At 38.2% G+C, this 72,089-nt stretch overlaps 1 protein-coding gene across 1 annotated transcript; it reads right to left on the minus strand.

Annotated features, from left to right (window-relative positions):
- Window positions 1-17,745: 17,745 nt before the first annotated feature.
- On the minus strand, window positions 17,746-50,313 carry LOC145990493 (uncharacterized). Its single transcript, XM_083126188.1, has 11 exons — window positions 50,136-50,313; window positions 48,662-48,905; window positions 42,296-42,438; window positions 41,427-41,547; window positions 36,398-37,502; window positions 32,690-32,982; window positions 29,287-29,490; window positions 27,016-27,137; window positions 23,499-23,647; window positions 19,788-19,930; window positions 17,746-17,764 (listed from the first exon to the last, which is right to left on the minus strand). Exons 1-11 carry the CDS (start codon window positions 50,311-50,313, stop codon window positions 17,746-17,748), a joined length of 2,721 nt encoding a protein of 906 aa, XP_082982314.1.
- Between the last annotated feature and the right edge of the window lie 21,776 nt (window positions 50,314-72,089).

Here is a 72,089-nt window from a genome sequence, read left to right on the forward strand (position 1 = left end):
GTAACTTGAGAGTGAAGCATCGGTTAAATTTGCGAGTCGATTATTTCCTGTATTTTAATATGGGCTTCGGCGATAGCCTAGATAGCCTAGAATATACGCGCCTGGTGTACAGAAAACTTATTTGTGATTCTTCACAGTGGGAGAGTTAATGTATGTTACTCGGATACTCCATTAACAAAAATATACATATTGCTTACTTCTAATTAATAAAAAATAATTATCCATGAATGACCTTACAATTTGTTCATGATGTGCTACAACATAAGCAGTAATACAGTACATTGTTCTAAATCTCCAAGGTACAATGTGTTAAAAAACAAGGTCTGGAAACAGACTTCAAACAAGTTTGAAATGCATATAGGCAACAGTCCAAACATTTATATTTGCGAGAAGAGTCATTTTTACATTTTCCTCAAGATTAATATAAATGAATCAAGTATACGTAGTAAAACATACTTCAAAAGAGATGACATCTACATGAGTCAGTCCAAAGATTACATGAACAGTAACAACTTACTACTCAATATAAAAATATCTCCATCATGGCTGTTTTAAAATTTTTACACATGTAATACTTTAGTTGTTCATTAACCTGGAAACAGACGATGCTAGATAACTTTAAAAGGAGCATCCACGCACACGTACATTAGAGAACGTACTTTTTTAAACAGTAAAAATGACTAAAGAAGTAAATATTGCTTTTTTATTTTACGTCGCTGTTGAATTCGTATGTATAAAACATCTAACTATTTACTTCGAAACAGATATTATTCACCCACCTTACTATTATGAAAATAGACAATAATGTTTTGAATATTCGCAAGATTATTAGAGCCCAGCCACTTACAACGTTACGTTCTAAAAATTTCAAATAAACGATCGTACTCACTCGTTTTCATACTACATTAATACATGCTGACATATTCAACGACATTAGGAGCATGGTGGAACTAAAGAAGTCGCGGAACGTCACATCGGCGAGCGCACAAGACTTGGCCAATAGCCACGTCGAGAGTGTGCGAGGGGAATGACGGAAAACAATTATTTTTCAATGGACATTTCCACTCAATTTTTGTACAACAATATTAAAAACTACACCCTGGAAAAATTACCCCAATCCCACCACTCACTCACTCACTGACATAAATGTCCTCCATGAAGGAAGCCCCGGGAGGCAAAAAAAACACCCGATTACGATCCCCCATGAAATTGTCCCAAATGACCGAGAACATTCAAAAATCGCTCAATTAGCCCTTCTTTAAGGGTGAAAAAGCTCCTTTTTCCACGTCCCTAGCAACCGTTTCCAAGGATTTTCTTTTTTGCTCACATTGCTTCCTTCAATTCTTATTTGTCTAGCTACATTATATTTGTCACAGATCACACACAGATGAATCAACACCTGGTTCAAGAAGGTGCCTTAAACAAGGGTGACATCTACATAAGGAGTTTCAGCCCAGACACAATTACTTACGTATATATTGGTAAATTCAATGCGAAAATATTATCTACATCGTGGTTGTTTTAACTAAATGTTTAGAGGTATAATAACAAACAATTATTTAGAGTTTTTGCCATGCTTGTTGTTGTCCATGGAAACGGACGTTGCTAGGGAACTTAAAGAACTTTATTTTCACCCCAAAAACTACTGTAAGGGAATTATGCTAGACTTTTCGCATTTCAAAACATGAGCGTCAGAATCTATTCCGGAGGAGAGGTTGGAATTTGATGTGAACGACGGAAAACAATTATTTTTCCATTACGTTTACAAATGTGAAAATGTCAAAAGACGTAAATATTGCATTTCCAATTTAGTGTCGCTATTGAATTCGTTTATGCAAAACATCCAACTAATTATCTTGAAACTGTTATTACTTACTCAGTTTATTATTAGGAAAATAGACATTAATATATTGAATATTTGTACCTTATTAGAGCCCATACAGACATAACGTTACTTTCTAAACTTTTCAAATTAGCGAACTTATACACTTGTTTGGCTTTACCAATAAAACATGGAGACATTTTACCCCATCTATAACATGATTACGCCTACAACGTGGCCGAAGATCAAGCATGCGAGCGTACAAGACGTGGCCAAAGGCCACGTCGAAATTACGCGAGTCCTCATATATATAATTCTTGCATGACCCTCCAGCATTTGCTCGTTTCATTACGGCAACTTTCATTTAATTCAAGGACGCATTGCAGCCTTTCTTTGATGTTATGATATCCCCGAGACTTACTTGCACAAGCGATTAGTTGTATTATGAGAACCCAATGCAATATTAACCAACTGCTTCGATTCAATAGCATTCATAAGAGAGAAAAAAGTTACAGAATGTATGATGTCTCAGAGTAAAAGAAAAATAAACATCAGCTTCGTGACGTTACCCAATACTAATGTCTTCTTAATGGTTCTCAGCTCCTGTGACATCATCCATGTGTGTTCATGAGTGCCGAGTCGAAAAATAAACACGACGACAATTTGTAGCTTCTTAGTACAGTCGGATCTATGAGTATTACCGTGCAAATTGTATATCACCTTGTTCGTGCACTTTATATGACCCAATAAGAGCTCCAAGAATTAAAAAAAAACTCAAGACAAGTTGTTGACAACTTCTGCACCAGCATACATAAAAATTCATCGCTTAAGAACACATAGGATGTAAGAGAAAAATTAATGAAAATAGTCTTGGACAATTTGCACGGTAATACTCATGGATCTCACTGTACATAATATTCACTCTATCCTTTGGTATCAAAGTAAAGTTTGTCAAAGTTTATTTTCAGTTCGCGTTATGCTCAGGTAGGTTAATCGGGATTAGACCTACAATTTAAAGTGAGTTCCGAACCACTGGGAATCGAACCCGTGACCCTTGCATTTAAAGACGACAGCGTTAGGCACTACATAGTCTGCAATCTCGCCCATTACTTCAATTGAATACAAAGTTGTTTTTACATATGTTACGATATTACATTTAAAAAATAAATAATTTCAGAATGTAGTATTTATTTGTCTATACTTGTACATAAAGCAACTGTGAAGTGAGTTAATAACATTAACTGGATATGCAAACTCAGAAAGCAGTGAAAATAAGTTCAAATACTCGCATTATTTTGTATTTTATTTTCCAGACCAGTTTTAGTTATTTTATTTTAATTTGCAAAGTTAATTGATTGATTGGTTTGGTTTGGTTTGGTTTGTTTTACTTCGCTTTTCTGCCACTTTTGACTAATCTCGAAGATTAGATGAGGATGAGTGATGATATGATGAAATTGATGAAGGGACAAAGAACAGCCATGACCAGGCCAGGATTCGAATTCGGGACCCTGGCGTTGTCGCGCGCTGCACTAACCACTTCGCCACGGAGAACGGCAGAAATATTCTTGTAGCTCAGAATTGAAACATTTTATTTCGGAAGAATCGTTTGTATATGGACGTGTTAAAGTTACAGTGGTGTAAGCCACTTTCTTAAAAAGAAAAAAAAAACAGTCTGCCTCACAGCACTTTGCTGATCAACACAACAGCTGTTTCCTTTATCACGAGACCTTAAACTGTCATCTGTTGACAGTTGAATGAATCTCGGATTTACTTCACGTTTTCTGTTAACAGATTGACTTATATAGATCTGGTTTCTGTGTCTAAGTCCTTATTTTTTAAAAGTGACTTACACCACTGTAACTTTAACCGTCCATATATTCTACAACCTTAGTGACAATGAAGTTCGACCAGTCACAAATATAGGAGTGCGTTGTGAAAGAAGGAGAACACATGCACATGCTGAACATATTTTATTCAGCAGGCTACATGGAACAAAGGATAACATAAATTTCCGCTGCAACGCAGCAATGTATGGTGTCCACACAAAATAAAACATTTTCGTCCATCTACACGTGACATTGAAGTTCGACCACTGTTAGAGGGGATCCTGTTTACGATGGTGTGACGCCGCCCCGTCGGCGAATAACTGTGGCAATGCGTCGGGGCATGCTGCGGACGAGTCGTTCAAGGTATTCCACATCGATGCGGTGCCATTCCTCCTGCAGGCAGGCGATAAGAGCAGCCACTGTCGTGGGTCCCCTCTGTTGCACACGTAGCTTAAGAACACGCCACACATTCTCAATGGGCGAGAGGTCGGGACTCGATGGTGGCCATGGCAGAGTTCGCACGTGATGGCGAGTCAACCATTCTCTTGTCAGCCGCGCTGTATGAGGCCTGGCATTGTCGTGTTGAAAGAGGAGACGCCGCCTGTGGAACAGGTGCCTTCGCACTGTGGGAAGATGCCGCTCCAGTATGCGTGTATAGGCGTGTGCATTCACAATGCCCTCACAGACGTGTAGTGGGCCAACCCCAGATGCCGTCATGCATCCCCATACCATCACTGACGCAGGTTTCTGTACCCGACGTGCATAACATTTTGCTTCCTTCTGTTCCTTCTTCCGACAAATGACTGTTTTCCGTATTTTCCCGTACACAACATTGAAAATGGATTCGTCCGTCCACAAAATCCTGTTCCACTACCGAAATGTCCATCCCCGGTACATTCGTGCCCACCGTAGTCGATTGCCTTTGTTCAACATGGAAAGGAAGGGTTTACGTTTCGCCTTGTACACTCGGTAACCGCATCGCTGTAGGTAACGGCGAATGGTTCTGGTTAACACTTCAATGTGAAAGCGTTCTCGAGTCCACAGTCGTAATTCGGCCACAGAAACATGATTGTTGGTCTGGATATAGCGCCTAAATATCCGTAGGTCACGCACGCTCAGCAGGCGTTTTCGACCGGGGGCTTTACCTGGCTCTGTAGTACCCGTATTTTGGTGGTGTTTGATGATGCAGTGGACGGTTGACTTGGGTAAGTTCAGTTGGCGCCCTATTTCCCGTTCACTGAGTCCATCCCGTTGCAACTCCACCACTCTTCTCCTCACGGTGTTTTCAATAGGTTTGCCCCTGGCCATGGTGATGATGCACTGCGGTTCCTCGGTGCACAACACGCGCTTATATACGGCGGACTCCCTTATCGTGTCCGTGACGTCATGCTTCCGTCGAATGCGCCATTGTCTGGAATTTACCGTATGGGTCTGGTGCCTGGTCGAAGTTCAATGTCACGCGTATTGTTCCCCGTTTTCGTTCTTTACGTGACCTTGGGTGCAACATGCTGGGATCACGATTCTTGCCTGCTCACACGCCTCCTCTTACACACATGCGTCACTTCTGCGAGCCACCCATTCCACCGCCTATGCCTCTGTGCATTTAATCATGTATTCCTTTCTGGTCGAACTTCATTGTCACCAAGGTTGTACACAAGAGTGGTTAATAGATACATGTTTTATAGATCTGTATCAAATCATACATTTTATACTTTCCTGTATGATCATGCTTACTACTTCCGTATACTCCACTTTTATATGATCTTCCCTTCATCCTTTTGTCTTTATCTATTTTTCTTCCCCTTCTTCCTTTCTCTCTTTCAGTTTACCTAACTTTTCCCTTCTCTTTCTTCATCTCTTGTTTAGTGTTTCTTTCGGTAGTGATTGCTGCCACTACAGTTTTAGGCAATCCGATTGGCTGACGTGTTCGACTGGGTGGGCTAGGCTGGGTAAGATAGAAGAAAAGAAAGAGTGTTGTGGTACTAATTCCAACTGTTTCTTTCTACTACTACCCATTTTTCCATACAGTCTGGTTCTCTCACTTCTCTCATCGATTTTTTCTGCCTCCTCTCTTTCCCCAACAAGCTCATAACTGCAACCAAGGGAGTATCATCCCGGGGGTGTCGCAAGGAGTAGTCAAACCAGTCCATCGACCTCCCTTCCTGTAAACAGACATCCTTCATTTCAAGTTACAAAAAATCAGAAAGTTTGACGGATGTCGGAGACGTGCAAAGTTAAATAATATCACATAATAAGATATTGTTCTCTCCTGACATCTAGTGAGAGAATTAGAATTATAACATGCCTAAGCCAAGGGTAAGGCGTTGACCTGCTGGCATTGATCTTTTATCTGACAGATGAATGAATCGTTCTGAAATTGTTATCGTTATAAAAAATAACGAAGTAATACAATATTTGATAACAATGCCCTTCCAAAGAACGGAAGCTTGACCTCTTATTATGAATCACACTTTATTAATTGCAAGAACGCTAGCCAAAACATTTTCTGCCGGTTTTTTGCAAAATGAATTTATGTGTGTACTTGTAGAATATTTATAAAGATTTGCGAGATTTCCAAAAGGAAACTTTCAATCTTAGTTTAAAATAATAATAGTCGTCTTTACACAAACAAGTTACAGATTGAATAAAAAGTGCAATAATAAAAGAATAGAGAAAGTTAGATGTAGAAGTCATTTATGGTAAAAAGAAAGGACCATATGAAATTATAAGTTGTATATAATAATAATAATGAGAAATATAATAAAAAATCATACGAGGAGCCGCGGTGGTCTAGTAGTCGTCCTCTGTGGCGGAGTGGTTAGCACAGCGCGCTGCGACGCCAGGGGTCCCGGGTTCGGATCCCGGGTAAGACATGGGTAGCCTATTTGTGTTTGTCCTAATGAGAAAAACTGAGAACTGTAAAAATTGAGAAAAAGGTTAAAAACAGGGGATACTACTGTAGGTAGGGCGCCTGACTGCCACGCGGGAGACCCGGATTCGATACCCGGATTGGGTGATCCAAGGTAGGATTTTTTCCGGCTTTGTCCCAGCACAAAGCGGCTCTGGGCTCACACAGCCCAAAATCGATTAGTATCTGGGGACAACCCTGGCAATAAAGGCGGCTGGAGCGTGGTGCTGATCACATCACCTCCAAAATGGCCGAGATCGAGAATGTGTGGGACCCTATCCCCACATCCCCTAAATGTGACTTCATGGCAGGCCCGTACCCAAAGGGGGGGCAGGGGGGCATGCCCCCCCTCGAGCCATGATTTTTTTAAAATTTGAACGTATAAAAATCTACAAAAATTACGTTGATGGCTTTTCAAATGTTGCATGAATTTCGATTTTGTCCTTGCCCAAATGAATACGTTGTTTCTGGACAGAGGCAGGTTCTAGAAGTCTGCAGTCTTCAATATTGGGCTATTTTAGTTCTATAACCATTGATGCAAGAGGCTATCAGACGTTCCGATTTAGTCGGGACAGTCCATTCCTTTTAATCCATGTACCGATCTTTTCACCTCGGCTCGGACACTACTTGCTATAGCTAAGGGAAGACAGACTCTTGAACTACTACAGACATTGTACTGGTTATGTAGGACTTTCTGGTGAATAATATGTATATTATTAAAATTGTCTGAACTTTTTATGAGTCAAAAAAACAGTTGTTTGACACTCGACAAATAAGAACCCCTTCATTATTGAATGGTTTATTCTATTACAGTGTCACAAATGTTTCACATAATTATAATAGAGGGCAATTTTCTATGCTCTATACATTATGGAAGAAAATTTCCTCAATGACTGCAATACAAAACCAACCATATAAGGGGCATTTAGCTCTCCACCCGCACCGCAAGGTCTGTGATCCCTCTTCGCCACCACTGAGCAGAAGGATAAAAAACTTTGTTTTCTTTCTCCAACATCAGAGTTTTTCTGCAACTGATGTCCATTCTGCCACTCAATGACTTAAAGTTAAATAATATTATGTAAATAGGAGAATCCACTTCACAAAAGAATCGTTGCTAGATTTTAGGGGCAAAAAATTGCCTGAAGTACTTTTAACATGTATTGTCATTTGTCCAAAACACTCAGAAATTAAGTACATTATTATTTACCAAATTCTGTCAATCGGAATTTGTTTTAGCGCAATTTCTCTTCTTTTCTACTTGTACATAAATACACAGTGGTGTGACCGTACAACAGACAACTTTCACAGTGTGCAGAGAACATCAAGGCCAAAAAATTCGATGCTACGAGCCGTTGATATTGGCATTTTTTATCCCACATGTATGCAACCCCATTTAATAGCTTCTTCGTTGCCACTGGCATTTATTTTTACTGTCGAATAAGATACTAAAAGCAAATATACACCATAGAAACAATATTACGCAAGCAGAACCCCCTGCCAGGGTGAAATCACTTAGTCGCAGTGGCGTCTCGTCCCTTGGGGCTTCCGGGGCTTAGCCCCTAAAGAAAAAGGGACGTATTCACGTAATTATCAATCACCATAACGCATAACTATCACACAGTCTTTTAAAAGGCGATTTTTACCCACGTAAATTCATCGTCTGTTGCAATGGATACGACAGCGCTCCTAGCGGCATTGATGTCAATTATCGCTTTCCGGGGCACGTCGCAAAGGAAGGCGTGGCCTACATCCACCTACGCTACAGTGAAGGTCACATACTAACAGAGAGAGGAGGGGAGAGTGCAATGGATTTGAGTGCTGATTCGGGGCTACTTCCGTTGCGTCGCGTTCAATCTCGCGTGTTGTTCTGTGGTGTTTTGGTGGCTTTCATTCGCTATGTTTGAGTGAGTTTGGCAGGGTTGATGTTCGAACACAAATTGATGAAGGACATAGGCTGTCAATTACAAGACACAATGAATTTGTCCGGAAAAATAGGCATATATTAAATAGAATTATCGATTGCTTAAAATTCTATGGTCGACATGAACTTGCTCTACGAGGACATAATGAAAGAGAACAATCTTTAAACAGAGGCATCTTTCCAGATTTATTATCCCTTCATATAAGAGGGAAAACTAAAGAGGGAACTTCGTGTTCTTTATTGTGGTGAAGAGTTGAAAAACATAAACTTTATCAGTAGATTGCATTCATTTTTTATTTAAAATTATTTAGAGGGTACCTTTTCAAAAACAGTAAAAATGACAAACATAGTTTTAATAACTCCAGTGGCAACAGCTGAATCTGAACGATGTTTCAGCACATTGAAGCGTATTAAAACCTGCTTAAGAAATTCAATGGGACAAGACAGACCAAATGCCTTGGCACTTGCTTACAATAGGGATAGAATACATTTCAACGAAAAAGTAATAACAAAATTTGCTGAGCCGAAGAACAGGAGTCAACGTTCGTAGAAAGGTATGTTTCACAACAATACCTGTTTCTTTTGTAATCATGTGAATTGTCATTATATTTTAAATTCTTTAAAAAAATAAGTCCAGTTTTGTAGTTTAGGAGATAAATATCCGTTTTTTTTGTAATTCATGTAATTTGTCATTACATTTTAAATTTTTTCAAAAAAGTTAGTCCAGTTTTGTAGTCTAGAAGAAAAAATACCTATTTTTTGTAATTCATGTGAATTGTCATTATATTTTAAATTCTTTAAAAAATAAGCCCCGGCCAAATTTGAGGCCACGAGACGCCACTGCTTAGTCGTTCCCTTCATAATTTATTTACAGGGTTCGCACTGACTCCAAAGTCGTGGACAAGTGGAGGAGTCAGAAAAATAAGGCTAGGACTGAAGCCATTGGAAACAAATTATTTTTTAAAAAAGCTTTCAAAACCTGGAAAAGTCAGGGGAATTAAGTGATTTTGCTTCGTAGAATTTATAACCGGAACAATCTTCCTTTTTGGGTAATATTGCTTATAAAAAGGTTCTTTCATTTAATTTTTAATTTACTCGTATTTTCAAAAATGTTCAACAAATGTGATTCATTTGATTAACTTACGAAGTTGAAGTGTAACTCTTATTTTTAGCATGTTATCATTACACAGTTATGTAAAATACCTGGAAAAGTCAGGGACTTTGCAAAATGGGTGTAAACCCTCATCTATCAACCCCACACACATAATGTTGCTTTTCGGAGGCTATTTGAAATGTTTGCATTATACACACATGTAGTCTACCCGTATCATATTTTTTTTTCGCTCTCTGACAGAAATAAATGTCAGGGCCAACTGCAAATATTTGTCACGTGGTTGCATACATATAGGTTGGAAAATGCTGTTCTTCAACAGTTCCTAACAAAATGATCAAATTTCTCTACCCACCCTCTCCTATATACCCCTCCCCCCACACACACATGAGAGAAAATTTATTTAAAATTTGCCTATGGGTCTGGCCCCACCTGAAAAAATCCTGGGTGCGGGCCTGCTTCATGGTACGGTGCTATATGCCTTTACCTTACCTTACCTAAGTAGTCCTTGACTAGTTTTTCCCATGATGCTGTCTGATATTACTTGAGATTTGTTTTCAGCGTGGAATGCGAATTGATAAGATTCCAGAGAGGCTGTTCTCTGGACGCCACTGCTGAACATTATTTGTTGTATGGTGGTGTTCTATGGAGAACCAGGGTTGTTTAAGGTCCAGGAATTTTAAATATATTCGATTCCTGTCCGGGAGAGAAAATCAGCAAGGTGGAACCTTTTTTTCGGGACCAATTTAAATACATTCCAATTTCGGTATTGAAGTGAAACAATACGCAACTTGGACCGAATTTAAATTGTGCAAGAATAAATAGTTCCGATCCTGTTACGAAACCCAATAGAAACCATTAGACTTTTAACAGCCCTGTGTAGAACAAGAAGGGAGATACGTGCAGTGACGAAGAAATTCAGAAAATAAGCGAGAGATGTCACTACTGTGAATACTTGTTCCTCTATATGTTGTTAGTGAGACCAAGAATGGATTTATCTGTATGTACTGTACGCTTTCTTTTGAACAATATAAGAGCTTAATAAACCTTCTCCTGTTCCCCCCAAAATAGGCAATAGTTAGGCTAGAGAGTTCAATAAACTAACAGATCTCTAACTACGGGACCTTTCTTTCGAACAAGTTCCATAAGAATTTTTTTATTGCTTTCAAGACTAAAACTTAATGTGATTTCTACAAATATAAGCACACTTTTTAATAGTATTTGGAATTTACGATTTGCTTGTACCAACTTGGATCAACTTATCTATTCTTCCAGTTTTCTTGCCGTTCCGAAATTTTGTTCCGATGCATTGAAGCAATTACAGCACCAACAAATTAGTTCTTTTGCAGCTGGCGCCATCTCCTGGTCAACTTGCTGGAGAAATAGAAGCGCAGGCAGATCGCAGCTTTTCAAGATGGTTGCCTTTTCCTGCTTTTCCTCTTTCGTGGTTTCTTTTCTTACATATCTGGGGAAAGCCTTGTACTGTATGGGTTCAAAGGCTTGCGTCAGTTCGATCGAAATGTCAGAGTTCTTCAAGAACTCTAAGAACTGATTATGCTCCGTTTTACTCAGTAGCAAGTATTCCATCTGGTCGTCCCGCGTGCGAAGGCACGGATGGGCACACTGCCTCTGAGCCAGGGTCTCCAACCGCTGTTCTTTGTGACCAGGTTTGGCAATTCTGGCTCCAGCTTTTTGTTTCTTTTTTATTTCGTTCCAGAGTGGATCCTTGTACTTTTCTCCGGTCTTCCTTGGGGCTTGCGTCCAAGAACCTTTCAACTTCTCGTCCTGTACTTCATCGTCGTAGAATTGGTACAGGTCTACAGAGGTTTCGCTGTTTACAAGGAGCATGGACCTTTTCCCCTTCTCGAAACAGATGACGTTGACGATTGGGCGTTCTTCCTTGTTGACTTCAAAGACCTTCAACCGAGCCCCTGTTCTGGCGCACCAGATGACCAGCGAGCCGTTGCAGCACCCGGAAAATACCAACATGCTGCGAAATGCTATGCACCTCACAGGGCTGTGACGTCATCAGGAAGAAAAGAGAGAAAAACATAAGTTATTATTAATAATGTGTTTGTTCGCGTGGAGCTGGTTTGGTGGTCGAGCGACTTTCGATCTCGCCACCAAAGTTCACGGATTCTGGTTCCAACCTGGCATAAGTGTTCCTAAACTAATTTTATCATCGCTAGGGAAAGGATTTTGAGGTGCAAAATTATGATCCGAAATGGGAAAAGAAAGGTTCTGAAAATGTTTTCAAAAAGGTGCAAAAAAAGGTACCGATAAAATGTCTTTATCCAATGCTCTCTTTTTCTGTATATAATGCGCGCGGACCGCATAGAGAACTGTGGTTCTACCGAAATAGGCATTCTTCAAGTTTGTGTTTTCTCTCGCGGGTTTTTCTATATTATCTTGGGAACTATTGGCATGCTCGTAGCTAGAATTGATCTCCAGGGGGGCTCACGAGTTACCAGGGGGGCTTTGTAAACCAAGTCCAATTTTCAAAAGTTTAAGAGTATTAAATGAAGGTAAATTGAATTGAATTGACTTTATTGCTGGACGAGTTTCAGCTGTTGCTGGTCTACCACCTAATCCCAAAAAGTACAGATTAAAATTAAAATAAATTTCAAGATTACAAAGAAATTGTGTGTGTGTGTGGGGTAGGGGGCTTAATAAGTTATAAAAAATTTAGAAATATCATACAAATACTACATTTTTTCTGTATGTTTTGAAATATCGATTTTTGAAGTGTTGACTGCCACTGAAATAATCCCTTACTGCACACACTATACTACTTTTGATGAAACAGATATTTATATCACGCACAATATTCAATCATAGTGCCTACAGTACATTCTACCCCCGGCCGAAGCTATGAAACTCCCCTCCGTTCCGAAAACGTGGAAGCTGTTGATGTTTGACGCAGATGAGGAGGGAATTTGCATGATGACTTTAAAGTCACAGATTGCAACATGGACAGCGAAGGTACAGATAAAGAAGCTTCCCTGTGAAAGAACTTTCTAGAGTCTAGAGAAGAGAATCTTCTAAATACTTGCCGCTACTTACTCTTCTCCGAACAAATTACACAAAATAGTTTTACCTAATGTCAAGGGGGCTGACGGTAGTTACAGGGGGCGATGAGCCCCCCCCCCCCCGGCTCCTACCTGGGTACGAGCCTGACTATTGGGGCTGCAATGATTATATTATACCATTTTATAGCTGTCGTTCTGCTCTACAAAATGAGACTAGGATTATATGTAGCTGCTTAAGAAGAGTGAAAATAATTTATTTTTCTGTCCAATTTTTTAACAAAACATGTCGGAAATGGTAGGGGAAAAGGTGCTGACACATCAAAGAGAGGATAAAAATGGGATAAATGTGCTAATCTCACGAAAAGGTGCAACAAAGTGTGTTCATTTTTCTTGATTTCATGTCCTAAAATACATATCTCAAACGATCGGTATGAAAACAGATATAATGTTGGAAAGGTGCTGCATCTTAAAATCCGTTCCCTAATCATCGCGATTAGCAGAAGTAGCAGACAGGTGGAGCTAAAAATGAGATAAATACAAATACAAATTGTGCATATGGAGGTAATGTACTAATTTTTGTAGGATATTAAATTCATCAATTAATTGCCTAAATTGATATTTTAATATTAATAATAATAATAATAATAATAATAATAATAATAATATTGAATCTCCAATAACCTTTTGATGAGTATTCAACAATATCGTAATATTTGTAGTAAGAATGTATTTTCATATTTAATTATATGATTTTTGTATAACTTGTGTTTTTCTTATTAACTTTGTGTTCTCGTACAGGTTTATATTTTACATTAATTCTAATTACATGTATGCATTCTTCATATTTGTATACTCCTAATATAAATGTAGGCGTGAATAATGAATTAATATTTTAGAAAATATCCTACTTTTTAAACAGTAAGGGAGGGCGCAGAGCTTGTTTGTTACCCTACTGGTGGTTGATAAGAGAATTATTGCAAATGATGGATGTTAAGTGATTGGATGGAGTCAGTTTTAACAGTCACGATATACATATATACAACCTCTGACAATAAAGTTCGGTGAGTGATCCTGAATATCAAAAGTAGACGAATTCTTAATGAAACCTACCTTACTGTCTTTCGACGTAGTCCCCTCCCATGGCTATGCACCGTTGAGAACGGCTGTACATGTCCTGGAAACTTTTAGAAAAGTCTTCTTTCGTGATGGTGTTCAAGACCCTCGTCACGTTCCGTTGGATGTCCGGAATATCCTCAAATATCTGACCTTTCAAATCGATTTTAATGCGTGGGAAGAGAAAGAAATCTGGAGGATTCAGATCCAAATTTCTTGCAATGCATTGCTACAGAGGATGAGAGCTGGCGTGTGAGGTACGACCCTGAAACGAAACGCCAAAGCATGGAATGGCGTTCTCCTGCATCACCCCGTCGGAAGAAGGCCAAGGCGTAAAAATTGTTGTTCCCTCCGGCAGGAATTCCTTGTGGATCATGCCATCACTGTCAAAGAAAGTGATAAGCATCGTCTTGATGCGTGATTTTTACGCCTTGACCTTCCGACGGGGTGATGCAGGAGAACGCCATTCCATGCTTTGACGTTTCGTTTCAGGGTCGTACCTCACACGCCAGCTCTCATCCTCTGCAGCAATGCATTGCAAGAAATTTGGATCTGAATCCTCCAGATTTCTTTCTCTTCCCACGCATTAAAATCGATAGAAAGGTTAGAGATTTGAGGATATTCCGGACATCCAACGGAACGTGACGAGGGTCTTGAACACCATCCCGAAAGAAGACTTTTCTAAAAGTATCCAGGACATCTACAGCCGTTCTCAACGGTGCTTAGCCATGGGAGGGGACTAATTCGAAGGACAGTAAGGTAGGTTTCATTAAGAATTCGACTACTTTCGATAATCGGGATCATTCACCGAACTTTATTGTCAGAGGTTGTATATATGGGTGCGTTTGTGTGTGTGGGTGTGTGTGTGTGTGTGAAAGAGAGAGAGAGAATATTCTGCTTCTTTCTACAATCATAGAACAACGATCGTCATAGTTCTAAAAGAATAATTCCCTTCGCGCACGTAGTTCGTACATCCACCGTAGTTGTCTCTATCCGATGCTGCCTGGTACTGTCATCTAACGAGACCTTTCGGAACTACTTCAAAGGCTTCCAACTCCAGCGAAATTTTTCATTCTACAACCAAGGATTATCTATTACAGGATGGGACACTGAGCATATTCTCCATTGACTTGTGCGAACACTTTTCTAAGGCCTTATAAACCACAGACTATTCATACCCAGTACAAGCAGAGCTATCTGGCGGGGGAAGACAACGTACTCGAAAAGTGAGGAACTATCGATGTTTGAGCTCGATACTTGGAAAGCAAATCGACTTTTTTTCATTGGAATGTAACAAATTTAAAAAAGGAATAATTAAAATTGTTGATTCTAGTCTTGGATTGTCCAGAGGAAATGTCTAGAAAAATATTCTAATTTCTTATACATTTACTAAACATATATAATATTGGGTCATATTCTGGTTTTCGTAAAAATTCAAGACAAGAAACAACATTTTAATTCTTACACTAAAAATCTTACTTGATGGTTCATTATTGTAATTGATTTCAGGATTTTGCTATTATTTACCTTGGAGTTTCATGATTGCAATCCACGTCATATGCAATAAGATGAACAATAATAGAACCGAAATATCTCCCCCCTGCACTAAAATAACAAACTACCCGTAACGCAGCACATTTAGCAAAAATAAATATTATACTGTGGAGTTACAATGAAAATTCATCGTATGCAAATATAGTGGAAGAATTAGCCACATAATGTCAAACTGTAAACATTTGTAACGTTGACTATATACGTTCTTTTTATTTGATTCGTCAACGTTGAACTTGCACATTGTCTTCTTCTTACTGGCATTAAGTAAGAATCATTTACTATTCCAAATGTTGTAAATATGTTTAGATTTTCCTTTAAACAATAACTATTCACGAATGCAGCCAAAACTCATTTGTAGGATACAAGAAAGGTTTATTTTCCAACTAAACTTAAATATAATTCTACACGAAATTAAATTACACACACACATAAAATATGTAGAGTTTCTACCTTTGCTTAGAACGACCAAACTCAACCTGTGTGCTTCTGAGACTTCTTAGAGGATGGTATTAAATCAATATAGAAGGTAACCGACGCATGTGACAATTTTATAATGAGATATCTGCGTTAAACACGAATACCCAATTCCTAGCCTATTCTATACTATGCTTGACATAAGACATAAAACACATCGAACACATCTTTCACAGCAGCAGGCTTAATCACAAAAGCAATCACCACTGAATTCCTAAACAATCCAGGAATAGCGAAAGGAAAATCACGGAAGCTTTTAAATTCTCCACAATGAACATAAATTTTGGTTCAGAAAGTACAATATAGCCACACTAAATCGAAATGTACTTATAACAAAAACTTGATCCACGATGCGTTACCATAGGTAAGTCAATAACCAACTAGTGAAATGCGTCACAATTTTCTATGAAAGTCTAAAATCTTTACAGCAGTTCATTAAAAGTTTCAAGTGCTTGAATATGTACGACGTAACGCAGTACTATACATAAATGTAATAAAAACATACTTTATAATGTACATCCCTTAAATTTATACGATCGTTTTATGAGTTAGCCTCTGATCATGGACTAATGGCAACCTTGACAGGGCTGTTAGTTTTCGTCCAAGCTGTTAGATGGCGCTAGCAACTTCCGTCTCCAACGGAAATGTCGTATAGCAACTTCCGTATCCTCTTAGTGATCTCCGCGTTCGCCATGGCTTATGGGGCTGGGTTATCCTCATATATACAGGGTGTCATATTAATGGCGCCCACGGACCACAGATTCATATAGAGGACATCAAAACAAACAACTTTTCTCAGTAACATTTTTCTCGTTGGTGCGTCGTTTCGGCGCTACAGTCGTTCAAAAAAGCCCGTTTTGCCGCCTGTATGCTGGCAACCACACACAACATTTGATTGCATTTGTGACGTCATATCCCGTCGTGAAGCGATGTGTTCCAGGGTTGCCAGGAACACACATATTCTGTGAATAATAGCAAACTACCAACCACATTATTAGCTGTAAAACGAAGGGAGAAACGCGTCCAGTAGACAAACCCGGAAATGAACCAACGATAAGAAAATGATTAAAAAAACAACGCATTCAAAAGAAAGTGGTTATATCGGGTTTTGTCTCTCAGCCTACATGTTCAATATTTGCAAATATCATTGCAAGGTTGATATCTACAGGTTACGTCTATACATTTGTCCTGATACACGCGTTGTGGTATTGTTTGTGGTGCTGATAATGGAAGCATCCGAGGTTCACGTTGTTACATTACGTCTGAAACACATACAGTAGGATCCATATCTATTTTCATTAATTTCTCTCTTCCATCTTGTGTATTTTTAAGCGATGGATTTTTATGTTTGTTGTTGCAGAAGTTGTCAACAGCTTGTTTTGAGTTTTATTTTAATTCTTGAAGCTCTTATTGGGTCAAATAAAGTGTATGAACATGGTGATGGATAATTTGCACGGTACAGTGGATCCCACTCTACAATCCCAGGAACAACGTATCAGAAGGATAAGTGGATAGAATAACATATAAATCTGCAAAGAATCCATTTTAAAATCTCCAAATTGTGATTGTAGTAATTCAAGAGCGATGTTCATCATATTATTTTCAAATGTCCTACTTATACTTTTCAGAAAAGAAACATTTTATTCAAAGTATTATAAAATGTGTTTTTTTTTTCATACATTTGACTTCATTTTTGAACGCAACAGATATTCGATATATTGTGATTGCTTTTTGAGACAAGCTAATATAAAATTGAATTTTTTAGGAAATGAACGAGTGAATGTAGTTATATGTAAACACGTTTCTTAAGAATATATTTCAACTTTTGGCAGAAATGTATACCTAAAGTGTGTCTTTTATGTGTTCAAAATGAAAATGTACACACACGAACAGGCGAGGAGTGAAAGTGTTAAATACTTATGCTACAAACAAACTAGCCTAACCTACTCGAAACATCTGGATGCTAAGAACACCAAACTTAATTCGATTAACTCACTAATTCAAACCTATGGGAAGGGGTTTACATTAACAAAGAGATTAAAAACACATTGGCAATAATAATGAAAGCAGCTTACATTAATTAATGAACACTAAGCAAAATGCAAGAGAATCTAGTAGTCCTCATGCAAAATCAGGACAATGCCGCTATTGTTATAAAACTCTTATAATTTATATTCCTTTTCGGTAGACAAGCCAGGTAATAGAAAATCTTAAGAGGTAATATATGATGCAAGTCTTTTCTCAGGAGATGTCGTAGGTTTCATGAATGTCAACGTGTGCTTCACCCTTTCCTAACGACATTATACTGCTAACTCTACATGAATGTGTATCGAAATCGTGCCATGTAAAATAGGTGTGTGTGTGTGTGTGCATATGAAGATATAATCACCCTGCAATCTAAACTTGGCCCAGATTACGAATTCCAGAAAAGCACTTAATCGTTGAAATGATGTATAGTTGAATTGGTACAACATTAATTTCACTGACATGCAAGTTTGGAATTATATTTTCCCTTGCACTTGTGACATTAATATCTCTCTCTCATACTTGTCAATACGAAGCATAAATTTAAAAAGAATGCAAATAGGTTACAGGAAATCACACTGACTGACTGTGCAAAGTTAAGAATTGCTATTCGTAAAGAGCAAATTTTAATTTTAGGAACTTCTGTGCAGATTTTAATTTTACATATCTTAAATTCTGGTGTGCACATTATTTATATTGTTCATTAATTACATCGCAATATTCATAAAGATCTTGGTCTCCTTGAGAAGGAGAATATAACATGCATTGTTTGCATCAGGTACTAAGGTACAAAAATTAACCACAAAATTAAAATTGAACGAAGTCGTAAAAATTCATTAATGGACATAATATTTATTTGACATCATATTTATCATCTTGCGCATAGTTCCTTTAAACTGAACATAAATATATTATTTGAGAATATAACTGAATATCTTGCTATTATGTCTAGATAATGAATACGTGACCTTTACACTTCGAAGTGCACAATTTCATACAACTTATGCACAACAATACGGACACATACATAGCAATTAACTTATTTTCGTGTTAGATAGTTGAATATATGTAGTTACAAATCAGTCATTTATCATTCAGCTAGGTTCACAAATTCTTAAATGTCGTACTTAGGGCTGGTTGAACACAAACGTTGTTTTCACTAACATGTTATTGTTATTGAATGTTGTATTTCATACAAATGCACACATTTAGTTGTCACTGATTAGGATATAACCATGTCAAATTTGCAATAACATGTAATATTCTTACTCTGAAATGAATACATTTACCGGAACTGTTTTTCGAAGAACTCGCTCACTCAAATACTCTATTTCTCCAAAACACACGAAAACGTCATCAGCCATTTTAGAACAACAAATTGAGGTCCGTAGTGTTACATGTGGTTGGTTGTAGCTATATTATTTTTCACAGAATATGTGTGTTCCTGGCAACCCTGGAACGCATCGCTTCACGACGGGATATGACGTCACAGATACGATCAAATGTTGTGTGTGGTTGCCAGCATACAGGCGGCAAAACGGGCTTTTTTGAACGACTGTAGCGCCGAAACGACGCACCAACGAGAAAAATGTTACTGAGAAAAGTTGTTTGTTTTGATGTCCTCTATATGAATCTGTGGTCCGTGGGCGCCATTAATATGACACCCTGTATAATCCTTGCTACAACTTTCTAGAATGACCGGCAAAAAGCATAGTACACAACTTGTTTAGCTATTCGTGTGAAATTGAATAGTTTAAAAGGCATAACTGAATGAGGAAATAAGATATTGCACAAAACACCAGATCGTGTTCTACTGGAGATCGATCATTAAAACGCGGTCCGGGGCTCCAATTCCAAAATGCTGGTCTCTCCAAAGTGGTTTCCTACGCAGGGGGAGTTTCCCAACGTCTCGAACAAGGAGTCGATAAAACGTTAATAAGATCATGATGGTGGGTATTATACAACGCTGTCAAACACAAAGATATAAACATAATCTCCACATACCTTTTATGAACCATGGTCAGTAGGCAGTGAGGACCCAGGTTTTTGTGGTCCCACAGTCGAACTTGGCCCTCCAATCCACAGCTGATAAGAAATGGAGCTTCCAGCACCAGGCCTGATACGTTCCTCTGATGTGCAGTAACCTCCTGGAATAGATCGACATAGAACGAAGGAATTGTTAAATGTAGAGTCTGTATTTTTAGGTAAATTATTAAAATTATTACTTGTAAATATGAATACAAATTCTGATCATGAAATTAGAATCTAAATACCGATATTTAATTCTAGGAAACGGATTTTAAGGTACTGCACCTTTCCAAAAATTATATCTGTTAGATACTCGTATTTAGGTTTCGATCTGATAATAATATGTTTTCATACCGATCGTTTGAGTTATGTATTTTAGGATACGAAATCAAGTAAAATGAACACACTTTGTTGCACCTTTTCGTGAGATTGGCACAGTTAAACCCTTTTTATCCTCTCTTTGATGCTTCAGCGCCTTATTCCTTCCTTTTCTTTCATGTTTTTTTAAAATATTGGACAGAAAGATAAATGATTTCCACTCTTCTTGAGAAGCTACATAAAATCCTACAGTCTCATTTTGTAGAGCAGAACTAGAGCTATATAATGGTATAATACAGGGTGGCTCAAAAAGTCAATTAACACCTCCGGTAAAAGGCCACTGCAGCGCGCAACATGGAAATGGTGATGACCAATCGTTATCAGGCCAAGGGGGAACCACATTGACGCTACTCGGGCGGTCGGCGGCCATCTTCATGTCCGCCATCTTGAATTCAACTTCAGAATTTTAAATGGGAAGGGGGTGATATGATATTTTAAATCAGGCTAGAATTTCACGAGAAATGCAATGGTGAAGGTTTTCTCGATCTATCTTTAACCAGTAAAAAGTTATGACTGAATTTTTGTACCAATTTGCTCCTTTTCGAGGTGTTGGAAAAATGTCTTAAAACTTGTTTAGCGCATCGGTAATGCATCGAGATCAAAGTGATGTCTAGGGAGAGAAGTTCGCATGCCATTGTATAAGATTTTAATCGGATACATCCACGAAGAGCTGTGCATTATGAATGGTTGTCGCGAACAATTTACAGTGTGACGCTTCCATTGAATTAAAAGTCCTTCACAGTGACAAGGCTAATGTTTATGTTCATAAGGAAGTTTATAAACAGAATATGTGACCCTTGTCATCTGATAACTAACTTTGGACAAAAACTGGTTCATAACGTTCCCATAAGTGTTCTGGTGTTCTTCCCTATTGAAAAAACTCTGTAAAAAGTACCTTGTTCCATAAGCAAGGATGAAAAAACCTGTTTATTTAACAAATCCAAGTAGCCCTAAGCACTTAAGGTTCCGTTGATGGAAAATTGACTAACCAATCGTATTCCACACAGCAGGCCACACCATTAACTTACCAGCACTAACCATTCAGCTTTGATCTGTCGAAAATGGGTTATCAGATAAAAAGCATCGAATATTCTGTTTATGAACTTCCTTATGAACATAAACATTAGCCTTGTCACTGTGAAGGACTTTTAATTCAATGGAAGCGTCACACTGTAAATTGTTCGCGACAACCATTCATAATGCACAGCTCTTCGTGGATGTATCCGATTAAAATCTTATACAATGGCATGCGAACTTCTCTCCCTAGACATCACTTTGATCTCGATGCATTACCGATGCGCTAAACAAGTTTTAAGACATTTTTCCAACACCTCGAAAAGGAGCAAATTAGTACAAAAATTCAGTCATAACTTTTTACTGGTTAAAGATAGATCGAGAAAACCTTCACCATTGCATTTCTCGTGAAATTCTAGCCTGATTTAAAATATCATATCACCCCCTTCCCATTTAAAATTCTGAAGTTGAATTCAAGATGTCTGACAAGAAGATGGCCGCCGACCGCGCGGGTAGCGTCAATGTGGTTCCCCCTTGGCCTGATATAATTGGTCATCACCATTTCTATGTTGCGCGCTGCAGTGGCCTTGTACCGGGGGTGTTAAGTGACTTTTTGAGCCAGCCTGTATAATCATTACAGCCCCTATAGTTCCCAAGATAATGTAGCAAAACCCGCGAGAGAAAACACAAACTTCAACAAAACCTATTCGGCAGAACCACAGTTCTCTACGCGGTCCGCGCGCTTTATATACAGAAGGCGCAGAAAAAGAGAACATTGAATAAAGGCATTTTATCAGCACCTTTTTGAAAGCATTTTCAGAACCTTTTTTTCCCATTCCCGACCATAATTTTGTACCTCAAAATCCTGTCCCTATTTATTTAACATAAAAACACATATTTCTCTATTTCTCTTAATGATTGTTTATAATTGCGTAAAATCTAGCTTTAAAACAATAGTGTGAAATTTGATTTTTTGTATAAAGAAACATTCTTTATTTGTGTAAAATCATTTTTTTGCAACAGTGATGACGCAGGAGCCTCGGGTTCGAATCAAGGCCTCAGCATGAGTGTTCTTTGTGACTGTGTCCCTTCATCAATTTCATCATATCATCACTCATCCTCATCTTCGCGATTAGCCAAAAGTGGAAGCAATGCTAAGTAAAATAAATCAAATAAATAAATAAATCAAGCAAGCAACAGTGAGAAAAACACAGAAGTCTTCAGGCATATTTTATTTGAATCTGCGCACTTTGATTGGGTTCAGAGGAACATACGAAGGTTGCATACTGAAATATTATATTTTATTAATGCACTACACTCCTGCAACGAAGAGTCAATTCCATGGAGTTCCGCCTTCCCGATGACGTAGTGGTAACGTCGTCGCCTTGTAATCAAGGGGTCTCGCGTTCGATACCCGGTGAAGGCACATAGTGGTTCGGATCCCACTTTAAACTGTAGGTCCAGTTCCGATTAGCCCTACTGTATGTAAAAGTGGTCTTAAAGCACAAACTCCATGGAGGTCCGTGTCAAGTAGTGACATGATCCGAGTGTTTTGGGGGCCTCCCCCATGGCGCAGTGGTAGCGTCATTGCCTTGTAATCAAGGGGTCCCGGGTTCGATACCCGGTGGAGGCACAAGTGGTTCGGATCCCACTTTAAACTGTAGGTCCAGTCCCGATTAGCCTTACTGTGCATAAAGTGGACTTAAAACAGCAACTCAATCCGAGTGTTTTGACGTAGAATGACCCGTACATATGTTACCTCAAAGGAGTAAATGAGAAGAAATAGGCAAATATACACTTCTTAGTCATTAGGGTATCCAAAAAGTACAATGCCCTTGCTACATACAGTAGATGGAAGTAGGCGCTCTTCATATTTATACGTCAAAGGAAATATATGCCTTTATTCTGTAAATTGACGATGTACTGTTCGTTTTGGAAATTAGGGGAGGGTAATTACTTAAATTTAGAAGTCAGAGGGGATGATCGCCTTCTTTTAGACGTCTGCCACCCATGGACGTCCGCAGGATTTTTTCCCGGGAGGGGCAAGGAAGGTATTTTTTTTTTCCAGGGGGTAAAAATGCACATTTTCCCCAATGATAGTGTTGTTTCCTCAAAGAAAATGCTAAATTTTGAATATATCATATTCATGCAATAATTATCACATGTTATTGTGTCTGAAATGAAATTATATGTGTGAAATATATAATTTTTGGTTGACTTTCATTTTCCAAGGGGTTACGCCCCCATCCCCTCTTCCGGACGCCCAAGCTGCCACCCAAAATACGCTCCACGTACCTTCAGAGGGGATCCCGTGCTGACGTCATACTGTCGAAGAACGCCCTTCGAAAAGCCAACGTAGAGATTTTTGTCGTCCATCACAAGGCACAGAGCAGGCAGCGTCTCTTGTATTGTAAGAACACACTGCGCAAACGCTATTAACCACACTGAAATATATTAATTTACAGTTAATGATATGATGCTTAACTTCAATAATAAAGCGGCTGATTCGAGTACCTTTTACCTTCATAAACTACGTAAGGGGTAGTTGGGAATTTCGTCTAATTCCATTTTGGCCATAGCCCACCCTCGTCCCTCTTGCTGCGACGCCCCTGATTCCCTAAGTTTCTTGAAATGTGTCCGTAAATAAAAATTATAATTATGGAGACGGTGTATGTTTTCATTGCTGCAGGAATATTGATAACTATACCCTGTCCCAGCTAACTGTAGAGCAGGGATGCGCATAGCGGCAGAGGAGGAGGAGGGAAATCGAGTGATGAAAGCTCAGAGTTGCCAACCGTACGGTCCTGACCGTACATGTAAGGAAATTTCATGGCATGTACGGACGTACGGTCCAGACCTTAGTCCGTACGCTAAATGTACGGCTTGTCAAAATTTGCACTTGCTGTTTTATCCCTAATATTTCCCTAAGAAATTCTTAAACCAATCGTACGGACGGAGACAAAAATACGGTTCGTTTGCCATGTGCGTACGGTATTATCGTTTTCAAAAGTTTGCAACGCTGACAGGGTAAAGAAAGGAAACCGGGTAACTCCAGTCGCCCATTACGCAATCCCGTTTCTCTCACTGCATTGGTGGAGCTGTCTTGCGTCACTACTTGCGCAGAGATTTGTTCTCGTTTGCCTGGTCTACAGTTAGCTGGTATGGGGTTTAAAAGATAATGCGTTTTATTTACGGACACATTTCAAGAAGCTTAAGAATATTAGTCGATTTTTTAAGACTATTTTCAATAATATTGAACAGACAGACATGATATTAGCATCATTTAAAAGATGAATATTTGAGGTTTTACACATACTTTAAAAGCATTCACTGTGCTCCAAACGTGTGGCAGGGCAGATGTCCAGGCAGTATTCCCATTCTCACCAAACCTTCTCAAGCATGTTGTGTGTGACGTCCGATGGCAGTTCCTCGGTCACCTGACCTCACAGTGAGCGAATTCTTCCCGTGGACTTTCATCAGAGACAATGTTTACGTTCCTCAACTTCCAAAGACAATGAGAAATGCAAAGATGCATCAACACCGCCATCGGGAACGTCACATAAGACATGCTTGAGAGGGTTTGACGAAAATGGGAATACTGCCTGTACATCTGCCCTGCCACACGTAGAATGAATGTATTTAAAGCAAGGTGGATTAATTTAAATCAGGTTGATTAAAAACGCGATTTAAATCAAGATTTAAATCAGGTGATTTAAATCACTTTAAATAAATAATTTGTAGAATTAAAAATAATGTACATAAAAATTTCCTAGATATCATAATCACTTTTGGTGAAAGTTCATTAATCTCGTAATCATTTAATGGTGTTTATTAGGCTCTTAGAAAGAAAAAGAAACAAAATAATTGTACTGACGAGGTGAAGCTCATACGAAAGGAACTGTAATATGTAAACACACTTAAACTCTCTTGATTTAAAATTCAATAATTTTTTTATGTAAAAATAGCAACATGTTGTGTAGAATAATATACAAAATACTGAGCATGTTAAACCTTAAGTACTGTCATTATCAGTAAACTGTAAATAATCATGACAGCTGATGTTTTGCAAGCTACCATTAAAAAATTGCCAAAACTCAGCTACAAATACTTTAAAAAATATTTTAAGTTACAATTACATTGTACATCCAGAATGTATTATTTTCACTGTAAGAAAAGTTAGTGAAATTATGTATTATAGTTTTATTAACACATTCAAGGAACATTTCTATAGTAGGTTCACCTATATAGTATCAGAAACAAGAAAAATGAATAATTACATATATTTTCCGATTAGCTTTAATCAAATTGTTCAAATATTTTACTAGAAAAAGCCTTTCTATTAACAAGCAAATCTATATGTATGGTGCCAAAAACAGTGACGTGCCCAGGATTTTCGAAAAGGAGGGGTTATGTATCTTTTTCCTTGGTAGCCAGCTCTCATTTTGTCATTTTTCTACCTTTGACGTTCTTTTTATTAGGAATGCTGGGCGAAAGTGGGGGTTATAAGCCCCATCAACCATCCCTTGAGCACGCCACTGGCCAAAAACCATTCCAGCAATTTTAAACGTGTTTTTTTATATATATATAAAAAATCGATTTAAATAAAAAAAATCATAAAAAATGATTTTTATCCACCCTGATTTAAGATCAGTGCAAAACTTTAAATATTCCTCTTTCATGTGATAGTAATATCATGTCTGTCTGTTCATTTAATTTAATTAATTTAAAATTTTGGGTGCGTCAGCACTAAGGCTATTTTGCACCCGTCACATTATACGAGGTCCAGCCCCTTATCGTTACACATAACAACTCTAACGTTGCATAACTAAAATCATAAAATATTAAAATCTTCTGACTTTCGTTAAAAGCTGAGGCTGTAAAGGAACACTCAGTACAAAGAAGGACAAAACACAGGACAACAAAAACAAAATTATACTGGCTATGGCGCCAGTCGCCAGAGCCTCGTTAGTCTGCAGTCCAGGGTGTACTACGTGGAAGTGAGGTTGACTATTGGGTGCACTACGTGGAAGGAGCACCCCTTACACCCCGTCTGTCTGTTCAATATTAGTAAAACTGTAGTATTATAAAATCGTCCAATAATGTGTGGACACGGTGTACGCTCTGGCCTTCCCCGATGGCGCAGTGGTATCGTCGTCGCCTTGTAATCAAGGGGTCCCGGGTTCGATACCCGGTGGAGGCACATGGCACAGTGGTTCGGATCCCACTTTAAACCGTAGGTCCAGTCCCGATTAGCCTTACTGTGCATAAAGCGGACTTAAAACACCAACTCAACGGTGTACGCTCTCTTTTAATGTTATGCTACACCTTTGAAGAATTGCATATGACCAGAAGTTTATTTTCAAGAGTTACCAACATTCTGTGATATGCAAGAGAGTGGTTTAAAGAAGAGTGCTAAAGTTAATGCTTGTTTTATGTGCTATGCCAGATCTGCTAGCAAGATCCAATCAATATAGTCTCTCAATTATAGATCTACCTGAATGTGCCATACCAGGCGAGATGTTGATTTGCGGTTCCATTGCGGAGAGATTATTCTGCAATGATTATTAGTGGCACCAAGTTTCTTATTATAATGACAGGATATCTTGTATAAGTGTGAATATGTAGTCCGTACAAGACGAAAAGTAAAATAAATAATAAATGAAATTTCTTTCTTATAGAAGCACACCCGTTGATGAGTCATTCAGTAGTTTGACTTGAGTATTATTTTGCTGCCTATAAGTGAGACTGGCTGTTAATTGTGGCAAGGCCAAAAAAAAATGTGACGTCACAGCCACATCTTGTTGCATCTCACCTTTGATTGCTTTGTCCAGACTTGCAGAAGCCAAGATTTTGCTTCTGACACAAACGTCAGTCACCGTACCCGTGTGACCGCTGAAAGTGTCCATTGTGGAGAAACCGCAGGCGTCCCAGCTTCTGAAATGGAAATTAGGAATCAATTGAAAGTGATAAAAATCAAGGAGTTATCAACTGGAATGCATAAAAGCTGTTAGTAGCTTTCAAGTTTGCTGATACTCGTACACATGCTTGGATATAGTGGTGTATTTAACAAGTGGGTCATCGGGTTCTACACCTCGCAATAGGGTGCGAGCAGTGGCGTGCCCAAGAGGGGGTTGGTGGGGGCAAGGGCGCCTGCAGGATTCTTTCTCAGTGGGGAGGGCAGAGTAAAATATCATATCTTGCCCTTCAGTCATATAACTTGTATTTTACTTATTATTATTATTATTATTATTATTATTATTAGTCCTATTATTATTATTTAACAAATTATAAAAAATTGAAATTGAGTGAACATACTTTGGCGCTGTTCACAAATTCCGATTTCGCTCCAAGAAACTGGATTCGTTTTGCTTCCGTTCCATGAACATCTATCACTTTCGTGATGTACAGTTCTTCATATTTTTGTACTTTTTTACGACGCATAAATATCAGAGACCACTTTATCTGGTATCTGGTATTTCCTAATTTGGATCGACATGGCAGTAATTGCTAGAACTTATAATCTGCAAGTCACATATAACAGTATCATTTATAAGAAAATATCCCCTCTCGAATTACATTGTATTTTGACAAATATCTCAGAGGGGGCCAAGTGCCCCTTCTGCCCCCCTCCTTGCGAGCGACCATGGGTGGGGTCATGATCCCCCTTTGGTCCAGTATTCACTAAAGAAGATCGCAAAATGAGGGATGACCACCAGAAGAAGTAACCCCTTCTTTTCGAAAATCCTCGTCACGCCACTGGATGCCAGAGAGTTTCGATTGGTTCGCAGAATAATGCAAATAGGCAAATAACGCAAATAATTAACACATTGAATTGGATTTGTTGATTGATTGATTTAGTTTATTTTTCCTTACTTTTCTGCCACTTTTGGCTAATGGCGAAGATGAGGATGAGTGATGATATGATAATATTGATGAAGAGACATTCGCAAGGAACACCAAATCCCGGACCGCGATTCGAACCCGGACCCCGCTCGTGGTAGAGCGCTGTGATAACCAATCCACCACGGAGGTTGGCTCGTTCAATCTCTCTATATATAAAAATTGATGTATGTGTGTATATATGTATGCATGTTTGTTCCGGCATAACTCTCGAACGCCTGGAACATATTCAATCAAACTTGGTACACATTTTACTTTCAGTCTGGAAAGAAATACTGTGGAGGTAAGACACCCCTAGGGATGGGTGTGGGAAGGGGTGACGTAAAAATAAAAAAACGACCGATATTAGTGTGGAATCCATAGTTTTCGGGGTCGCTAAGATCAATAGTGACACTCCCAATGCCGTTCAACTTCAGCTAGCATACAATAATGATAAAAGGATACAAAGCTATTTCGCAAATAGCATATGCACATGTAGGAGGCAGACAGTGGGGTAAATGTGGTGGAGTGTCAGTATCCATAAGTTAACATAATTTTCGAATCAGTATAGCTAATTTGTGTCGGCTAGCCTGACTTGTGAAGGTTAATCTTGAACTGTGTTTGGAAATGCTGATTTTTCTCTGTGCAAAGTTAAACTTTGAAGTAACTTTAAGAAATTGCGGTGCGTTCGTTATAAAACAACGACCTTTAATCATCCATGATTGAATCATAAAAAAAACGTGCAAACCTACATGGCAGAGTGGTTTGTACTAGGGATGGCCATTTTCGAAAAAAACTGTTCTTCGATTTTCGAAAATGAAATTTTTCGATATTTTGTTTTTTGCTTTTTCGAAAAAAAAATCGTTTCTCGTTTTTAGAAAAAACTTTTTCGGAAAAAAAATCATTTTTCGTTTCTCGAAAAAAAATTCGAATTTTCGTTTTTCGAAAAAAAACGCCTTTTCGTTTTTTCGTTCTACGAAATTTTTTTCATACTTCCATTTATTCGTTTTCCAAAAAAAAGATTTTTCGATTTTCAATTTTCGAAAAAAAAAAAAATAATAAAGTGGCTATCCCTAGTTTGTACAGCGCCCTACGATCCTGGGCATAAGTGTTCTTTGTGAACGTCCCTTCATAAATTTCATATCATCCTCACTGTCGCAATTAGCCAAAAGTAGCAGAAAGACAAAAACAAATCCAGACATGCCTGACTGTCGCGTCCGTGCTTCCAGTGAATATCTCGTGGCCGTCAGGATGGTATCGCACGACCGTTATGCTCCCGTTATGTCCCGACAGCGATGGAGGCATGGTCTTTCCTGTGTGCAGCGACAGGAAGTTGATTGTGGATCCGCAAGACAGCGCTAGAATCGAGCTGGAGCCGTCGTAGGCAGCGAGCCGATTGCGGCAGAATCTGCAAGATGAATACGGGATTGAAATCGAGTGAACAAGAAGGCCACATGAACAGGACAAAAAAAAGTTACGCAATGAACTTTGTTTTCGAGTGACTCTAGGGTCAATATCAAGCGAACAACAATACTATCTAGCCGACTTTCGTGGCGGAGTGGTTATTGCAGTTCTAATATATGACTATCTAAAAATAATATTTCTTTTCAAACCTTTAATATTTAAATAGAAATATATGGAGGTAAGAAAATGAAAGATAAATCCTTATATTTAATTAAATAATTTAATAATTTAACAAATGTACAGATGTGAAGTTTAAGTTTTTATTCATATTTCTCAGTAAACCATAATTTTCTACATTGCTGTTGACATGTGCATAAAAGTAACAGTAAATGTTGTTTTTATATTTTTTTCTTGAAACGTAACTGGGTGTAAGAAGCCGCCTTTCAAAAAAGGCCTGAAAAGTCAACCTCAATTCCACGTAGTACAGCCTGGACTATATTTTGCAGACTAACAAGGAACTGGCGTCTGAACTCACAGCCAGTATGATCCTCTGTGAGACTTTGTGGTGTCCATATGTGTTAGCGAATGTTCTTTCATCAATTTCATCTTATCACCCTTCATCCCCCTCGTCGCGATTAGCTAAATGTCGCAGAAAAGCGAAGTTAAACTAAACAAATCAATCAATGATTGAGTTGGTGTTTTAAGTTCACTTTATGCACAGTAAGGCTACTCGAGACTGACCTACAGTTGAAAGTGAGATCCGAACCATTATGTGCCTCCACCGTGTATCGAACCCGGGACCCCTTGATTACAAGGCGGCGACGCTACCGTTAAACCCTCAGGTAGGCCATAGGCGTAACTTGGCGGGAGCAAGGGGGCACCTGCCCCCTAAATTTTCAGGTTACTGATTACCAAAGTATTGAAGAGTCTATTTTATGATTGTTCTTATGTAAGTTTTTTAGCAAAATACTAGTGGACTTTTTTCGGTACTGAAAACTTGTCGATCCTGTCCTGTCTCCGAAAGTTAAGTCCCAAGTTTCATTCAGCCCCCCAAATTTAAGCCCCAGGATTGATTCTATCCCTGAAAGTTAAAGGCATACGAGACAGTCTTCGCCTGGCTTTTCCCTCCGAGTCAGTGTTGCCAACTTAGCTATCTTGGAGTCAGATCTGGCTCTTTCGTGCACTCGTTTGCCTTTGAACTGGGGCGCCCACCCCCGTGCCTCACTATGATGCCATCACTGGTTCCGGCCCACATAGACCAACATTTGCCATCATTATACATTTTGCACGTGACGTGATATTGTTATATTGGCTGCGTCGCCCCATCCCCTCTTATATCTCCAGCTACTCTTTTTTTTATAGCGCCGTGTTGACATAAAATTGGCATTATATAGTTATCAGGGAATTCTTTATTTTCGATTTCGTACGACCATGAGATGGGTGATGCCGCCGGATCTAGATGGTGAAAACTAAGAAAAAAATGTTATCAATTTAGAGTTAACGGTAATAGCAGCGCCCCAACCCTTTGTCAACTAACATTACTCCAGGAAGCACTTCGTAAATCTAACTCATTGAAAATCAGTTTTAACTCCATTTAAGGTGAAATTTAGCTCTTTGTACGCACGAGGTTTGGCAACACTGCCAGGAGGCAAAGAGAAATGCATTGGGCATATGGGAGTATTTCTTGGTTTGTTATCTTGGGAATATCAAACTTCCGATGGAATACAAAATGATGTCAACGGGAAGAGGGCAGTTTGAAGAAGTCATTGCCCAGCAGAAAAGTCGAAACTCCCATTTGATTAGCCGTAACTTGATGTTGAAATTCATTCGCCATCAGCAATATATGGAATTTAGAAAATTCTTATTCGTCATATTTTTATTGGTCGTATCTAGCTTAATAATCAACTTTGAAAAACATTTCGACCTGCCACATGTGGAGAAATTTATACTCTCTTGTACCTCCACGTTTTCTTCAGTAGCATTGCCCATTCCAACGATATTCAAATAAACGCACACATGCTGCGTAACTGTATCTCCTCGCCTTAAGTCCCAAGTTTGATTCTGCTCTTGAAAGTTAAGTCCCAAGTTTCCAAGTTTGATTCTGCTCTTGAAAGTTAAGTCCCAAGTTTGATTCTGTCCCTGAAAGTTAAGTCCCAAGTTTGATTCTGTCCCTGAAAGTTAAGTCCCAAGTTTGATTCTGTCCCTGAAAGTTAAGTCCCAAGTTTGATTCTGCCCCTGAAAGTTAAGTCCCAAGTTTGATTCTGTCCCTGAAAGTTAAGTCCCAAGTTTGATTCTGCCCCTGAAAGTTAAGTCCCAAGTTTGATTCTGCCCCTGAAAGTTAAGTCCCAAGTTTGATTCTGCCCCTGAAAGTTAAGTCCCAAGTTTCCAAGTTTGATTCTGCCCCTGAAAGTTAAGTCTCAAGTTTGATTCTGTCCCTGAAAGGTAAGTCCCAAGTTTGATTCTGTCCCTGAAAGTTAAGTCGCAAGTTTGATTCTGCCCCTGAAAGTTAAGTTCCAAGTTGGATTCTGCTCTTGAAAGTTAAGTCCCAAGTTTGATTCTGCCCCTGAAAGTTAAGTTACAAGTTTGAGTCTGCCCCTGAAAGTTAAGTCTCAAGTTCGATTCTGCCCCTGAGAGTTAAGTCCCAAGTTTGAGTCTGCCCCTGAAAGTTAAGTCCCAAGTTTAATTCTACCCCTGAAAGTTAAGTCCCAAGTTTGATTCTATCCCTGAAAGTTAAGTCCCAAGTTTGATTCTGCCCCTCCAAAGTTAGGCCCCAAGTTACGTCCACGAGGGAGGCCCAATCAATCAACGAAAAGTAGCTGTTACAATCGTTTCTTTTACGTGAAAAAGTAACCGCAAGTTAATTTTAAATGCTGCCTAGAAATTACTTTATCGTGCAGTGTATAATTCATGCAAGAACCTTAATCTTGAGATAGAACAGTACATATGCTGACCAAGGCAGTCTATATTTCAGTAAAAAAAAAAAAAAGAACACCGAACAACTTTACGTTTCAACCTCCTATCAGGATCTTCCTCAGATTTGAAATCAAATTAAGCAAACTAATTTGGTTTCAAGTCTGAGGCCTGATAGGGGGTTGAAACGTAACCTTGTTAGGTGTCTTTTACTACAATATAGACTGCCTTGGTCAGCATATGTAGTGTGTTTTTCTGTCATGAAAACAAGGCTTAATCGCATTACCACTTACTCTTTACTTAAGCAGACGGTCTTGAGAAGATGAGCATAAGGATTTCTTCCCGCAAGACGTTGCGCGTCCTCATATTGACATCTCTTCAGGACCTCGCAGACCGCTTCCATCCCGAGATCCGTGTCCGAGCGACCACTCCGAGAAGACTTGAGGCTTCGTCGAGTGGTGTCACCAAGGGAGGCGACGTTCATTCCACTCTCTTTCGACACTTTGCTCCTTGTAGAACTCTTGGTATCCACAGCGACTTCCCCGCTGAAGGGATCGGGGTTGTTCCAATCGGGGCCAATGCTCGCCTGGAAATGTCCGTTCTCAAAAATGTATGAAGAATATATATGATAAAGACTCACTTTTCAATACCGCCACACTCAGTGCTCCAAGTGCAAATTCCTGGCTGGGAGATGCTTGTTACTTTCAAAAGTAACTATATAAGTTACTTTTAGTTACTTCACCCTGTATTACCATTAATTTGCTTAAACAGTAACTCATATACAGCTATTGTTACTTTAAAAAGTAACTAAGTTACTTTTATAGTTACTTTCGGTAACACTGGTCAACAGCCAAAATGCGACATGAGTGATATATACAATTTCTAGTCAATATTGGTCCCCTAAATACGAAACTGTCATTAAAAATCGCAATTGACTAATTATAATTGAGTTACAGGGCATTGTTGATTTGGAAAAGTTCCCTATATATATGGTATTGCATAGCTGTAAGAAGTAAATCTTTAGTTGTTTATTTTCTTATCTTATCTTTATTTATTTGTTGTAAGGAAAGGGGGAACTGTTCAAGACCAGCCACAAAACCTCTTTATTCATTGTTTTGTGAGGTGTTCATTTGTGCAGACGTGATTGTGGCTTTATAAAACTAGGTTGAGTGTGTGCATTTATCGAAGATCGTGTTTGCGTATTACGTGGTCCGTTTCTGGTAAGGTTGGCATTTAATTAAATTGCTGAGTGATTTGGCAAAAAATGCCACTTAAATGCATTAACAATGCTAACAATTTCTGTTATGTTTGTGGTCAAATTGTGTTTTCTGGACAGCGGAGAAATATTACCCCTGCTGTAAGAACAGCGTACAATCTGTATTTCTGTAAATACTGCAAATTCGAAGATGAAGATAAGACTTGGGCTCCACATTTCTGTTGTAAGACCTGCTACACGAATCTGCTGGACTGGTTGAATCACGGAAGACCATCGATGCCATTTGCTATTCCCATGATTTAGTTGGAGCCCACCAATACAACGTATGTCCAATACTAAAAAGAAGACAATTGTATTTTCAAATATTCGTTCTGCTACTCGTCCTGTGGCACATAGTAATGAACTACACCCCCTGAATCCTATTCTGTTGTCTCACAAGACGAACCGTACGATCCACAACCTTCCACGTCTACAGATCCTTGACTTTGCAGGTGAAATTAAACTTACAGAACAGCACAAGGTTAGCCAGAGTGAAATTAATTATTTAGTGGGAGATCTTGAACTTTCAAAAGTCAAGGAAGAGCTATTAGCCTCCAGACTTCAACAATGGAATTTTCTGGCTAGTAATGTGAAGGTGTCATTTTATCGTGACCGTCAGAAAAAGTTGGAAGAGTACTTTTCTTCCGAAGGAGATCTGATATACTGCAGTGATATAAATGGTTTATTGGGGCTATGGGCATTAAGCACATCTGTGAGGAGTGGCGGTTGTTCATAGAGGCATCGGTATTAAGTCTAAAAGCTGTACTGCTTCATAACAGCAATCAATTGGCGTCAATCCCTATTGGTTATTCACTGCAATAGAAAGGATTGTATGATAGCCTAAAATTCCTCCTTCAATCAATTAAATACAACAACTACAAATGGAAAATATGTGCAGATTTGAAAGTCATTGCTATTTTAACTGGACTCCAACAAGGATATACCAAATATTGCTGTTTCCTCTGCGAATGGAATAGCAGAGACAGAGCTTCTCATTTCATTAAAAAGGATTGGCCATTACGTCAAAGTATGGGAACTGGAAATATGAATGTGCAAAATGAACCTTTTGTTGAATCTGAAAATATTATACTTCCTGCACTTCATATAAAGCTTAGACTGATCAAAAACTTTGTCAAAAAGTTCGATCGAAACTCTTTGGCATTCAAATATCTACTTAACAAATTTCCAAAAATCAGTGAACAGAAGATCATGGAAGGAATTTTTGTGGGCCCTCGAATTCATGAACTTCACCAGGAGGAGATCTTCGAACACCTGCTAAGTGATGTTGAGAAAGGTGCATGGAGTTCTTTCAGAGAAGTCTCTTGGGAAACAAACGTGCTGAAGACTATGAAAAACTTGTAAATCATTTGGTTTCATCGTATCAAAAATGGGTTGCAATATGCCCCTTAAATTGCATTTTCTACACCCTCATCTCAATTTCTTCCCAAAAAGTTGTGGGGAAGTAAGTGATGAACACGTTGAGCGTTTCCACCAACAAATATCTGTAATGCAGAAAATATACTAAGGGAAATGGAGTACAGGAATGCTTGGCGACTATTGCTGGACAGTAACCAGGGATGATCCTGAACTTCACTACAAGAGGGAAGCAAAGATGAAGCAGATTGAATCCCACGTAAGTAGTAAAGAACAAACCATACAGTAGTATAGTAGAATATATGTATTTTGTGATTAATGTAAAAACTTTGATTCATGAATTTACTTGGAAAAGGCAAATGGAAATGTACCCACGTTTTGTACTGTTCGTGTAATACAGTTAAAGCGTAAAAGTCATATGCACACCAAGCATACGTCATTCCACTATGTTACAACATTGGGAAACCCGACTTTTCGAGAATTCCTCGTATAATTCTTAAACCGGAAGTCGAGTGGCATTTTCATTGTCAGTTTCGTGTTCAGCATCATGGATTGTTAATGAAAAGTTAATTTTCATCCATGTCGCAAAAAAATAATAATTTGTTGACCAGTGTAATCTTTAATTTGTTTAACAATAAACTTTTACAGATATTGTTACTTTGAAAAGTAATTATAAGTTACTTTTACAGTTACTTTACTTTACTCAAATTGTAACTCATTTTCAGATATTGTTACTTTAAAAGTAACTCTAAGCCACTATTTACTTTACTCTCGAAAATCTTTGATTTGTTTAAAAAGAAACTCATTTTCAGCTATTGCTACTTTAAAAAGTAATTATAAGTTACTTTTACAGTTTCTTTACTCACATTACTCTAGATCATCTTTATTTTGTTTAAAAAGTAACTCATTTACAGATATTGTTACTTTAAAAAGTAATTCTAATTCACTTTCATAGCACTTTACTCTAGGTAATGTTTAATTTGTTTAAATAGAAACTCGTTTACAATTATTATTACTCTAAAAAGTAACTGTAAGTTACTTTTACAGTCACTTTACTCTAGATATGCTTTATTTTGTTCAAAAAGTAACAATAAGTTACCTTTACAGTAATTTGACTTTGCTGAAACAGTAACTCATCTACAGTTATTGTTACTTTAAAAAGTAACTCTAAGTTACTTCTACAGTTACTTTACTCTAGGCGGCAAAACCGTTAGTTACAGGTTGTTTGTGTGTCTCATTCAATTGTATTTATATTATAAAACATGTACCCTGATAAGGGTTAGGTGGGACAACAGAATAAGCTGAACCTCGCTCGCTGAATCAAGTTGTTGTAATAGTTGTTATTATTATTATTATTAGTGGTTAAACGAACCTGACACTTGTTGATTTCCTTGCTGATCCGTTTCTTCATTTCCGCATTACTATCTTTCGTCTTCACAATGTTATCCCAGTATTGGTTAGTTTCCATCATGTTTTTCTGGGCTGCTTTGCTCAACTTTGATAAGAGGATGTAGTTTGCCCTTACAGGGAAGAACTGCAGCTGATCCAACGTTTGCTGTTTGCCTTTCCCTTTCGGCAGTATGATCACCTTTATTTTCTTCTTCTTTGGTTCCCCTTCTGCTGGTTTACCCTTGGCGCCTTTTTTCTTCCCTCCTTCCCTATCTTTCCCCCCATCCGTTTCACTGTCGGCTTTGGTTTCGTCTTTCTTTGTTCCTTTCTTACTTTGGTCTTTCTCTTTTGTTTCTTTCCCTCTTCCATCAACAGTCCTTCCTTTCCCATCTTGTTTCTCTTGTGTCGATGCTTCTTTTCCTTTCAGCTTTGTAGACTCTTTACCACCTTCCGTTGCCACTTTTCTCTCTCTTCCATCTACTCCTGTTTTCACAGCCTTTTCATGTATGCCTTTGCCTTCTTTTGCTTCACCCACTGGCGCCCTCTTAGCAACAGTTACATCAGTATCACCTTCCATTTGCCTACCACCTTTTTCTTCTTTAGTCAATCCACCCTCTTTCATCTTCTCTGTTAGTGAATCAGACTTCTTGTCGCCCCTCGTCGTGCCTGCCTTACTTAGCCTTTCAACTTCTTGCGTTTCCATCTCTTCTTCTAGTTTTTCAATCTCTTCGCCCCCTTCCTTCCTCAATGTTTCCCCTTTCTTGTCCTTTTTCTTCCCCTTGACTTTCTTACCAGCTTCTCCGTCTCCTTCCGTTGTCTTGTCAATCCCTTTCTTCATTTTCCTTTCAGAAGTATCTCTCCCATCCTTCTCTTCCTCTCTTCCAATCGTTTCATCCGTTCCTCCTTTCAGTTTCTTCTTTCCCTTAGCTGTTGGAGAGGTTTCCCCAGTTTCTGCTTGTTTCTTTCGAACCTTTCCATTTTCTTCGCTCTCTTTCCTCACATATTTCCTTTGCTTTCCTGTTTCATCTTTCCCGTCCTTTTTCTTTTCACCGTCTTCCAATGTCACCGCTTGTCCTCCTTCTGGGAACCTATTGGTACAATAAATAAATGCTCTGCTAACGAAAATTTTACTATCGATTAGAAGTCCGAGCAGAGGACAACCTCGTATAAACAAAGCCAAAACTAAATATATGACGCTAGCAAGTAAAGAAGAAAACAGCAAAAGAAAATGACAAAATTAATGAAGACAGAGTTTTAGAGATGCGATAGATTGAAGTACTTAGGAGCAGGTCCGCATTTACGCGCAGGCTATCTAGGCTGCAGCGTATGGGCCCGCATCACAAAAAAAAAAAAATGTTTAAAAATTTTAAATAAGAAATAAAAAATGCACTTTTTAAAATTTCAGAGGACAAAGAAGATTCAGGACAATCACGTGTTACTGCTCTAAGTTTGCATAACAAAATGTCAAAGATGGAAACGGGGTCTACACAGTATTTTGGGATGATATCTTGGGACAAGGAAACAAAACTGGTGAAACTCTGCAGGGAGATTTCCTCCCACCAACAATCTTATCATAAAAAATCCCCCCTACTAAAAATTTCCAGGGGGGGGAGAGTTTTTGTTATAACATCAAAAATAAGCAATAAGTTTCGACTTAAAATATACTTTTCTAAAATTAATATCGAAAGCACACACAAAGTAGTGTGTTTATCAGTGTTGGATGCTTTCTCTCTCTCTCTCTCTCTTTTCTCAAGGGATCGATAACAGATCTACACCAATAAGAATATACGCACAATAAAAGTAAATCGAGACTACGAAATCTAATTGATTTACATTCATAGAAAGCTAAAACTAAATTAAAACTTATACATAATACAACTGTCTCAACTATTTTTATTTTATGCACATCTTGAATCAGTTAGTAAAGGAATTAATTTGCTACTTTATAAATATCTGATATATATAGTAAAAGTAACAAATTAATTCCTTGATATGCATTTAATAGTAATGTATTTTTAAATATTTAGCAATTTACATTTATATTTAATAACATAAATATTCATGTCATATAATCCAGCTGGAATTTTCCATTGGTTCCAATTGAAATTTCAATTGGATTGAATTGGTTTCAGTTGGTCTTAATTGGAATGAATCGGATTCTATCGGATGCCTAATACAGCTATCGGAATGTATTGGTTTCAATTGGAATCTCAACTGAAATCAATTGGAAAATCAAGACAATTTCCTATTGGTGAATTGTATCCAATTGTAAGTTTGTATATATTGTAGAATCAATATGCTATAAATTCATTTATTGACTGAAAGCATAGGTAGTTTAATTCTTGACACCACATTTCCTGTAATTTAGTAGTACCTTGGAAAAACAGCACACTTGATTTTAATTTCTTCTGAATTCTAATGCATACTACTGAAGTCAGATGTATCTTAACAAATACCTGAGAAGGACTCTTTCTTAAGAACCAACTCAACTTTAAAGCAACTAGTAGTTGGAATGAATGTTCACATTAATTCTTGTTATTTTCAATATGGAATTTCCATGGTTAATGTTATGTGTATGTAATGCAATTGGAATAATGAGCAATCTTTTGATCAACTAAGTCGATCTTGACAGTGTTTTGTTTATTTATAACATTTTGAGGTGTTGTGGGTCAGATTCTTTGTTTAACCTAATTTTTTGCTGTTTTCGCATGTATATAGGAAGAACAACATGCCAATTTATGACTGAAGCAGCATGTTTTTCAATTATCTATAAGTGTGTTAAACACAATGAAGCTACAGAGTTAAAAACGTGTTCATATATTTGAAAAAACATGTATGTGAAAGTTTTTTTCTAAGTTACAAATTCCACATGCTTTACCAGAGATTTATTTTAGTTGTTTTATTTGATTTCTCCATTGCATTTACAGTTGTATAGATAAGAATTTATCATAAGCAACATATTGAAAACAATAAAATACTTTCCAATAGAAACCAATTCATTACAATTGACCAATCGGTTCCGATTTACCAATCGGTTCCGATAGACCAATCGGTTCAGATAGACCAATCTGTTCCGATAGACCAATCGGTTCAGATAGACAAATCGGTTCCGATAGAGTGTCTACAAATTCATATTGGCTATCGGAACAAATTGGAAAAATTTCCAGATGGGAATAATTGATATATATGTATATATAGCATATGCGTATGTGTCTATGTTAGATTAAGATATCCCCCCCCCCCACCAGTCTTCACTGATTTCGCACCCTGATGAAGAGGTACGTATTAAGAAGATAGGAAAGAAAGATCTGGAGAAACATCTTTGGAGCAGTTAGAGATAATGGAATGGAAAGAATAAGATCAAACACAGGTAAATATTGTGGTAGGCATTAAGACAGGACGAAAAAGATGGTTGAGAATGGAAGAGGAAATACGTAGTAAGACGGAACTAACAGGAAGACCATGGAGGAGATGGGTTGACGATGTTGAAGGTGGCTTAAGGAAACTGGAAAGGAGAAGATGGAAAAAGAAAGTGGAGGAGAGAGAAGAACGGAGAAGGTTGTGTAGAAGGGGAATACCCTTTATGGGTTGTATTGCCAAAGAATGAGTAAGTTAAAAGTCTAAGAAGATAAAACACATTTGAGGGGGAAATCTGTATAATTTGAGAGTTTTTAATTATTTAAAATATCTCCTTTCCCAACTGTACTGAAGAAGAACGTCGAAGAAATTAGTAAACTGCTCGATTTTCGGGTGGCAAGGGGGCAACTGGCCCGTCCGCCAATTTATTCCACCAAGTTATGAGGAAATAAATAAATAATCTACATCAAATATTGTGTCTATCATGTGTCAAAAATAGCTATTTCTGGAAAGTATAAGTAACTCCTACATTACATTTATCATATTTTCAAATGAACTCTTCATCCACTCCTCCAGTAACAGCACTGAAATCTCGTCTAACTGCCCACGAAATAGAAAAAGCTATACTCCCTCAAAAAGTGTTCATGATGATGGCAAATGTTCATAATTAAATAATACAATTTACAAGATTCACTCGAAAATTTAATAACAGAAAGCGTAGAAAAGTTCTGATATGGTTACGGCTATCGTGGTGTCACCCTATTCATTCTAGCGCCATCTATTGATTAAGTTGGTATTTTAAGTCCACTTTATGCACAGTAAGCCTAATTGGGACTGGACCTACAGTTTATAGTGGGATCCGAACCACTATGTGCCTCCGCCGGGTAAACTAGCGCCATCTACTTCGCTGCACTTTTTGACACTCGGTGTAGTGCAGGTGTATCCCGATGTCAGGTTCGTGCAAGGAGATGTTCAACCAAGTAGACGTATAGCGATGTTCAAGTTCAGCAGATTGAACAAAATGCCTGTCTGCTGCTTTAAACGTTCATTTGATTAGTTAGCACTCACCACGTGACCATACACCACACATTACACCGCTCCAGAACGTGGTGTAAGCAGTGCAGACACCAAATACACTACTTGACACCAAATCAACGAAGTAGACGAGTCGGTGTTGCACCGTGTAACCAACTAGACACGTGAGTGCAGAGAGAGTCAAAAAGTACAGCGAACTATACTATGTCCCAGCTAACTGTAGAGCAGGCAAACGAAAGCAAGTCTCTGCGCAAGTAGTGACGCGAGACGGCTCCACCAATGAACACGTGAGAGGAACGAATTGCGTGGAGGGGGGGGGGGACGGCTGCCTGGCTACTCGATTTCCCTCGCTTCTCTGACGCTATGCGCGGCCTTGCTCCACAGTTAGCTGGGACAGGGTATATACGGGGCTATTGTGTTTTTCTGACTAAACCAGATGCACTTGTCCCAGGAATATCTGGAGCAAGCGAAGGAAAACAAGTCTCTGCGCAAGAAGCGCTCGACCTATGAACGCAAGAGAGAGGAAGAGATTCCTTTCCTAAGCCCAATATTTTTATTCTGTTTCCTACCGTTATGGGTGGCCTTGCTCCACATATTCCCGAGATTAAGTGAAGGCTTACCATGCTGTTCCTGTAGTCACGCCCTTCAGTTCCTCGGATACCTCCCTCTTTCCCTGGAGGAGCCTTAGAATGTAGGTCCTTGCTTCTCGTACAAGTGCACCGCCACCCAGTCGTAAAAAACCTGTGGGAGAAAGAGAAAAATGTAATCACTCACCTCTCAACAATTTGCCGCCTACTTCCTGTAAAATATTCTGCATCGGAAAATCTTAAAAATGTGTACAAAAAGTACACTCACGTAAATCATATTACCAGGGCTAGAAAAATACAGGTTTCCGGTCGCCATGCCGCCTGAAAATTTTCACTTTGCGCATAAGTTTTCAAATGCATTGCTAAGAGAATATATATTTTTAATATTTCAGCCCTGTTTTTGCCATCCTTTCCTGCGTTTGACGATCTCCTTTTTTAAAATACTGGGCCAAAGGGCGGATATGACCCCCCACCCAACCCTCCTATGGTACACCCTGACTACAAGGAGTGGTGCATAACACATGCTTTGAAAATTCAGAATTTATATCTTCCCGTAGTTTCACTTCATATTGAAATACTTACTCTTTAAAGCTTGAAATTTAAATCATGTTACATTAATGATGCATTTCGCTACCTAAATCAACTGCTCATGTATAGCTAGCTTATTTCCGGAACATCTCTAGATGTTTATACACAGCTACAGTGCGAGTATATTGCTTGACATTACACGACAAACTCCTCCTACTTGAAGCTTTGCGAACTCCAGGAGCATGCGCACGAGCTTACGGCGCATGCGTCCCCAGAACTGGTTCCAGTCTAGGATCGCTGACTGGCAGTAGGATTAAATTCACAAGAGCTATACTGTCTTGTACTTGTCGTGTTTTTAGATGGAGGATACTTACTTACAATGACCTCCAGCTGTTCTCGCTTGTCCAAGCAGCTAAACCATCCAACATCCCTCTTGATGGCCGCGCGCAGAGCACTGTGGTCCAATTCTCTGCAGTCGTCCAAAGGTACAGCGTCATATGCGTGTCTCCACGATTGACTGCAAGGAAGAAATAAATGTTTAAAAAGGAGTTATACCTGCACACGCTTCTGATTTGAAGTTTACCCATTACTACTGTTCATGTCTAATCGCCTTATATACCTTTCGATGTAACTTATTATGCTTCCAAGACAGAAGCCATTCTTTTCTCTCTCTCTCTCTCTCTCTCTTTCTCTCTCTCTATCTCTCTCTCTCTCTCTCTCTCTCTATGTCTCTTTGTCTCTCTCTGTCTCTTTGTATCTATCTCTGTCTATCTCTCAGTATCTCTTTCTCTCTCTCTCTCTCTCTCTCTCTCTCTCTCTCTCTCTCTCTCTCTCTCTCTGTATGTCTGTCTCTTTGTCTCTCTCTCACTCTCCCTCTCTCTCTGTAATATGCCTTTGTCTCTGTTTCTCTCTCTCTCTCTCTCTGTCTCTATCTCTAGCCCCATTCGGCGAGCCAAACAACTGCAAGATACATGTGAGAGGAAACACGTGACTACCAACTTCCGGCTTAAGATCATCTTAGGTGAATCGTCGGACGGTCGTACGCGGTCTGTGGATGAAACTAGTCAATGCAACAACTAGTATACAAGCTGCAAAGGGGAAAATTACGGAGAATAAATATATTTAGGAAAGAATGAAAAAAAAGCTACTATAATCGGGAAGTGGATAAGTATGGTATATCTTCTTTGGTCATACGTTTAATTGATTTTAAATAATTAAAATCAATTTTGAGTTTATTTTCACATTCAGCTTCATAATATTCCGAGATCAATCAAAATATTTATTCTGAATAGAAAAAAATGTTGCCACGTTAGATCTCATTATGAATATATACTTGGCATTAATTGAAGTAGGTTGTATGGTTCAAATATTGCGTCTAAGTCACGCTCTTCGCTCTCTGAAGCAGACGAGATATTCAGTGAACGTGGTCTTCATATAAAACAATTAACTTCTCTCTTTTTACACTTAAACCAATATTTAAACATTTTCAAATTATCATTTATTTATCTGGAATACAAAGAATGTTGTCAGACATCGCCAAGTATAACTATACTCATCCCCGCAATAACATTATCCCAAACCGCATCTCCACGGACGCCGCCATCTTACAAGATCTTGTGCAGACGAAACGAGTCAACTTTTCCTTGGCTTGCTCCGGCTGCAAGATGGCTGTAAGCCGTCTGAATGGCCGGACGCTTTCACTCAGTGAGACGTGACGTCAACATCCGCCCGCCGAACGCTAAACGTGCAAGATCTTCAAGACAACTTGAGGTTGTGTGGCCCGCCTAACAGGCCTTCTGTATGTCTGTATGTCTCTTTGTCTCTCTCTCTCTCTCTCTCTCTGCATATCTCGTTGTCTCTGTCACTCTCTCTCACTCTCTGTCGGTCTCTCTCTCCGTATTTTTCTGGCTATCTCTGTCTTTGTTTCTCTCTCTCTCTCTCTCTCTCTCTCTGTATCTCCTTGTCTCTCTTCCTATCGCTGTCTCTATCCCTGTCTCTCTCTCTCTCTCTCTCTCTCTCTCTCTCTCTCTCTGTGTCTCCTTGTCTCTGTCTGCATTTCTGTCTATCTCTCTGTATGTCTGTCTGTCTCTTTGTCTCTGTCTCTCTCTCAGTATCTTTCTGGCTGTTTCTGTCTCTCTCTGTCTCACTCTCAGTCTCTTTTTAGCTGTATCTGTCTCTCTCTCTCTCTGTCTCTTTTTAGCAGTATCTGTCTCTCTCTCTCTCCATCATTATAATAAATGCAGGTCGTTTTCAGAGCTGGACTGAGAACACCAATAGGCAGGCCCGTAGATAGAATTGATCTCCAGGAGGGTACTCACGCGTTATCAAGGGGCGCTTTGTAAACCAAGTCAATTTTTCAAAAGTTCAATATTAACAAATGAAGGTAAATTATGTGTGTGTGCGGAGGGAGGGGAGTCATTTAGTCAATATAAAATATAAGATTTGGAAATATAGAAATACATCAGTTTCTTTCTATCTCTTCCAAAACATCTATTGGAGTGTTAATTGACTGCTACTGCCATCGTCCCTTACTAAGCATTCCACACTACTTTTGATGATACAGATATTTATATCATAACTAACTAGCTCTCTAACCTTATTAAACCCGAAGGTTTATGGCTGCAGCAATACAGGCCTTACATCTGTTCCTATCCTGAGCAAGATCTCTATATACACTGTTCCATCCTTACCGATTTCCTTTAGGTCCACCTCAACGTTATCCCTCCATCTTCGTCTCGGCCTTTCTACAGGTCTCTTACCATCAGGTTTCCCAACAAGAATCCTGTAAACTCTTCTTTCCTCTCCCATTCGTGTCATATGGCCTGCCCGCCTAAGTCTTCTTCATTAAATTATTTTAATAATATATGGAGATGCATACAAAATATAAATTATGTAACCTTCTCCACTCACCTGTCTCCTCATCCCTATTAGGTCCAAAGATTTTCCTAAGGATCTTATTTTCAAATACTCGAAATTTATGTTCCTCTTTCAATGTAAGGGACCAAGTTTCACATCCATATAATACTACAGGCAAAATTGCTGTTTTGTACCTATATACTTTCACTTTTAGTTTGTTAGATTTAGACAAGAAGACAAAAGTTTATGAACAGAAAAGTAACACGCATTTCCTGAATTGAGCCTACTTTCTATTGCCTCTTTAATATCATTTTCATTTGTTAGTTTTACTCCTAAGTAGTTGAGTTTGGAAACTGGTCCAAACGAGTTGTTATCCATAATTAGATTGTGAATATTACCTAACACTTGGTTTCGGCCTGTAAGCATATATTTAGTTTTGTCTTTGCTAACTTCCAAACCTATCTTCTTAGCTGCTTTGAAAAATATTTTAACATAATTCTTAATTGTATTTACATCATCCCCCAGTAAGTCTACATCATCTGCATATGCTAACAGCTGAGTCACACCGTTTAATTTTAGTCCTTCGTTAGTTTCTTTTACCTTCCTAACAGCATATTCTAAAGCCGGCTTTAGACGACAGTATTTCCTTTAACATTTTTGCTAGCATAAATGCTACGTAAATGCTTCCAAAAATCTTATAACAGATAGTACTTTACACGAAAGCATTTCATGGAACATTTCGGTTAGCTGTTTCAATTACAATGTACAATACATACAGCATGAAAGGCACGTCGAGTTACACCATCAATGCTGTGTGCACGGTGTTTACAATTGAAAAAGCTTACATATTCTTCCATACGTGTACAGTAAACGTTGTAAAGTATATATTTAATCAGCGCCATTCTTCTCTACATAAAACCATTTAATACGAAGCAATATTCCTCTCGGCTGAATAGTTATCGTCGTTTAAAAGTGTGAAGTGATACGTTGTTTACATCTCGCGCGGCCGCCATTACAACTGCACTCGTGACCATGAGGTCGCTTCTGATTGGTTATGCTACGAAAAATGCTACGGAAATAGAGGCGGTTCTATCCTTAAGAAATACCATGAAATATGCCATGGCATCTGAAATGCCATAACATTTCTCACTTTACACGCTAGCTTTTTGGCCATGGCACAAATGCTAAGGAAAATTCAAAATTAAAGAGCAATGGAGATAATGCATCTCCATGTTTTAACCCATCATGAATTGAAGACTAAAATTGGTAAACGCTGTAAGTGCCACAATAATTCAAACACCGTTTTCCACGTTAAACTGTGAAATGTGCAATGCTTTATAATGTGGTAAACGTGAAATGTGGCTGGTAGCCCTCTAAGTAATTCAAAGGACGTGTAAAGAGGTCACTAGTGTGCACGTTCTTACGGGCTGATGTGCAGAACGATGCGATTTCCCAACACTTGTCGCTTTTGGCACTTACAACGTTTACCACTTTTAGTCCTCAAATGTAAATTTGTCAGACATATTAACACCCACACGAATTTTACTTTCTGTTTCACAGGTGCATACTTTTATCATATGAACAAGCTTCTTAGGAATCCCAAACTCGACTGATATATGTATTAATTATATAATTTATCTCTTTTGACTGAATTATATGTTTTTTTTTCTAAATCATTGAATAGCTGATGGACACTGATTATATTCCCACTTATTCTCAAGTGTCTGTCTGAAGTGAAAAATTTGATCTACAGTTGATCTGTTGGTTGATTGGTTGGTTGATTTGGTTTTTTAAGTCCACTTTATGCACATTAAGGCTAATCGGGACTGGGCCTAGATTTTAAAGTGGAATCCGAACCACTATGTGCCTCCACCGGGTATCGAACCAGGGACCCCTTGATTACAAGGCGACGACGCTACCACTACGCCATCAGGGAGGCCTATAGTTGATCTGTTACGTTGAAATCCACATTGATAATCACCTAATATTTCATTAGCATGGGGTTAGTCTTGTTAAAAGAATGTTAGATAATATTTTATATGTTGTTGAGAGTAGAGAAATTCCACGGCAATTATTGCAGTTCATTTTATCACGTTTTTTTAAACACATGAATAATTATGGATTATTTCCACTGTTGAAGGATTTCATCTTTATTACATATTAAACAAATTAATTTATGAATTTGGGACATTAACGAATTCCTATCATATTTAATTAACTAAGCTTGTATTAAATCAATGCCAGATGCTTTCTTATTCTTTAGCCTTGGTCCCCAAGAAAACTTGGTCCCCAAAAACTTGTCGCACAAAGTCAAAGATTTATGTCTAAACGGCCACAACAGGGGCAGCGAGGGTACAGATAAAGAAGCTCCCCTATGAAGGAACTTTCTAAAGTCTACAGTATGGTTAAAAAGAAAAAGGGTAAAGGTACCCCTGTGTATATGCACACATGCCATGAAGGCATATGGGGTGATGTGGAGGTATAGAACTTCATATATTATTGATCTTGGCCATAGTTGAAATGATGTGATCAGCATCGTGCTTGGCCGCCTTTACCCCTCAAGGTTGCCCCCAGGTGCCCATTTATATGAGCCTGGATGGGTCATAGAATCGCGCAGAAACAGGGAAATCATTGGAAAAATTCAAGGACCAGATCACCTGCTCCAGGTCTAAAGTCTAGAGAATCTTCTAAATATTTGCCGCTACTTAAACTTCTTATTTATTTATTTATGCTGATATCATTCTGCTGAAAAACAGCTGACGAGCCTTAATGCAGCAATACGTATACATGTAAAGATATGTATGTAAGTTACAGATTTATAATAACAGATTTGTTATTAAAAATGTAAATGCAAGAGAGAAATATTAAATACATTAAAAAGTACATTAAAATATGCATCATAAATACATTAAAGTACACATGATAAATACATTAAAATATGCATGATAAATACGTTAAAGTACACATGATAAATACAATACAATATGCATGATAAAAACATTAAAATAGACATGATAAATACATTAAAGTACAATTGATCTTTAGGATCGGTGAAAATCATTATAATTACTGACTAAAGAGTTTAGAAAATCATTGTTTCTATGATCTTTACATGTTGTTAATAACGACCCTTTTGTTCATACACGATATGGCGTAACTCGAATAGATATTCTGGATGTAATAGCTGCTTGTTCATGTTCAGTGAATTTATCATTCGCCAAAGTTGTGAGCAAAATAATATATTCGAACTACATTTTCAGTCTTCACTGCAAACAAATTGGAATACAAAATAATTTTACGTAATGCTAAAGGGGCTGACGGCAGCGCCAGGAGAGGCTCAACCATCCCTGGCCCCTGCCTGGCTACGGGCCTGCCAATAGGGCGGTGGCATCTAATTAAAAGTATGCCTAGATTAAAACACCGTTACTGCCTACAAAAAAATAAAAGCCGCATCGACGATTGATTTGCTTTATTTTACTTAGCTTTTTGTGCCACTTTTGACTAATTTGCGAAGATGAGGATGAGTGGAATGGACACTCACAAACATCCATGCCCAGGGGCCGGGATTCGAACCCGGGACCCTTGGCGTCGTAGCGCGATGTGCTAACCACTCCTCCACGGAGGCCGGCTCGCATCCACGAGGCTTAGTATGACAATATATTTTGCATTAGGGTAAACTAAGCCGAGTTAGAAACACGGATACAGAAGATAATTTGTTTATAGTTATTTAGTGTCGCTTTTCTTCCACTTTTGGCTAATCGCGATGACATGATGAAATTGATGTGAGGCACTAACCACTTAGCCATGGAAGTCGGAAAGGTGACGTTCGTGCGTATGTATTTAGATCAACCGAAATGCTTATCATTATTATAATTGTTACTCACTGACTGACTGTGTAAATGACATCCTTGGTTGTCATGTAGCCAATAGCTTCAATGACCCGTATAAGAGTCCAGTTATCCCGGCATTTGTCAAGGAGAGAGTACACGAACTGCCTCTTGCACAGGAACGACGCACGAAGGAACCATCCCTGTATGCAAGCCACGTGGACTTCGAAAAGTCTCTGTTCACTTGTTCGGTCGTTGGCGCCATCAACGGAGAACGACGGAACTGCCACTGGAACACTGCCTGAAAGTAGACACAGGATCTAATGAAGCTCCAGTTTTGTAATTAAGCTAAACTATCTTGATTGATTTACTTGGTGTTTGAAGTTCACTTTATGCACAGAGAGGCTAATCGGGACTGGACGTACAGTTCAAAGTAGGTTCCGAACGACTGTCATGTGCCTCCACCGGGTATCGAACCTGGGACTCCTTGATTACACGGCTACGACGTTACCACTACGCCATCAGCGAGGCCTTACAAACAAAACCACTTGGAAACCATCGAGTCTGCAAGAACAGTCTCATTCGTCTCGTCTATTCAACTGATGTATTTAGTATCCTTGCAGTTTGTTTTTCTAGAATGATATTGACTTGTGTCCCATTCGATATCAAAATTAGAGTTTAAGCAATTTACAGCGAATTGAAATAAATGGAAACCTATTTTTCTGGTGAGCTATTGGCAACAGTGATGTCGATTAGGGGGGCGTGGAGGGGCTGTCGCCCTCACTTTATTCCACTTTTTCCCCCGCACTATGAGCCTAATCTACCAAGGCAAAGTAAACTGTCCTTGCCCTCTAGTTTTGGCATCTTGCCCCCCAGTTTTGGAACGCAATCGTCGCCACTGATTGGCAAACGTCTAAAGTCTTATTAAGATAGCGAACCCACTAAATGCACCTCCTTCCCCTGAAATCTCACCCTGTTTATAATAATTTAGGCACAGAAAAATGTAAATGTTAAGTAAAGACGTCGAAAATGATTTATATCTCTATGTACTCTATATTTAACACAGTCTAGTCCCCTAACTATATACAATTCAATTTGTTAAACTTGCCAATAAACAGCACTTCGTTTTCTTCAACTTTAGCCTCGTCGCTCAACATTTTGTGTTGTTTACTTGAGGACTCTTGTCTAAAACTTGGAGAAAGCCTCTGTTGTCTGGAAACATTGTTTATCTACCGTAAGCGTAATTTTCCATGCTGGAACCAAAAATCGAGTAATCAACAATAAGTATTCACTTGCTTCAACAATGCAAGTACTTAAAATGTAATCTAAAAACAATTCGTGGTAGTAGCGTTTCAGCCACAGGAAAAGTGCTAGCTTGTTTCAAACCATATCCAAATACTAGGTTCCACAGAACCTTGTGTAGATGAGTTTGTCTACTTATGTATCAGTCCACGCTGGATGAGGTTTCCGTAACTTCTTCAGTGTTCCTACGCGAATTCTGTTACGAAACTTTTAACGAAGGCCAATATACTTTCTTCCTTGTCCCTTTCCTTCCATTTGTAAATCTTTTCATGTTTCACTTTCAACCTATACTCTGTCCCCGCCATCTCTGGAGCGAGCGAACGAAAACCCGTCTCCACGCAAGTAGTGACTCGAGAGTGACGAGCAATGAACGCGTGAGATGGAACGGAGTCTACCCTCAGAGTCATGTGACACTCTGTTGATTGGTTGAGAGTGTACTTAACTTATGCTCCAATCAGGTGGCTAGATTTGTTTGAGAATGGTACTAAGGTGTTCTTTTAGATATGAAAAACTACTAACTACTTGATTACTAGTTATTTTTTTAGATACTCTGCTTTGCTTCTACCTAAGGTAGTTTTTTTAGATATGCATAAAAAAATAAAATATAATTTTTACTCATATTTGCTCAGATCTAGTAAATACTACAAGTATGTTACTTATTATATACTCTTATTTAAGAGTTCAATTTTATAATATTTGGATCTAAATAATATTAACAATCAAGAGAGTTTTGACAACTAAAATTGTTCTGTGACTCTCTCATTCTTCACGTCATATACAAAAGACTTCTCTGCAATAAGAATAACACTACATAAAGTGTTGTCAGGCAGAGGCTCATGGAATTCACATACAATTTTGATATTTGTTCTATCAATGACTGCTACCATACTTGTCTTCTTTTTGACGTGTTGATGACAAACATTGGCCTGTGTGCCTTGAATTCGCTGGGAGTATAGTATACATCTATGTTTCCTTCAGTTACTCTTTTGTAAGCAGTGTAAGCCTCATATAATTTAAGAAAATCATCTTGTGCTATGTCCAGATTATAATTTTCACGAGGGAAAATCTCATTACGTCCATTTTTCAGATAAATATTTTTAATCTTGCAATCATCAAATTTGCTAGAATCTTTTTCTTGACTGTTCTCTCTCCCAGTCTGGAACAGTACAATTACAAAATCTGGCATATCATACTGTATATTACTGAATTGATTAGTAGCATCAAATTCGTAATGTCCACCAGAGGCTAGTTTTTGGACACACTGGTAAGTGTAAAATACAATAGGAACTTGTGGATTTTTCAGAATATTTGCTTTGTATTTGAGAGCATAATTAGTTTCGTATTCCACTACTGGTATCCTCAGCTCCATGGTCTTGATGATACACTTGGCTGCTTCAGGTAAGCTGTTGGATAACCATCAGAATTTAAAGTTCTATAACGCATTAGTGCATTATTGTTATTAGCTGCCCTGCGAAAGTAACCCTCAAACCACCTTTCCATATGATGTCCTTGTAGTCTGAGAAGAAACCTGGCAGCAGACGCATGGGGAACAGTAGGCTAGTGTGTGTTTTTTTTGTCAGGATTTCGGTTCCTGATTTAATATGGTAATATGTTGTCAATATGTTGCATCTACTTTGGAAAATTTAAGTGTTCCTATGGCTGTAGAAGTAATACCAGGATAGTCTACTCTATCTATCACAGTACCATATTTTCTAATTTCTACTTGAGAGAACAAGTGTGGTACAAAATTATCTACTAGTTTTATGTTTGCACCAGGTGGGAAATGTTTCATTATTTTCATTTTTTACTACTTCAAATTCAATTTACAAGTCAGCCCTGTGAGGATGTACAAAACTGTCACCCACGTACACGTCAAATTCAATTTCAAGATTAGGTTCATTGAGATTAGCAAATGTACGACGACTGGGAGGAAAATATTGTAATTCATAACATTCAATATGCTTCATGTTAATGGTTATTTTATATATTAATTTCTATGATTGCTGTTGTGGAGGCACCTGCAAAATCTACTACTTCGCCTTTTTCGTTGGTTACTACTAACTATATGTGGTCTATACGATTGTGGGATACTGGAAAATAGAAGGGTGAGAAGGGTGTGTAGATGATAGGTTCCATGAACTCAGAATTTGGTTTGAAAGTTGCTATGATTCCAGTTTGTTTGTGACTACCTATGATGCCATCAGAATTGGTAATCATTAATTCTGCTACATTACAATGAATATTCAAAGTCTCTATGGCCAAGAATTTAGGAATATTGCCACCAATGTGTTTGATGGCAGGCTCAGGTTTTGTGTTATTCTCAAAACCTACTAGTTTACCAAGTATACCTAGATCAACTGTTTCAGTTGCAGAAACTAATTCCACTCTATGTGTAACAGAGTTTTGTGATAGTAACACTCCTCTAGGCAGATGAGCTTGTAATGTTGATAGATTATACTGACCAGGAATAATATTTTTTTTCATTTCCTACTGCAACCCTATTATTGTGTTCTGTGATATTAGGAATAAGATACATACTGTAGGAAGCACGAAGAGCTATAGAATTAGGATAGATAATATCATTGTGTAAGCTGAGTTTTATTACTGAAGTCTCACTAGTGACATGAAACACTCCCATGATGCTTTAGATGCCACAATTCTTTCTGAAAATCTTCAATTGATGGTTTATTTATTTGAGATAAGAAGGCCAGCATTGAAACATCCTCAAAACCCTGGATATAACAGAGATTAGGAGTATTGAGATAACTAACTAAGCCTGATGGTGGAATACCACCAAAAGAATCAAAAACAAAAGTTATGTTAGCATGTTTGTAATAACTAGAGCCCAGAAGTTCAGGCATTTATTTTCGTTAAAATAGGCAGGCAAAAAGGCATTTATAATGTGGTAAATAGGCACTAAAAATGAAAAAAGGCAAAATAAACCGAAAAAAGGCACATTTAGAAGTCGCTTACTTTTATCTATAATTTCTGGCAAAATGTTAAAATCTAAATTGGGAAGAGCATTTCAATTTTCTCCGTCTTGATTGCACATAACTACAAGGTGCTTTTTAAGTTCTCAACATTCATTGATAGTCGTCTGTCAGAGAGAATGTTTTTCATAATAGAAAATGATCTTTCTACTTTGACAGAAGTTATTGGAGCATACATATAACAAGCTAATGTAGCTGGACTCATTTTGGTAACAGCATTTTCACCTTTTAGAATTACACAAATTGTTTTCAATTGTTTCAAGTCCTCATTTGCACTCACTACTTTTCCGCAACAGCTGACCCCTTTTCTCCTGGCACTTCCATCATCTGCTGCATAGATTCCTCGAAGATTTTCATGGATGCTATAATTGTAATTGTCTCTGGCAATGCACCATAATGTGCAAAAGTAAACTTGAATAGCACAGGAGTTTTTTCACTTCACGAATTGAAGCCGCTTCATTTTCTGGAAGAGCATCGATCACCTCACTGATTTTTTGAAGGTTGTTAGCATAATATATAGCTGCTGATATCCAGGTTCCCTATCTGGTCAAGACTGGTTGCTGAGGTAAAATAAGCTCAATCGCAACTTCCTGAAATTTTAGGGTTCGAGAGGGAGATTTCAGAAATATTTTCTTTGTGTTCGAAATCAACCTGTCCACTTCAGCCGTCAATCATGCACAAGAAATGTTAACCGAAAGGCAATATCCTGACTCAGCATGAAATACTTTTTTCTCACACTTTTCTCCTTCAGAAATGTTGAAACATGCGTGAGTTCAATATTACTTACATAAGGCGAAAATTATTCACATAATAAACGGAAGAAAAATAAATGCCAACAACGTCAAATTTCATTGAAAAAGGCAAAAAAAGGCATTATAATTAAAAATAGGCAGTGGGGTCCCAAATAGGCAAAATAGGCAAAATGAAAAGGCTTCCAAAACATTCGAAACAACATAAGAAACGTATATCCGGAAAAAATTTATCAATATATGCAGTAGATAAAAAAAAATTGCCAAACTTCCGGGCTCTAGAATAACAGATCCAGTGAGTGCCTTGATTTTTGAAACTATCCAAATTGACTACACCACACTCTTTTTTATATGGTCCCTTAATAGGTAGGGAATCTGACATGAAAACACCTCTGAAATGTTTAATTCCCAGTAATTCAATTAAATTTTCAATATCAAAGTTGGAGATTTGTTCACTTTTTATATATATTTTCTCAAAGCATTAATACCATTGCCTTTCTTCTTCATTGCGAAATTATGACGTTTTTGTTCTTCTTTGCGTCAATAACTGTTTTTGCTATAGCAGCACTACCCCCTGCTAGACTCCCCGCAGCTGCTAAAATAGCTGGAATACTAAATATGAAACCACCAGTGTGTGTCTTTTTTCTGGAACTCTGCAATCTTTTTAACTGAGGTGTGCTGAGAGTTAATTTCATTGCATGACCCTTACTCAAACAAGATTTTTTCTTCTCCTGTTGTTTTTTGGTGAGGAGACTGTCTAAGGATCCTAGAGATTTCAGATCTGAATAAGATACTTGGTATACAAAACCTTTAGGTTTCATAATGATATATATATATACATATATATATATATATATATATATATATATATATATATATATATATAGGATTATAGTCCCCACCCTAATTTTTGTTTTGTATTCATGACAATGGTTGCACCTAATGCTGCTATTTTTTCACCTAATGAAGCATCTTTGCTGATTAGTCTTCCAAATGCTGTTTGCTCCAATTTTTGATCTGCCTCATGACGAGCACTAAGATTAGTATGAGTATTGTAGGCAATGTCATGGTCTTTACAAGCTGTATCCAAAGGATTAATTCCTCTGTCTCCTTTCTCCAGTCGTTGTTCTAGTTTAGTCAGTGGACCACAGTATTGGTAACAAGGTAAGTGCTTTTCGAAAGGAAGTTTGTTAATAATGTCATTAACTAAACCCTGACCCTTCCAGAATTTAGGAGGTAGAGTATTAATAATTTTAATTAAGTATCCTGTGCCTTTACTGTCATTTACAGTAAAATTGGCTAGTTTAGCACTAATTATATCTACAATACCTATTTTTTTCCTTATGGAAATTATTGTTGCCAGCATTTTCCTTTCCTGCTATGACCAACAATCTATCTATGAGTTTTCTTACATCATCCACCCACACAAACTCTTTGGGTAGAGTATTGTAGTGTTTAATGCCACTACCAGTTTTGAGTTGGTTCCATATAGGTTTAATCAATTTTTTTATTTATCCCCACTGCTAGATATAACTCTATTCTGACTAGCATCATTGTTTTGGTATAGAGCATCAGACAGTGTTCAAAATTCTGAGTAACGCTGGTAATCTTCATCTGTATAATCTTTTGGTGTTTCTTAGTGATGAGTTCCCACAGTCCCACAGTGCCAGGATATCAAGACCAGCTATTTGCCCCACCCAAAATTGACATTTTCATTATTCCCTTGAAATGTAACTATAGATTTTCCAATTTTCCAGACTACTCCCTCGTTAGCTTCCATGGTTGGATATAATCCAAACACTTCATCTTTGTCAAATTTTCCAGTACTCAGGTAATTTTCTGATTCTCCTATGGCCTTAGTAGGTGGTTGTTGGAGTACTAGAGGAGTATGGATAGTGTTGTAGGAGGAAAATCTGCATAATTTCTAGCAGCAAGAGGCACTAGCTCATTCATGAGATTCTTATTTTGTTCTGTAACACCCTTAATTTCTCTACCAAGACTACTGATAGCATCAATAATTGGTTGATCCTGACGCTTGTGTTGTTCATAGTATCCTCTATTTTCAGATTTCCAGCCTTTAAATCTTTTGGCCAGATAGTCACGCAAATTCAAATTGTCTTCAATTCTATATTTTGTCATTTTTGTTTAGGGGTTATTTATAACGTCACAACGTATCTTATAATGACTCAAAATTTATAAAATTGTTAATTTTGTTTCTATATTTTCCATTGTTTGGTTTTTGAGTCATATCAATTGTAGCAAATCCAAAATCATCTTTGTTCCAACAGAAGAGCAGAATTTTGAAAATTGACCGTAGTTTAAATCTCCTCCTACATAGTCATTATATACATGTTTAAGATTAGTGTGGTCCTGACGAAACAGACAAACTAGATTTGTATTATCACGAAGTAACTGTTTGGGAATCTTAGAATAAGTCTGAGCCAGATAAGAACAGTCTATTTCCCTGTGACGACCCTGAGTAAAAAAATTACGAATTTAATTACATCATCAAAGACTACAACTGAGTTTCATAACAATTGTCAACAATTTATTTCTGATTTCAATGTAGCTATGCCCAGTCCCTCATAGAGTTTCATAAGCTGCTGGTATTTGGGTACCCAGCACAACTCCAAGCCACACGGGGCACCTCTAAGGCTGTGGATGTGATGAGGTGACATGTAAAAATAAACGAAAACGCCCGATGTTAGTGTGGAATCCAAAGTTTTCGGGTTCGCTAAGATAAATAGTGACACTACGAATGCCGTTCAAAACCCCTGGCACCACTAGGGTAGCGTGTGTGAAGGGAATTACATGTAAAAATAATCGAAAACGACCGATATTAGTGTGGAATCTATAGTTTACGGGGTCGATAAGATGAACAGTGACACTGCGAATGCCGTTCAAACCCATGGTACCCCTTAGAGTGGGGGTAGGGTTGGGAAGGACTGTGACATGTAAAAATAATCGAAAATACCGATATTGGTGTGGAATCAATAGTTTTCGGGATCGCTAAGATGAACAGTGACTCTGCGGATGCCGTTCAAACCCCTGGCACCCCTAGGGATGGGGGTAGGAGTGGATAGGGTGACATGAAAAAATAATCTAAACGACCGATATTAGTGTGGAATCCGTAGCTTTCGGGTTCGGTAAGATGAATAGTGACACCCCAATGTCGTTCAACTCCAAGACACCCACGGCACCCCTGAGGGTGTGTGAGGGAAGTAGTGATATGTAAAACTAATCGAAAACGACCGATATTGGTGTAAAATCCACAGTTTTCGGGTTCGCTAAGATGAATAGTGACACTGCGAATGCCGTTCAAACCCCTGGCACCCCTAAGTAGTTCAAAGGGCGTGTAAAGAGGTCACTAGTGTGCACGTTCTTACGGGCTGATGTGCGGAATGATGCGATTTCCCAACACTTTCGCTTTTGGCACTTACAACGTTTACCACTTTTAGTCCTCATTTCATGGTGGACCTAGAAAAACATTAATAATAATAATACATTAAATATTTATTCTAAAACACATACATGTAATTGTTTAACATTTTCCACCTGTTCAAGCGGCTTCGGTGCCTACCCAACGTTGTATAAAGTGGATAACTGGAGGAAACTCTGGGGGGTAAAAGCAGCCAGAGACGTGGTGCTGTGCTGATCACATCACCCCCACCTTTAGACGTCTTCAAGAAAGTGTGGGGCCCTTAACCCCACACCCCCTGTACACCTTCATGGCGTTGTGCAAAGCACAGGGGAGCACTTTAGTTATTTACTTTTATATTAACCTTTAAACAGCCAATGGGTCATATCGTATGACCCATAGAAAGTATAGGTGACCCATGGTGCCGATTACAACATTCACGTGCTTTAAGGACCTTCATACTTGTATATGAGGTTGTAAACGCTGACAAATGTTGAGATAAGACTTTGAAATGTCATGTGGAAGAAAACCCACCCACCCAGGACTCCCCACCCCCACCCCCGACTCGAAAGTTGCATATGGAAGCTGACGCGAATTTTAAATTTGTACACTTATTTGACAAAAAATGTTATAACTCGTAGACTATTCGACCAATCTACTTTGGGTAACTTTTGATTTTATCAGGGCATGCAACCTCGCAGGGCCGCGGTCCCCAACTTTCAATGAAAAAATCATAAAAATAGGGCGTTTCCCCCTCTTCCCCCGCTATTTTTGCAAGGGGAGGCAAATTTTAGCCTTATTTTTAAAGAATGGTTCTTTCTCAACCGATTGAAAGTCATTTCATGTTCCTGGGTGCATTACATTATAGAATATGTGAAAAAACTCCCCAATTTTATGATTTTTTTTCATTGAAAGTTGGGGACCGTGGCCCACTCAACCCCTCTTATTGGCTTTGGCGTTTTGATTTCTGCACAGTTGCATGCCCTGATGTCCTAGATGCAAAACAAAACTTACCCGAAGTAGATTGGTCAAATAGTCCACAACTTATAACATTTTGTGTCAAATAAATGTACGAATTTAAAATTCGCGCCTAAAGGCCTCGGCGAAACCGAAAAATGTTATAACTCGTAGACTATTTAGCCAATCTACTTCGGGTAACTTTTGCTTTGCAGCTAAAATATCAGGGCATTCTACCGTGCAGGAATCAAAACGCCAAAGCCAATAAGAGGGGTTGGGTGGGCTGCGGCCCACAACTTTTAATGAAAAAAATCATTAAAATTGGGAGTTTGTCCCTGTTTCCCCGCTATTTTGGGAAGGGGAGGCAAACTTTAGCCTTTTTTTAGTGAATAGTCCTTCTCAACCGAATGAAACTCATTTAATGTTCCTGGGTGAATTACATTATCGAACATGTGAAAAAACGCCCCATTTTTATGATTTTTTCATTGAATGTTGGGGGCCGCGGCCCACCCAATCCCTCTTATTGGCTTTGGCGTTTTGATTCCTGCACGGTTGCATGCCCTGGTGTTCTAGTTGCAAAACAAAAGTTACCCGAAGTAGATTGCGCAAATAGTCTCCGAGATATAACGTTTTTCTGAAATAAAGCCCTTATCACACTGAACTTGATTTCTAGTTGGAATGCCCTAGTTGGCGATGAACTGACTTTCTAGGTAGAAATCATGGCCGCCTGGCTGACTGCTTGACTGGTTTTGAGGAATAGGACATGTTCTAATTTCTACTAACTTCTTCGACTAGATTCTGTGGAACAGACAATCAGAGCAAAGTTTGGCCATGTGAAGATAATCTGTGAGTTTGCAAAGTAGCCTTTTTTGTCTGTGGTTTCCGAGTGCATACAGCACGAGAGTTATGTTTACAATTGAAAAAGCTAAAATATTCCTCCATACGTGTATAGTAAACGTTGTAAAGTATGTATTTAATCAGCGCCATTCTTCTCTACCTAAAACCATTTAATACGAAGCGATATTCCTCTCGGTTGAATAGTTATCGTATTTTAAAAGTGTGAAGTGATACGTTGTTTACATCTCGCGCGGCCGCCATTATGGGAACGAAAGACTATCGACAAGTACGGTATAACAAGTACCGTGTGAGGGGAAAACTAGCAAATGGATAGCCAGTCCAGCGTCAACTAGAGCGTTCCTACTGGATATCCAGTTCCGTGTGATTCAGGCTTAAGTGTAAAATTTAAAAATCGCGCGCAAATGCGGCGGCCAGAGAGAGGTTACTTTCGAAAACCAACTCGGCGGTCTAAAGGTTAAAGGAATAATTACTGTAAGAAAACCAAAAGTGAGAACAAATACTATACTCGGGGTGATAGGAATAGGACATAATTGAGGACTAAAAGTGGTAAATGTTGTAAGTGCCAAAAGCGAAAGTGTTGGGAAATCGCATCGTTCCGCACATCAGCCCGTAAGAACGTGCACACTAGTGACCTCTTTACACGCCCATTGAACTACTTAGAGGGCTACCAGCCACATTTCACGTTTATCACATTATAAAGCATGGCACAATTTAACGTGGAAAACGGTGTTTGAATTATTGTGGCACTTACAGCGTTTGCCAATTTTAGTCTTCAATTTATAATCATCGTGAAATCAAATGTGATTGATTGCATTAGAATACTAAAAGACTTCCATGTTTGGAAGAAAGGTGTTCCTAAACTCAGATTATGCATAAATTATAATGTAACACACACACACACACTATATATATATATATATATAGTTATATATATATATATATATATATAAATTGTCATTAAATATGTGTCAATTATTAAATAATCAAATTATATTATAAAATATACAATATATTATATCGACTGTCTTTCATTAAAAATGATTGCAAATTGAAGATTTTTATGTACTACTGATGCTATGGACAATGATTTGCGTAAGAGAGGAGGGACAAAAATTAAGAGACATTAAGAAGATAATAGTTTTCTGAATAAAATTCACATATAAGTGCTATTACGTGTTTTATTAATATATTTATATACTTCGTGGTTGCTAACGAAAGGCGATGAGAAATGGAGAAGAAATACTTTACTTACTTACTTATTCCGATCCTCTTCTACCGATTGGTGTCGAGGTTTTGTACAGAGCTCGCCATCTGTCACGATCTTCGGCCAACTTCCTTTCTTCACTCCACGAGATGTTCCTCCTGCTCAGGATATCCTTCATTCCCTCATTCCATGTCCTACGTGGTCTTCCTTTCGGTCTCTTTGCACCCAATCCTCCCATTCTTGCTTCCCATACCTGTTTAGGTATTCCATGTTCAGGCATTCTGCTGAGGTGTCCAAACCATCTGAGTTGTGCTTGCTCAACATCCTGATATATTGGTTTTGTGTTTAATGTCATTCTGATTGTTTGATTTCTGATTTTGTCCCTTCTGGTCTTTTCCACTGTTCTCCTCAAATATTTCATTTCTACTGTTTGTAAGTTTTGTTTTTGTTTTTCATTAATTATCCAGGATTCACTTCCATATATCAATGTTGGTACATAAGTTGATTTGTACACAATCATTTTTGTTTTTTGGCTTATTTCCTTTTTCCCTAAAAATCCTTTGTTTATGGCATAATATAATCTGTTTGTATTCTTTATTCGAGTGTTTAATTCTTCATCTATTTTTCCATTACTATTGATTGTAACACCTAGATATTTAAAATTTTGTACTTGTTTTAGCGCTGAATCTTCAAGGCTTATTATGCAGGGTTTTTCTATTCTCCCTATCCTTAACACAGTTGTTTTATCTTTGTTTATTTTCATATATTTCTTTTACATATTACCATTTATTATTTCTAAATTTCTTTGTAGGTTTGCTTGTGAATTTGCAAACAATACAATATCATCTGCATATAAAAGTTCAGATACAGTTACAGTTTTCAGTTTCCAATTACCTACTTTGAATTTTCTCATCTTTAGTTTTATTTCTTTCAGAACATCATCCATTAGAATGATAAACAAGTATGGGGATAAAATATCACCTTGTCTTACTCCTGTTGATGTTTTCAATTCCTCTGATCTGTTATTGCCAGTTCTGACATAGGATCTATTTGTTCTGTAGAAACTTTGTATTGCTTCTACTAATTGTTTGTTTACATTGTTTCTCTTTAGGGTTTTCCATAGCTCTTGCCATGGCACCCTATCGAAAGCCTTTTCCAAATCTATAAAGCATAGGTATAATTTTCTATTGTATTCTATAACTTTCTCTATTATTTGCCTTATTGTAAATACGTGATCTTGGACACCTCTACCTGGTCTGAATCCACTTTGTGTTTCCTCTAATTTATCCTCGATTTCTTGTCTTAGTCTAGTTTCCAAAATTCTTGAATAGACTTTGCCAGTCACACTGAGAAGTGAAATACCTCTGTGATTTCCGCATTCCCTGTTATCTCCTTTCTTATATATTGGTATTAGTATTGATATTTCCCAATCCTTCACTATCTTCTTTTCCTTCCATGCCGCATTTATTATTCTGAGAAACAGATCTTCTCCTTCCTTTCCCATATACTTGATCATTTCTGGTGCAATGCCATCATGACCAGCTACCTTTCCTACTTTCATTCTACTAATAGCTTTGTTTAACTCTTCCCATGTAATTACTTCTTGTTCTACATCTAGTATATCTGGTTCTTCAGGTCTTCTCTCCTCCTCCTCCTCTTCATTTGGTACGTTTCTTTCGTTGTCACTTAATAATTTTTGGAAGTAATTTTTCCATCTTTTCATTATTTCTTCAGAATTTGTTAATAATTTCTTATTTTCATCATATATAAATTTTAAAGGGCAATCTTTTTGTTTCCTCATGTTCTTCAAAACTTTGTAAAAAAGTTTTTGATTTTCCTTACGATTTTGCTCCATATTTCTTCCAAATTGCTCCCACATTTCTTTCTTTGCCTCTTGAACCACTTTCTTCACTTTATCCCTCTGCTTTCTATATTCTTCAAATGCCTCCAGAGTACCCACTGATAGGTATTTCTTCCATTTTTCTTTCTCATCTTTTACCTCTGCTTCTATTTCTGGATTCCACCAATTCATTATCTTCTTCTTGCTTCCTACTCTAGATGTTCCACATACTTGTTCAGCTGCAGATATTATTGCGCCTTTCCATTTACTCCAGAGTTTTTCTAAGTCCTCTTCTCTTTCTTCTACTTGCTCTTTCGCTAGTTCTTCTTTCACTTTCTTTCTAAATTCTTCTTGAACATTTTTTTCTCTTTCAACGTGTATACCTTTATCTTCTCTCTTATGTTGTAATTTATCGTTTTCTTCCTTCTATTCATCCATGATGTCTTACTTTTAACCCCTATGGTCATATCTAATATTAGAAGTTTATGATCAGTGTTTACTTCTGGCCCTCTTTTAACTCTTGCATCTCTTATGAACTTCTTCATATCTCTCCGCACAATGATGTAATCTATTATAGATTTTTCATTTCTACTTGCTTCTTCTCTAGTATATTTGTATGATTGATTGATTTGTTGTTTTAAGTCCACTTTATGCACACTAAGGCTAATCGGGACTGGACCTACGGTTTAAAGTGGGATCCGAACCACTATGTGCCTCCACCGGGAATCGAACCCGGGACCCCTTGATTACAAGGCGACGACGCTACCACTGCGCCATCGGGGAGGCCCTAGTATATTTGTGTATGTAACGACCCTGCGTGGTCGCCCTGCGTGGTCGCAATATTATATTTTTGTTAAGAAGGTATGGATGAAGAATGCATAGTAAATGTTTAAATGTGTTAACGGATCCACCTCTACGTTTATTAGTTTCGCTTATTATTATTTGACCCTGCGTGGTTGCTGTATTCTGTAAATGTTAACGGGTCAACCTCTACGTTTATTAACTTCGCTCATTATTAGACCCTGCGTGGTCGTTGTATTTGGTAAATGTTATCATTTATTGGCATTTACTCTGTTCAATTCGTTGCAAAGTCCTGCGAGGCTCATTATTAATTGTATTGTCTGAATGCACACAGTTTTAGTTTGTATTTGACACGTGCATCTAGTGATTTTCCCACTAGTGTTTTCTTAATGTCCCTTCTTGGATGTTTCTCAGTACGAAGGTTGCGATATGTAAAAAAATGAGTTAGCAACGAGTACTTGTAGTTAAAAGTTTCACCACCCATGCGCCACCGCGAGTATAAAGCCAGCGCAGCGAGGCCCGGAGTGCACCTCTGTCCGAAGGGACCTGGAGTGGAAACCTCACGGTGCCCAACGAAGCTCCAGACCATCGAACGTCGAGATCGCCGCGGCATAGACACGCGTTCGCGCGATGTCAGTGAAGAACTTCAACCTACCCGACCCCGTCCAGGGAAATAATGAAAGACGTTCAACAACCCAATCATCCGATAGGCCAACGAGCTCAACCATTCAGGGGGGACAATTCGTGTTCCCAATTCCTCCCTCTGATAGGCTATCGAGGCAACCAATGATAGATACAGAACGCCTTAGCGATTCTGAAATGCACAATATCGACAACCGGGAACCGCAGGGCACTGCATCGGAGTACGGTTACACATCAGATTCTGTTGTAAATGAAGAGAGAAGAGTATCTGCTCACACGGGAGCCATCTCCAAATCGTAAGGAGGGAAAACGCGCCCACCACGATGAGTATATTCCAGATCTTCCGAAAAGTTATTTATGAAGCCAACGGATAGAAGAGAACGTTATATGCAATCCACACAAAACAAGACCGTTGATCCCGATGGGTTTCAACTCGTACCTCCAAGAAAGACAGTTCCGGCCAGTACTGTGACTGCTGATCCACCATCAACAATTGAAACATCAAATAGATATGATGCGTTCACATCAGACCAACCGGAATTACCACCTGAAAATATGCAGATTCAAACAGAGGGAGAAAACGAAATACCTTCCGTTTCCACACCAAAACCTACCAGAGAGCCGTTGATCTATGTCTATCATCAACCTGCGCCTCATAATTTTGTCATGAAAACTATCGAAACTACCAAGATTAACCCAAGGGTGCGTTACACAATGGATAGTATACGTTTCCAATGTACTTCATCAAATGATTTCAACAAATTGAAAACATATCTTCAAACAAACAGAGAAAGATTCGCCATAGCTCCGAATCGTCAAAATCGTCCACTTCGGGTTGTCATTCGACATCTTCCTATAGATCTAGATACGAAGTTCATCATGTCGGAGCTCATTGATTATGGATTTGAAGTTATGACTGTTCACCAAATGAGCCAGCGTAACCCAAAAGGTCCCGGAAGGAAGAACATACCACTATTCCTGATTACTCTCAAGAGATCACTAGCAGCAGTGGCGTACGAAAGGGGGGGGTTACGGGGTTTAAACCCCCCTTGAGCTTTTGAAATATTATGAAAAATGCTGTGGAAAAAATAAAAATGACCAATTTATCACTGTCAAGGACCTGCGACTACTACTACAACTAATAATAATAATAATAATAATAATAATAATATAATTTGAATTATTATTCCCATGCAGCACGGAGAAAAGGACAGCATTCCAAACACGCGCATTTATTTTTATGTGTGAACAATGAGCATTAACTAAAGAAAGTTCTTGGTTCGTTGAAAGCGGCTAATGTATAGACAAAGGCTAGGCCGACAAGAATAACTCAGTCACCAGTCCACCTTCCCGCGGCACGTTTGAATTTCTGAATTCAAACGACAATAAGCTTAATTATTGTAAAATGTTTTGTTGGTAATAACAGTGAGACAATCCAGATGTGAATTATCGGGGATATTTATGCGGCGACAAAGCCGGAAAAATTACAACCAATTCCGGGAATCGAATCCGGATCTCCTGCATGCTTGTCAGATGCCCTACTGACCAGACCCCCGCAGCTTCTTGGATGAGTTCCGTAATCTCATTATTTCAATTTTTTAAAATATATTTTCTTGTTTTTATGGATTTTCTTCACACTTAAAATGTCTCATCTCGTTAAGTAGACAATTATTTCGTAAGAAAGAAAAAATGCTCTAGAATTTGTTAAAAATCGAATTACTAGAAATTAATTTCGTTTTATTGCTTTCATAAATACTATATTTATGTAGATCTCTACTACTTAATAGTAGTAGTGGTATTAGTAGTGTTATTAGTAGTAATTCAACTAATTAATTAATTATAAGTATTATTAATTAATTATGAGTATTATTATTTAATTAAAGTATAATAAAACAAGGGTAATGTGAATTTGGAGAAAGTTTTAGATATAACCCCCCCCCCTGATGAAATCCTGCGTACGCTACTGACCAGCAGCATCAACGATCTACGATTTGGAAAGTTTTAACATCTATAGGATTGAGGTCGTAGAATATCTGCCCCCAACAGTCATACAATGCCATAAATGCCAACGTCTAGGCAACACCCAGCAACAATGTTTTACCATACCACGCTGTGTTAAATGTGGTAAACCACATGAAGCATATAAATGTCAGAAGAAGAGGGATGATCCCCCCACATGTGCGAACTGTGGAAGAGAACATCCCGCAAACTTTAGAGGCTGTCGGATCTTCACTGTAATAGATCAACAACAGAGAAAACCTCAGATGATAACTGCCAGTAAACCTGTCAGAACCAGCACTACAGCTCCAGCAGCTTCAGCTCCAGCTCCAGCTTCAACATCTATCAGGCCCACTGAAGCAGCACGTTATACATCTTATGCCTACAGAGCTGACCCACAGTCTCGAATGGGACAACGTCACCAACCTACAACAAATACTGGGCAAGCTGGCCAAGGTCTGCAAATACTCCTGGATCTGGCTAATACATGGAACTTTACCAAAATATGGCAACATGTATCCCGAGGATTACAAAAGATCTCCCAAGCAACCTCGGGAATGTCTATAATACCAATCATAATACAAATACTGATGGAAATGCAATCTGATGGCTGTTTTTAGTCGACATAATTTGCTTCAACATATCAATTTGCTGACATACAATGCCGATGGCATAGCAAATCAGACACCTGAATTCACTCATCTACTTTTCAATAGAAATATAGATATTGCACTAATTAACGAGACTCACCTCAAACCACATATGAAATGGACCATCTGTCGTTATAGAATTTTCCGTGAAGACCGACTCCAACAAAGAAAAGGAGGACTTCTCATATTAACAAGACAAGGAATCAACGCGGCAAGAATAGCACTACCCACATTTACATCAATTGAGGCAATTGCAATTAAGGTGCATACTACTTCAGAAGATCTGATATTAGTTGCAGCGTATCGGTCTCCAGCTACAGTGCTGGATTATCAAGACGTACTACAATTGGACACACTGGGATCCAACGTTATTGTTGGAGGCGATCTTAATGCTAAGCATCCTATATGGCATTCCAGAATATCTAACCCGTCTGGAAATATTCTACTGCAAGCGCTGCCAGATACTGAATTTTCTATATCTGCTCCACTGGACCCTACTTTCTACCCCAGGGGTAAAGGAACACCTGATGTCTTAGACGTACTTTTGAACAAAGGAGTAGACATTAGTACTGCACCACATGTTGAAGACGCTCTTACCTCGGATCATCTCCCTGTTATCGCAGCTATTGCCCAGGGTATCTACTATCATAGGTTCCAGGCACTACAGAAACCCAAAACAGATTGAAATGCTTTTCGCCGGCAATCACAATGAATACGGCTGAGGAGATCGATGAAGCAGTAAACAACTTTACAGAGGTTATTAAAACATCTTGGAGCCGAACAACGATTACCATGTCTACTTTACCTTCGCCAAACACTTCTCCAGTACTGGAAATTTTACTTTGTTTGACACGATGGCCCCACCATCTTTATGAATGGAGGTTGCTTGCCAAAGAATTACATAATTTCCTAGTAAGAGAGCGGACCTCCCAATGGGATGAACGTCTACGAAAACTGGAACCACAAGATAGGCAATTTTGGAAGTTAGCGCGCACTCTCAATGCAAGAGATAAGCCAACGTTGAATTCCTTAAATTCTCCAGAAGGACCTATAGTGAATCCTCAGGAAATAGCGGAAACTCTTGCAGACCAATTCCAAACGCAATTCAAACTTAATGCACAACTTAATGATCAAGAAACAGAGCAAGAGGTTCAAAATATATCCGACCAACTTCTACAACTTCCATCGATTCTTGATGCTCCACACGTAACACCTCGTGAAGTCCAAAGGCTGACAAAAAAGCTAAAACCGAAAGCAGCACCTGGTCTAGATGGTATTCCACCTACGGCACTTCAGAATCTCACAAGAAAGGGGTTTGTGTATCTTGCCAAACTTTTTACTAACATTATACGACTGGGCTATTTTCTAACACAATGGAAAATGGCAAAGATCATAGCTATTCCAAAAATGGGAAAGAATCCGTACGAGAAGACAAACTATAGGCCTATAAGTCTATTATCTCATGTTAGTAAGCTTTTCGAAAGGGTGTTGTGCCAGCGTCTCACAGTTATTATAGACGAACATCAGCTAATACCAAACCACCAATTTGGCTTTCGGAAAAATCACGGTACTACCGAACAACTTGTCAGAGTCGTTGACTATATTGCTGTTCATAACAACAGAAAGCATCGTGTTGCTGGTCTATTTCTGGACGTGCAGCAAGCATTTGATAGAGTATGGCACGGTGGACTAATGCTCAAATTACAACAACTTCCGCTACCTCAGTGCTACTTAAAAGTTATGATGAATTATCTGCAAAACAGAAAGTTTATAGTAACTGTGCAAGGGCAGAAATCTACTTCCAGATCTATTGAAGCAGGGGTGCCTCAAGGCTCTGTCCTTTCCCCTACGTTATACTCATTATATACGGCAGACATTCCATATCCGAAAGAAGGATTACTAGCAACATATGCAGATGATACTGCATTGTTAGTACATGCAAAATTACTGTCCACTTGCGAAAAACGAATTAACAAGTATGTGCCAGAATTAATAAAATGGACTCAGAAATAGAAAATAAAAATAAATCCAACAAAAAGCAACACCATAGTTTTTGCATCGAGTGGAGCTAGGGAGAAAATCAAACTCCAAATATTCCAGACGCCAGTCCCTACGGTCAATAAGATAAAGTACCTAGGAATAAGCCTTGATACAAGACTGACTTTTGGCCCAAATCTAGATGAGGTGGCAAGAAGGGCAAAACAAAGAACAGGATACCTCATGCCTCTACTAAGATCACCAGCGTTGTCAATTGAAACAAGACTGCATCTGTATCAAATGATGATTAGACCTATATTATTATATGCCGGCCCTACATGGTTGCAGGCCGCTAAAACACATTTACAGAAATTGCAATATGTACAAAACAGAGCACTGAGATACATTGGACATTACCCGTTAGCGACACGTATACAACAACTCCACGAAGACATGGACCAGCCCAGGATTGAAGATTTACTACATATTGCCCGGGATAACCTGTGGAGGCGGATTACGATGCATCCAAACCCATTAGTGCAAGCTATAGGTCAAATAAAACCCAGAGTAGAGAGGGTTTCACTTCCCCGTCCATGACTGTTTATATAAACCAGATAAATGAAATGACAATCAAGTTAATGTAATGATTGTGATTGTGATTGTGAATGTTCATATATATGTAGTAGTGAGTAGATTTTGGGGATTTTCTGGGAACATTGTAAATTGTACTAACGCGACAGTTGCGTTAGTTTTTGTACAATATTGATATAAAGAAAAGTAATTATTGTAACAGTATTGTAAATTATTGTCGATTCCAGTTAATGTTAAATAAACAATATGCTGGGATACACAAATCCTGACGTCAAATCCAAAAAAAAAAAAAAAATCCCGGAGTGCAGTTGGCTTTCTGGTCGGCTCACGATAAGATCTCTCTTACCAACGGACCTGGAAGAAGGACCACTCCGCTCTTGCGAGAGTCCAAGCATCCTATGGAAGGAAGGAAGGAAGTTGCACTCCGCTCTTGCGAGAGCCCAAGCACCCGAGAAAAGTCGCACTCCGCTCTTGCGAGAGGCCAAGCACCGAGAAAAGTCGCACTTCGCTTTCCAGCGAGAGAGGTTGAACTCTGCCTTTGGCAAGAGAACCCACTCCACTTTCGAGTGAGAGATACCCCACTCCGCTTATTGGCGAGAGAGAGAACAACTCCACTTTAGAGTGAGAGGACCCGCTCCGCTTGCTGCGAGAGGTTTCCTTCCCCTATCAACCTGCGGCACCCCGCCAGAGTAGTGTGGCGTTGGGTTTCAAGACAACCTACTCTCTCTTTCAGTGGAACCCGTGACGACTGCGGCGACCAGGCCCTAAATAAAATTAGGTCCCCATACTCCCCATTGGCGCCTCACTGCGATAAATTAATTGGATGTTCCCTGCTCCGCCCCCCTTATCTCTTCGAGTCTAAAGGTGTTGCAGGTAAATGCACGTGAGTGGTAAGGGTAAAGGTAAAGACACGTGTGTAAGTGTGCTAACGGACATCCTTGTGATAGGATTATAATAAACTGTTACATCTATATATAAACCTGGTTTAGTCTTTCTTTACACCCAGCAAGCCCTGAGATATTTCTGAGTCTTTGTACTACGACTGAATCAGTTAGCACATATGGGTAAACTTTTGCCGACCACCCAACTGCAGTGTCGAACGCAGCCAGTACCAGTACTCCTGCGCCGTGGTGCTGAGCACTGCGTGGGTGGACGTTGCATGTATGTCTTTATGTATATACATAGTGTTGGTGATAATCAGATCATTTATTATGAAGAGTTCCAATAGTCTCTCTCCATTGTTATTTATAACTTCTTCTCCATACTTTCCTATTACTTTTCCCCATCGATCAGTTTTATTTCCCATTCTGGCATTCATATCTCCTAGGATAATAACTTCTTTATCTATGTCTTCAATAGTTCTTTGTGGTATTTCAAAAAACTGATCTTTGTTGTTTGAAGTTTCATTCTCGTTAGGGGCATTTTCTGCTCGAAAATATCTACTGTCATTATTCTCTCATTTATAAATTTCCATCCCTTGACATTTTCCTTTCTATCTTTATGTATCATACATGCCACTCCTGATCTTGCTCTTTCTTGTTTTGGTACTACACTGTAGAATAGAAGAAAGTTTTCATCAAGTTCTTCAATTCCATTACCTTTCTTCTTTGTTTCTGTAACTGCAAGGTATTTCACTTTTGTTTCCTTTATCTCTCTTACTAATTCACATTCTTTCCCATTTAGACCCCTTACATTCCATGTTCCAACATTCACTGAGCCATATCCTCGCCAATTCGTCGTCGTCGTGATCTGTCCGGCTTGCTCAGCTCCATTTACTTGTAGAACCACATTCATGAAATAACAAAAAAACATTATAGGAATTTTGTACTATTTTTGTACAATTTTGTACACCAAATCAAAAATTTTGTACAAGTCAAATAACTGAGAAAAATCAAAATCAAAAGTGGTACTACAAGTAAATGCTGTAGTACCACTTTCTAGAATTCCAAAATAAACATTGCAGGAATAATGTACTATTTTTGTACAATTTTGTACACCAAATCAAAAATTTTGTACAAGTCAAATAACCGAGAAAAATCAAAATCAAAAGTGGTACTACAAGTAAATACTTTAGTACATTTTCGAGAATCCGAAAATAAACTGCGCAGGAATTTTGTACTATTTTTGTACAATTTTGTACACCAAATCAAAAAATTTGTACAAGTCAAATAACCGAGAAAATCAAAATCAAAAATGGTACTACAAGTAAATGCTTTAGTACATTTTCGAGAATCCGAAAATAAACAGTGCAGGAATTTTGTACTATTTTTGTACAATTTTGTACACCAAATCAAAAATTTTGTACAAGTCAAATAACCGAGAAAAATCAAAATCAAAAGTGGTACTACAAGTAAATGCTTTAGTACATTTTCGAGAATCCGAAAATAAACAGTGCAGGAATTTTGTACTATTTTTGTACAATTTTGTACACCAAATCAAAAATTTTGTACAATTCAAATAACCGAGAAAAATCAAAATCAAAAGTGGTACTACAAGTAAATGCTGTAGTACCACTTTCTAGAATTCCAAAATAAACATTGCAGGAATTTTGTACTATTTTTGTACAATTTTATACTCCAAATCAAAAATTTTGTACAAGTCAAATAACCGAGAAAAAACAAAATCAAAAGTGGTACTACAAGTAAATGCTTTAGTACATTTTAGAGAATCCGAAAATAAACTGTGCAGGAATTTTGTACTATTTTTGTACAATTTTGTACACCAAATCAAAAATTTTGTACAAGTCAAATAACCGAGAAAAATCAAAATCAAAAGTGGTACTACAAGTAAATGCTTTAGTACATTTTCGAGAATCCGAAAATAAACAGTGCAGGAATTTTGTACTATTTTTGTACAATTTTGTACACCAAATCAAAAATTTTGTACAAGTCAAATAACCGAGAAAAATCAAAATCAAAAGCGGTACTACAATTAAAAGCTGTAGTACCACTTTCAAGAGTTCTAAAATAAACAGTGCAGGAATATTGTACTAAATTTGTACAATTTTGTGCACCAAATCAAAAATTGTGTACAAGTCAAATAACCGAGAAAAATCAAAATCGAAAGTGGTACTACAAGTAAATGCTTTAGTACATTTTCGAGAATCCGAAAATAAACAGTGCAGGAATTTTGTACTATTTTTGTACAATTTTGTACACCAAATCAAAAATTTTGTACAAGTCAAATAACCGAGAAAAATCAAAATCAAAAGCGGTACTACAATTAAAAGCTGTAGTACCACTTTCAAGAGTTCTAAAATAAACAGTGCAGGAATATTGTACTAAATTTGTACAATTTTGTGCACCAAATCAAAAATTGTGTACAAGTCAAATAACCGAGAAAAATCAAAATCGAAAGTGGTACTACAAGTAAATGCTTTAGTACATTTTCGAGAATCCGAAAATAAACTGTGCAGGAATTTTGTACTAAATTTGTACAATTTTGTGCACCAAATCAAAAATTTTGTACAAGTTAAATAACCTACTAGAAGTAAATGCTAAATGACTAA

This window comes from Lepisma saccharinum, chromosome 7 (assembly GCF_977018435.1).
Source record: "Lepisma saccharinum chromosome 7, izLepSacc3.1, whole genome shotgun sequence".
Taxonomy (NCBI): domain Eukaryota; kingdom Metazoa; phylum Arthropoda; class Insecta; order Zygentoma; family Lepismatidae; genus Lepisma; species Lepisma saccharinum.

What these genes read in the sequence shown, in the direction of transcription:
- LOC145990493 (XM_083126188.1), bottom strand. Translation starts at nt 50,313, where the DNA reads ATGACTCTGAGGGTAGACTCCGTTCCATCTCACGCGTTCATTGCTCGT. An exon ending in GTCATTTACACAGTCAGTCA is followed by an intron (nt 42,439 to 48,661) that starts GTGAGTAACAAT and finishes TCTTCCTTGCAG; the next exon opens with TCAATCGTGGAGACACGCAT. An exon ending in ACAGCTGGAGGTCATTGTAA is followed by an intron (nt 41,548 to 42,295) that starts GTAAGTATCCTC and finishes TTTCTCCCACAG; the next exon opens with GTTTTTTACGACTGGGTGGC.